The sequence below is a fragment of the Hevea brasiliensis genome, chromosome 10 (genome assembly GCF_030052815.1).
Source record: "Hevea brasiliensis isolate MT/VB/25A 57/8 chromosome 10, ASM3005281v1, whole genome shotgun sequence".
NCBI classification, from domain to species: Eukaryota; Viridiplantae; Streptophyta; class Magnoliopsida; order Malpighiales; family Euphorbiaceae; genus Hevea; species Hevea brasiliensis.
In genome coordinates, this window is record NC_079502.1 from 4,306,103 (window position 1) to 4,375,965 (window position 69,863).

General features: G+C 33.7%; 1 protein-coding gene, 1 non-coding gene and 1 pseudogene across 2 annotated transcripts; 1 reads left to right on the forward strand and 2 right to left on the reverse strand.

Moving 5' to 3' along the window:
• Positions 1 to 24,699: 24,699 nt before the first annotated feature.
• LOC131169601 (receptor-like protein EIX2) lies at positions 24,700 to 40,239 on the reverse strand (annotated as a pseudogene).
• A 14,859-nt stretch (positions 40,240 to 55,098) lies between these two features.
• LOC131169602 (serine/threonine-protein kinase BRI1-like 1) lies at positions 55,099 to 57,714 on the forward strand. Its single transcript, XM_058128786.1, has 2 exons — positions 55,099 to 55,792; positions 55,859 to 57,714. Exons 1-2 carry the CDS (start codon positions 55,099 to 55,101, stop codon positions 57,712 to 57,714), a joined length of 2,550 nt encoding a protein of 849 aa, XP_057984769.1.
• A 3,773-nt stretch (positions 57,715 to 61,487) lies between these two features.
• LOC131169909 (small nucleolar RNA R71) lies at positions 61,488 to 61,594 on the reverse strand. The gene has a single exon (XR_009140855.1). It is a non-coding gene; the product is annotated as a small nucleolar RNA R71 (small nucleolar RNA).
• Between the last annotated feature and the right edge of the window lie 8,269 nt (positions 61,595 to 69,863).

Consider the following 69,863-nt stretch of genomic DNA (forward strand, 5'->3'; position numbering starts at 1 on the left):
AAATCATGTGTGATGCAAGCGAGTTTCTTTGTTGGAGTCCTTGGCCAGTGAAAGATAGAAAACCTTATGCCATTTACTATGCAAGCCGAACCCTTGATGAAGCTCAAGTTAATTATGCCACAACTGAAAAGGAGTTCCTTGCGGTAGTATTTGCACTCAATAAATTTCGTTCTTATTTGGTCAACTCAAAGGTAATTGTTTTCACTGATCATGCAGCAATAAAGTATTTAATGAGCAAGAAAGAAGCTAAATCTAGGTTGATTAGATGGATTTTATTACTTCAAGAATTTGATTTGGAAATAAAAGATAAAAAGGGTATTGAGAATGTGGTGGCTGATCACCTTTCTAGGATAAAAACTGAAAATAAAGATGATGAAATTGTGCCAATTGATGAGTTTTTCATGAATGAGCAATTGTATGTGTTGAATTCTGCACTTCCATGGTTTGCTGATATTGTGAATTTCTTATCTTGTGGTGTCTTGCCACCTGATTTATCTTGGCAGCAAAAGAAAAGATTCTTGCATGATTTTAAATTTTATTCTTGGGAAGAACCTCTTTTGTTTAGAAGATGTAATGATGGAATAATTAGGAGATGTATACCAAAGGAAGAAATTCATGATGTTATTTACCATTGTCATTCCTCTGAATATGGTGGTCATTTTAGTATCTCAAAAACTGTTGAAAAAGTCTTGACATCAAGTTTCTATTGGCCTAAAATGTTTAAACATGTGAGAGACTTTGTAAGCAAGTGTGATAGGTGCCAAAGGGTAGGCAACATTTCCAAAAGAGATGAGATGCCTCAACAATCCATATTAGAAGTTGAATTGTTTGATGTGTGGGGAATTGATTTCATGGGGCCATTTCCATCTTCTTATGGGAATAAATATATCTTGGTAGGGGTGGACTATGTATCTAAATGGGTAGAAGCTATTGCTACACCTACCAACGATGCAAAAGTTGTGGTGAAATTTCTGAAAAAAATTTGTTTTAACTAGATTTGGTGCCCCACGTGCTATAATCAGTGATGGTGGTAGCCATTTTTGCAACCACCAATTTGAAAAATTGATGAGAAAATATGGGGTAAAGCATAGGATTGCCACACCATATCACCCTCAAACAAATGGCCAAGTAGAAATCACAAATAGAGAAATCAAGCAAATCTTGGAGAAAACTGTCAATAAGTCCAGAAAAGATTGGTCCCTTAAATTAGATGACACTCTTTGGGCATATAGAACAGCATTTAAAACCCCCATAGGAACTACACCTTATAGGTTAGTTTTTGGGAAATCATGCCATTTGCCCGTAGAGTTAGAACACAAAGCTTATTGGGCCATTAGAGCAATCAATTTTGATTTACAAGCTGCTGGACACAGAAGACTTTTGCAACTTGATGAATTAGAAGAATTTAGACTTGATGCTTATGAAAATGCTAGGATCTATAAAGAAAGAACTAAAAAATGGCATGATAAGCATATCAAGAAAAAGGACTTTAAAGAAGGAGATTTGGTTCTCTTATTCAATTCAAGGTTAAAATTTTTTCCAGGAAAATTAAAATCAAGGTGGTCAGGTCCATTCAAAATTGTGAAAGTTTTACCTCATGGTGCTGTGGAAATTTTTGGTGAAAAATCTGGTAATTTCAAGGTAAATGGACAAAGATTGAGGCACCATTCAGTTGGTGAGCCAATTGAGAAGATAGCAACTTGCTATCTCTCTCATTCTCCATAAAATCTTGAGTGAGGATGGTCAAGCTAAAGACCTAAACTTAGCATTTTTGTGCATAACTCCCAATTTTTCATTGATTCTTTATTTCTTTCATATATATGTTTGTTTTAAGTTTTTTCTATACTCCTTATTCAGAGTTTAACATTGTTCTAATTTCCTTGTGCAGATGGGATACAATGCATTGCAAGCAAATGAGCATAAAAAAAAAAAAAAGCCCACTACCCATAAAAAAAAAAAAAAATTTTAGTTGCTTAATTCATTAGTGTTTTTAACTTGTTTAGTTAATATTTTGCTTGTGTTGTTTTTTTTTAGTTCCTCATAAAATACATTTTTCTTTTATATCTCTAGTACATTGCTCACTTGCTTTTATGTGCTACTTCGGATTTACACTTGATGGTTACATTTTTGAGCTTAACTTCCTATTTCAACTTTTTGAGTTTAATTGATTTAATGGATTCCATTGCACTGTTTCTTTTGCAATGAGTGCAGCAGCTGTCCAAATTTTATCTAATTAAATTGGCTGCACTTCAATGAGGTAACAATTCTCATCTCGACTTGTGTCACTTTCAACACAAGTTGTGCTATCGCTATGTAACAGGTAATAATTCTTTATGCACATATGAGCTACCCATTTCTTTATCCCATTTCTTTATGCACATAATTATCCCATTCCTTGCACTCTTTTAACATTGAGGACAATGTTCATTCTGAGTATGGGGGAGAGGGTAAATTTTTTGCAAAAATTATTTTTCCTTTTCATTTGCATATAGTGACATACTCATTCATCACTTCATACTTGTACATATTCACATACATACACTTGCATATAGCCTCATATACTTAGTTACGCATACTTAGTTGCATATAGATTGACTTGACATTTACACTCATGCATTTCGTTCATTTAAAATTTTTGGATTTTTTAAACCAGTCTTTGGATTCCATAAGCCACTTATTCAAGCAATCCAACTTGCCTTTAGATGGTTAGTGGAATGAAAGTTCCAGCTGGGTACAAAGTCTTAAGCATTATTCTTTCTCTTATTTAATAGCTGAAAATTAATATATCAATCTAGGTATGCAGTGCTAGTTAGTTATTTTGAGTTTTGAGTGTCTGGATAAGCCTTTAAGGAAGAAAATGGTCATTGTCGTCTCACCATTCCTAGAACAAGCATCTTAGATCTTTCAAAGCGAAATTTTTAACTTGCATTTGATAAGAATATGATTTAGGCATTCCTTCATATTTTAAAACTCACATTTAGCCTTAACCTACCTTAATTTCATTTTAACCCTTGCAAACCCCCTTGAACCTTAAATCCCTAATTTCTTTGGAACCCAAATCATTTACTGAGCCATTAAACCTAAACACTACCACCTATTTATGAGAATAATATTTTAGCAATTAAGTGCATAAAAAATATATAATGATATAAAAAAAAAAAAGAGGATTGAAACATCTTGAAAAGTGCTAGAGTAATTGTGAAAAGTTGATAAAAAAAAAAAGAAAAGAAGAAAAAGTCACCAAAATATCCCAAAGGTAATTTTGGGTGTGACATGAAATAGGGACAAAATCAAAATAAAATAAAATAAAATAAGCATAAAAAGTAGTCCCTTTGTATAATCATTATGATAGCACTTAAGATTCATTGTGAATTTCTTTCCTCTTGATAAAAAAATTACCATTATAAAAAAAAAAAATGGATGCACTTTGAGTTTCATGATTAATATTATTCTCATATTTTGTTTACCTTATTCTCTTTCTTTGTTAACCACAATTTTACCCTATTTGACCCCATTACAACCCTTAAAAAGACCTAATGATTCTTTGAAAAATGCTTGTTACATTAGTAGAGTTAGATCTTTTATGCTTGCATATGGGTTTGGCAACATAATCTTCCATACATTACTCACCATCTATTTGAGACACATTGGCTATCTATTTCATTTAAGTTTGTTTAGGCACAATTGACTCTTGTAGTTGGTTGGTATTTGTTGCTTGGGTTGATTGGTTAATTCTTAGCTATTCTGTAATTGTTGAGAGTGCTTGCTTCATTCTTTGTGCTTTTGCTGGTGGGAACTTGGAATGTTGGTGGCTAGAGGTAAGTTGGTGGTTTGGATTTGTGATTTTTGTGTTTTCAAAGACTGATTCTATTCCCTTCCAAATGAGTTTTAATGAAATTTTGCTTGAGGACAAGCAAGAGTTTGAGTATGGGGGAATTTGATGCATGCATTTTAGATCATCATTTAGGAGTAATTTTTGCACATAATTTACCCTTATTCATAGCTATTATTTTAGATATTAGTATATATTTAGTCAATTTTACAATTTTCACATTTCCTAGTTTAATTTTTGGAATTTATTTGTTTTGTAGGTTAAATCTGGAGAAATTTGATGTATTTTGATCAGAGTAGCCATTTGGAGGAGATTAAAGTCGAATTGCAAAAATTTTGAAGTTGAGTAAAAAAATGGCCGAGAGCGACACAACCTGCAGCACAACCGAATTAGCTTATGTCGCAGGTTGTGTCGATCGTCAGATATTCACGCCGAGAGCGACACAACCCGCGACACAACTGACTCGGCTTATGTCATTTTTACTGGAAATAATTGACGTGGCATTTCCGTTACTCCAGCTTTTTTACCTCACTTTCTCTGGAACCTTCCCCCTTTTACCCATTCTAGGGCAGACCCTTAGCCTATATAAAGACTCATTTTATCATTTTCTTTCCATAGAGAGCAAGGGAGGCATTTTTGGCAAGATTAGAAAGAGAGAAGGGAGCACTTTCTGCATTTCTTTTCCAAAGTGCGGATCACGTCGCACTTTTGTGCAGCAGAATCTTCTGCAATTTGCTGGGTTTTTCTACCCTTTTAGCTTACATTTCCATTATTTCTTCATTTCTTCATTTGGGTTTGTCTTTAAACAATGATTTGTGAGTAGTTTATTGAGATTCTAGAGATGGGTTTGTAAATATTGATTTGTATTGTGGTTTTGAACTGATTTAGCCATTTAAATGGGATTTGTTATATTTTGATTTATTGCTTGTGTGCTTATTGCCTTGCTTGATGAATGGGCCCTCATTAAGTTAAGTTTTAATCCTTAATAGATGGACTGAAAAGTGAATATTGGGGATGGATAATCTTGCAATAAACTTTATTTTCTTGGTGTTAGAAATAAGCTAAGAAGATTAAGGGGAATTTTCCAAAAATCAATTTTATGCATTAGTTGGGTTTTTGTTAGATTTGAAATACCGTGAAAACAGGGTTTGATTTAATGAAAACCAATTTTGAGATGCTTGAAAAAGGTTTCAAAAATTTAAGAATTGATTTCCCTCAAAATTGCAATTCTCATGTGTTTGGCTAAATTAATGATAAACCACATGCAAACAATATTGAAAATCCAATCTCTAGAATCAATTTAATTTTCATTGAATTTAGATTTAAATCCTCCAAATCTCATAAATAGCAATTTCAATTTAAATCCAATATCTAGAATTACTTTATTTTTTTAGATTTAATTCTTCTTAATTTCATAAATAGAAATTTCAAATTAATTTTTGGTAATCTAGTTTAATTAATTTTAGTTAATTGTTTGATTTAGCATTAATTCCTTAAATACCAATTTTAATTCCAAATTTCATTTTACATCTTTAATTTTTGTCTTAATTTTAATTTTTAGATTTTATTTTTAATATCTTTTAATTTTGTCATTCTAATTAGCTTATACTTTTATTTCCAATTTAAGCACAATTCCCTGTGGGATCGATATCATTTTTTAAAACTATACTACTGTGACCCGTGCACTTGCGGACACAACACAGTTACCATAAATCAATTATTAAAATAATACTATAGCATTCAGTTATAACATTATCGAGAAAGTTTTTGCAGCATTTTATTTTTAATTTTATATATATGAGTGTGTGACAAATTATAATGGTTAAAGATTATGATTTTGTAAAGATTAAAAGTTTTAATTTTTCCCATAATTGTATTTAAAAAAAATGTTACCTTGATAATTATATTCATATATTTATTTATATGTAAATTATATAGAGCCACTAGCATTGCACATAAAAAAAATTAAAATATTTAAATTAAAAATTTATATTTTAAATTAAAAACATAATTTTTAAAAATTTTGACTAAAAATAATAAAAACAAACGTATTAAAAATTATAGGACGCATGTATTATTAAAAATTTTGATTCTAACAATATCTGTATTTCACTCTATGATAAGATGAATGGAATTGAAAGTTATATGCATGTTGCAATGGTAATCATGGCATGCACATAAAGTAGTATGTTCTCTCTTTCTTCTTCTCATCTTCTTGAGGGTGTGTTGCCAAATTATGATCAAGCCATTTTAAAGTCAAACATGATTTAAATGAGATTTTTTTTTCTTTTTTATAAGTAAGCAGTGTTACACTCATTTCATATAGGCATTTTAGGATAGTTTTGCATCCATTTTACCCTTATATTTTAGTATATTTTATGTTTTTAGCTTTATTTTAGCTTACTTGTTAAATTTAAATACTTTATATTTGATTTTTGTAATTTTATTGTTTTTGACAAGATTTTGTGGCAAATCAAAGATCAATGAGTGCATTAGGAAGTGATTTGAAGAAATTTGGAATTCTTTAAGCATGGAGGAAAGTTGAAGAAATCAAGTTTTGAAAGAGCAAGTTAGTCGAAATTTGCTTAAGACTTTGCTTATAATGTTGCTTAGGATATGTCATATAAGCTTAACCTTAAGCCTATTCAAGCTGAAAGTCAAGCACGGCTTAAATCCTACACATTCAAGCTTTTACTTCACAACTTGCCGAGAATTACTTAAGATCCTACTTAGGGTAAAGCGGCAGTGCTTAAGGTGCAGCACAAGTCAAGCTGGAAGTCAAGCATGAGCAGAAAAGTCCATTTTACTCCAAGTCTCCCGAGATTTGCTGAGGGTCTGCATAACCTTAAGCAGACAGTGCAACCAGAGGTTGAAATTTGCTAAGAAGCTGCTTAGGGTTAAGCCGTACCCTAAGCAGACTGCCAAAACATGAATAATGCTGCTGACTTGGATAATTTTATACCTCATTTCCTATCCACTCCTTGGCTCTTATTTGCTTTTAGGGCAACTTTTTGGGACCATATAAATTCATCATTTCCTAGTTTTTGCCACAAGAGAAAAAAGAGGGAGAAACAAAAAAAGGAAAGAAAATATAATAGAGAGAGGAGGAGACGCCATTTTCTGGGGAGGAGCTGCTGCAACCATCTTTTAGAGCTTCAGAAACCAGAGTTTTGGGTTCTTCTACCTGGGTTTTTCTATTTTAGTCCTCTTATCATGTTTTTCTTTACTTTTCCATCAATCTTTCTTGTAAATACCATTATGAGTGAGTAAACTCTTTGGATTTTAGAGTTGGAAAATATGTTTTAGATTAATTTATGGATTTCGACTGGGTATTTCCTTATTTTACATAAATATGAGTTTTGATTCTTTCCTTGTGTGCTTGATTTACTTGTCTAATGTTGGTACCCATTAGGTATTGTGTTAATCTTTGATTGAAGGACCGAAAGGTGAAAGTCATTGATAGATAATCAAGGATTGGAATTTAAAATACCTAGATTTAGAAATAAACTAGGATTTTAAGAGGAATTAATTATTGATTACAAAACTTAATGGGTTTTAAAGTAATCAAATAACATACGAAAGTAGATTTGGTTATTTTAGAACACACTTTGGTTTGCTTGAAAAAGATATCAAAAGAATTTAGAATCAATTTCCTTCAAACTCTATTTTTCCCTTAAAATTGGAATGCCCAAGACAAATCCCAATTAATTTATTCATAAATCCCCAACTCTGGAACCACTTTTAACATAATTAGACTTTCATTTAAATTACCCATTATTAATTTAGTTTAATTGCAAACTAGATTTAGAATTTATTTGTTTGCTCTTTACCCATTCTTATTAGATTAATCAATTTACCTTGCTTATTTACATTTACCATTTATTCATCAATCATTAGCCCAAATAATCGCTTCATTCATAGTGTGGTAATCAAACGGCAAATCCTCGTGAGAATGATACTTGATTCATCACTTTATTACTTGAGACGACCCGTATACTTGCGGATTCACCACATCAAGCAGGCAATTTTATTAAAATTAATGGTTAGGAAAATTTTAACATGAACACATCCTTTTAAGCCCCGTCAGTAGACCTCCACAGAACACCCATCCTAGATGTAGCAAGAAGATACAAACCATCCAAGAAAATCAAGAATTAGCTAAGACAATACATTAAGCCAAAATGAGAGGGTTCAAATGTCACAACTCAACCTATGGGCCAGACCGACACTAGGACCTGGGCCAGCCTAAAGCCCCCGAGGCCCGTAGTAAGCCTAACTATTCCTTAACCCAATCCTAAGGCCCATTTTAAGCCCAATTTCAAGAATTCAATCGAAAAGAGTCTGACCATAATATGGACTATACAACAGGGAGTTTTTGATTCGTCCAACCTGTAAGCACAATATATTATAATTTGGGAAGCTCAACTCACCCTCCACATAATCATAATGACATAAAATCAAATGGGAGCTCAGCTTCCTCATCCAGTCCAATCACACACCCACATACATGCATTTAAAATGCTTACAAATTCAATATAATATTATATTACTGTCCCAAATTGATTAAAATGCTCCTAACACATGTGGAGTTCTAGAATTTAGCTAAATTATACAAAATATATTAAATATTATTAATTGACCTGCGAAGAAGAGGAGCAGGTTAGTCACAACAAGGAATCCTCTTGTAGCCTGGAAAAATAAGGTGAACAAGAGTGAGAGTTCGACTTAGAGAGTAAAATACCGATTTTAACTATAATTTCTATAGCTATCTAAAGCTAATGCATCCTGAAGAGTGGAATACAACGCCATCAAAATTTTCTTATAAATCACATCATAATAGCAAAAAGGTAATTTAGAGTACACACACACCCAATAATATTCAAACTGTACATATACGGGAGCTGATCCCCTATACATCTCTCTTAATCCAACCTCTGCCAACGAGTGTCTCTTAAGTCGGACTTTCGCTTAATGGCCAAAATGCGGGGGCCAGCGAGTGTCTCTCGAGCCGTGCCTACCCTGACTTATCCATAAGAGGACTGGGTCCCAGCGAGTATCTCTCAAGCCATGTCTACTCGTCCTATCCATATCCAATACCACACACCACACGCACGCCAACGCACGCACACTGCTCCAAATTACCATAAACAACATCCATGGCACTTCATTAATTAAGAATGCAATATAAAACGTGCTTAGGGTCTAACTACATAGATACATATTTATAAGTGATGCATGGGCATGCTTGAATATATAATAATATTGAAATTATAATTAAAATTAATATTTTACTCACAGTACACCAGAGACGACTATAGAGGTTGGGTAAAGGAAGATGGTTGACCCTTATCGCCAAGAAAATTTTATTGTGAATTTATTAGTTCTAATTTAAATAAAAATAAATTTAAAGAGGCAATCCTAATTTATGCCAAAAGTTCGGCAGAGTTTTCCCTGTACCTAGGACTTACCCAACCTGCAAACAGATTCAAATAACACTTCTAAATTCTCAATTTCCACAATCACATCTCATCAACATTATATGGCCCCTCCTGAGCCCTCCAAATCAGACAATAGTCATAAACTTGAAAAATTACATTTTTATCCCTATAATTGATATTTTGTAAAAATCCACTCAAACAAGCTCTAAAAAATATTCTAAAATTTTGTTTCGCAGTTCTTAATAATATTATTAAGCTAATGCGAAAGTAATTATAATTTTTTAACCTACCACGAATATTTTATAGATTTTTAATCGTAATCAAGCACTAGATAATTAAGAAAAAGTAAGGTTCAGGTTTACCTATGCCAATTCCGACCTTGGAGACTCGTCCGGAACGTCTAAAAATGGTGGGGTAGCCTATAATTTCGACCTCATTCTGAACTGTTTTTGTAGCCTGCCTGTCCGGCTCGAAATTGCATATCCGAGCAACTGTTGAATTTTTGCGAATTTAAGGTACCTACTCGAAGCTCACAATACTAGGGTTTAGACTAAAATATTTATATTTACATATAAAATAATTATTTAAAAATTAGAGGTATTACATCAAACCCCATAACAACACTTAAGCACCAAGATCAAACAGAAGGACACACAACTAACTTAACATAAACTTCAAGAGCAGATAAGTTAAACTCTCGCAACAGCAAATGCAAAGGAGCTAGAGGAATTTAACAAAATCCTTTTGACGTAGACTGCCTTTGCTAGTTGATTAAAATGGAGTTAGCTTCGTGTAAAACATGAACAAAGGATACATGAGGCAGTGACATCTTTAGATTCAAAGCTAACTTGATTGTGATCCAAAACTCACCCTCTAGTCTAAATTATTATTTTTCTCTTTGAACTTGGTTGATGAACAGGAGTTTCAAAACATATGTAGGTTATGTGGCGATGTTAATTATATGTTTTGGTATACCAACGGAAACAACAAATAAAGGACTAGCATAACAACACAGAAGACATTGACATAACTATAAATCATTAAAAGCAACAACTTCAACAATATTTTCCTTAAACTCCACTAAATTTTATGCCACAAACAATCTAGGAAATGAAAATATGCATATCTCCATCGTCCATTAACAAATAGAGGTCCTAACACACTTTAGAAGCCCATAATGAATCCAAGAGCCATGCTCACATAAAACCAATCCACTTTGACACCATTACCCTTTTATTTTTCTTCTTCTTTTCGATTGTCGAGTATAACACCATTTTTGCTGCAATTCTCAGAAAGTGAAGGTCCACATAGTCCTTTGTTGCCAATAAAGCTAGAAGAGCTAAAAGTCAGCAGCCGAGTACTTGTAGGATTTCTCCCACTCAAATTATTATTGGACAAGTTCAAAAATGTTAGATTTGTGATGCTTTGAGGAATTCCTCCAAATAATTGATTTTGAGAAAAATCCAAAACCTCTAGCATTTTCATAGCACCTTTAACCTCAGGAATCTTTCTAGATAACAAATTATTTGACAAATTAAGATATTGCAGTGATAAAAGACTTGTTATTTCTTTTGGAATTTCTCCAGATAAATTATTGTCAGAAAGATCTATAATCTTCACAAATTTTAGAATAGTGTCATACTCAACCATTTTTCCTTTTATCACAATCAATGCATCATCTTCAATAACTGGATACCCACTAGACACATTAAAAACTTGCGCTACTAAATTAAATGTAGCCATTGAACTAAAGTTTTCGATACAGCTCGGGATGGTCCCGAAGAGATTATTGTTAGAAACGTCTACAATCTACAAAGAAGCCAAATGATAAAGTTCCTTAGGTATATACCTATGAAACTTGTTTGTGTGAAGATTGAGAATAGCGAAATACGAAAGCCATTTCCCCATCCATGTTGGAATGTGCCCAACCAGTTAATTTTCACCAAGGTCAAGTGAGATTAACATTGCACAATTTTGAAGTGATGTAGGTACTTCACTTGAGAGGCTATTATTGCTAAGACGCAAGGATTTAAGGGAGGTTAAATCCCCGATTGAGCTAGGAACATTGCCACCAAAGTTGTTGTTGCTTAATCTCATTTGTAACTAATTTGACCAATAATTTATTTTTCTCCCGTTAAAGATTATTGCTAAGGTCAAGAAATAACATATTCTTCACCTCATTCATCTTGTAACAAAGAAAGTGGGATATAGACCTGAAAATGAATTATCGGAAAGAACCAGTCCCTCAACATTGGAGTAGATGCGAGGTGATAGACCTTTAAAGTGATTTGAACTCAAGTCAATCCATTAAGCTGAAGATGAATCAAAAGTGGGGATATCATGAATGACTCCATGAATTTGGTTGTGAGCAAGATTTGTAGTTGAGCACAGAATAAAGTTCAGTTAGGATTACAATCAGTGGATATACATCAGTAGATATACATTAAAAGGAAAGGATATACTATAAGGAAAGGATATACATGAGCTGATATATATAAGGATGGATAATCCTTATCATGCCCCTGTAATTTTAGCCAGGTACTGGCTAAATTGTAAGCTTGTCTCGAAGCAAAGCATGACGAGTTTGATGGAGAGCTCTAGTGAGAATGTCAGCGATTTGATCCTTTAAAGATATAAACTTGACCTGAATTTCATTCTTGGCAACGAACAAAGTGGTAATCCACTTCTACGTGTTTCATACTATTATGAAAAATTGGGTTCGCAAAGAAATAAGTTGTGCCAATATTGTCGCACCAAATGGTAGGAATGACCAACGTAGAATAGGAAATGTCTTACAACATAGATTGTAACTATGTTACTTATGCTATTGCAACACCTAAGGCTCGATATTCAACCTCAGTGGATGACCAAGCAAAGGTTTTTGTTTCTTTGAGATCCAAGAGACAAGATTTGAACCAAGTTAAATGGCAAAACCAGTGGTGGACATGCGATCATCCATATTAGAGGCCCAGTCAGCATCAACATAAACATGCAATGCAGAGGAAGCAGATTTCTTAAATAGTAGTCCATGTGATTGTGTGGCCTTTAATTAAGTAACAGAGGATCCTTTTTACTGCTAACCAATGCACCTCAGTTGGTTGATGAATAAATTGTGAAACTTTGTAAACAGCAAAAGATATATCTGGGCGTGTTAATCCCAAATATTGTAAAACCCCCCACAATAATGCTATAGAGAGTTGGGTCTTTGGCTGGGTCACCATCATGTAAACGTAGTTTCTCGGTAGGAGAGGCTGGCGAGGAAATGCCATTGTAATCACTCATATTAGCTTTTTACAATAAGTCCCCTATGTATTTAGATTGAGTTAGAAGAAGTCCTGAAGATGTGTAGCTGGCCTCTATACCAAGAAAATAATCCAGTTGCTCAAGATCCTTAAGCATGAAATCTTGTTGAAGGGATTGGATGAGCGGTTGCAAATGACTTGGAGAACTACCTACTAGGATTTTATCATCAACGTACACTAAGCAGAATGCTTAACATGAACCACTTGTATAGGAAAATAGTGAAGAATCTGCGCTGGAAACTTTGAATCCATGTTTAATTAGAGCTGATGTAAGTCTCTTGTACCATTGACGTGGTGCTTGTTTTAAACCATACAAAGAATGTCTACGCGTGCACACATAGTTAGAGTTTGCTGGGTCCACAAAACCTGGGGGTTGGATCATATAAATAGCATGATCAAGCTCACCATGGAGGAAGGCGTTTGAAACGTCAAACTGCTTAATTGGCCAACCATTCGATACGGCAACAGATAGGATGACCCGAATGGTTGCTCGCATCACTATGGGAGAAAATGTCTCAACATAATCAATTCCAGGGCATTGATGAAAGCCCTTTGCCGCTAGTCTGGCTTTGTAACATTCTACAGAGCCATCCAGATGTTGTTTGACATGAAACACCCATTTGGATCTGCTTGTAATTTGAACTTCTTGAGGTGGCACCAATTCCCATGTTCCCGTAGCCATGAAGGCATTGAACTCTTGTTCCATTGCATCACGCCATTGGGGAATTTTTACTGCTTGTGTGTAACAAGTAGGAACAGGATGAGAGATGTGGATGGTATTATAAATCTTAGGTTTAAGGCAGCCTGTCTGTGAGCGAGTGGTCATTGGATGGGTTTTGGTTGGTTGAGGTGCTTGAGGTGGATGAGAAGAATTGTTATCGATGAGTAAGGAGAGACTGTCGGGTGTGGATGGTATGGGTAGGGGAGCAAGTTGAAGAGGCATACGTGAAATGATGGGAGAGGTAGGTGACATTTTCGAAATGGATTAGGACGTGTTAGTGGTGGATTGTATGGATGGTGTTTGGGTTGGTACAATGTTTTGTGTGGTGGTGACAAGTGGATCTTTAAGTGGAAGATGATGTGTTGGCATAAGAGATGGAAATAGATTTTGATGCATGGCTATGTGTTGTGTAGGACTTGGAGTGACATTAGGTGCATGTGGACGTGATTGGAGTGAGATACTTGGTGGTGGACCAAGGACTCCAGGGGAAGTATCATGTAAAAGTGGGATTGGTGGTAAAGATATCATTGTATTTGTTGGAGCAGTTGAGTTGGAGCTTGCTTCTTATCCTTAGCACAACCAAACGAAAAAACCTGTTCATGGAAATTAACATGACGTGAGATATAAACTTTCCCAGTTGAATAATCACGACAATAAAACCCTTTATGTAACTTATTATAACCCAAGAAGACACAAGGAACCGATTTAGGTGATAATTTACTTGTAAAATAAGGTTTTAATCATGGATAGCACAAACAACCAAAGATGTGAAGTTCATTGTAATTGGGAATGGAATGAAATAACATTTCATATGGTGTGGAGGGCTTAATATGAACAGATGGAAGCCGATTAATTGTATAAATGGCAGCTTCAAAAGCATAAATCCAAAAATATAAAGCAACATGAGAGTGATGTAACAGTACACGACCAGTCTCAACAACATGTAGGTGTTTACACTCAATGCAACCATTTTGTTCTGGTGAGTAGGGTGAAGGAGTGGAAGCCTGAATAAAGGGCATTAGAACCTTGAATTTCAAAAATTATTTCTAAGGTTACATGCACTATACCAAGTGTCTTATTATCCTAATCAATTTTCAATGCCCAATTGCATACCAAAATACATTTTAGCATGCATTAAAATTTTATTTGCCATTAAAGATTGTGAATTAATATTTAATTCAATTAAACCCTAACTAAAAGAGGGATTTTTTGGTACTAAACTCTTGATGCATAATTGATGCAAATCCAGGATGTTCTTAGGACCCCAAATGTTGTCCCTCTAGTTTGTCCATCACAAGCACACATCAAAGTTGCAATGACAGCCCCTAGATTGGCTTCTCAAGCTTTGTCAACCAATTTTGAGATGGGGTTTAAGCTTTGTGAAGGTTGTATGAATGTATTGGGTGTTAGAAACACTTTCTAATAATTTTAATTCAAGAGGAAATCTAAGTTTTTCCCTTGAATCAATTGAGAAATTGAAGAGAAGAGGAAAAGAATATGTTGCCGTCCAACATAAGAGAAAAGAGAGAGGTGTGTGTGTGTTTTTTTTTTCTTTATAACTTTTCTTTGTATACTTAGGTCAAACCCTAACTCCCTTGCTACATGTCATCACAAGATCCCATCTTGTTATTATTTGATTTAATCCTATGAAGTCAAGTGTCAAGCTCCATTTAAATCATGACATGTGGTCTGCCATCATAGGAAGACAAGTGGCAAGATCATATGGTGCCACATGTCACCACCTCATGGTGCCACATGTCACCATGTGAAAAGACCAATTTGCCCTTACATTTTAATTTGAGTTCTCAACCCAAAATTATAATTTCTCCTCTTTAAATCAATTTATATCAAATATAAATAAATAAATTAATTAATTAATCTCAATTAATTAATTTTTTATAATTAAATTCATATTTAATCAAATTAAATATAAATTTAATTTATACTATACATCCAATAACCTAGATTTGGTTTCAAATCATGTTAGGGACCTTGCAATCTTATTGCAAATCAAACCTCTTTAATTAATTAATTAAACTCTTTAATTAATCAATTAAATCATATTTTAAATGGTGATTAGCTTGTGTAGATGTGTGACTTACTAGGCTCATTACTTATTGGCAATGAGAAATAATATTAACTCTTAATATCATTAGAACTCTTTCTTATCGTAAATAATTTCTCTAAATCATTTCAGGCATCTCATAGACCATGGTTGACACCTAGCATAGTATGCCATGGCCACCCAATCAGTAATAAGAAATACCTTAAATGAACCTTTAATCATATGTTACCATGCACTAGAATCTTTCCATTATAAAATCCCAATTCGAGCTGGAGTCATGGTTAATGTCAAACCCCATTTGCTATGAACATTATGTTCTCTTTTAATTTCAGTTGTTGATTAATTAGATTTTCTTGTCAGAAACTCTTTTCTGACTAAATCTGTTTGTCCTGGCCAGGAACTTGAAATATCAAGAACAATTAAATGAACATAGGATTTTATCCCTATTTACTTAGGGTAACGGATTCTATCTTGATCAACACCTATCTCTATATATAACTAGTGAGAGCCAACACATGCCCATATACCCATATACCGTACAAGTATGAAAGCAGTATCAAACTCAAACCACCTATATACAAGATAACTGTGTTATCTCAGGTCTAAAGATTATATGCACTGATATGATATATGACAATGCATTGACAAGAGTAAACTCCATGTGCTTGTCATATGCATCACTGGTTCGACCTACTTATCATGTATAAGTGCCTATCATGTTTGTTATGTGGCATGAGACTCACCACTCCACCTTATTTATATCTCATATAAATACCTTGGAAACAAACATGATTACAATCTTTCTGGATAAGTCATGTCTTTTGTAAAGTATTATTGATTGTGAACCAGTTTATGATACTTTGTGCTAGAAATACTGTCACTCATATTCTTAATAACTTAAGAATAGAATTTATAACAAAATATCAATGGACCTTTTCAATTACACATAAATAGTTTATGTAAACCGAAAAGTAAAAATGCCTTTTTTATTAATAAAATATGTACAAGATACATACAAAATGATATACTCTAGGGCATACTACTAACAATCTCCCACTAGCACTAGAGCTATTCATTACAATATCTTAGACCCATCTTCTCAAGATGTCGGTCTAACTGAGTTTGTGACATAGGCTTTGTGAATGGATCAGCTGGATTTTCGGCTGATGCTATTTTCTGCATGGCTACATCGTCTCGCCCAACTATCTCTCTGATAATGTGGTAGTGCCTTTCTATGTGTTTGGATTTCTGGTGAGACCGGGGTTCCTTAGCCTATATGACCGCTCAATTGTTGTTACAGTAGAGAGGAACTGCTGACTCCATGGAAGGAACTACTGCAAGTTCTGTCATGAACTTCTTTATCCAAACAGCCTCTTTTGCAGCATCTGATGCAGCAATGTACTCGGCCTCTGTAGTGGAATCAGCAGTCGTACTCTGTTTGGAACTCTTCTAACTGATTGCACCTCCATTACAAATGAACACAAACCCAGAGATAGACTTTCTATCATCGATATCTGATTGAAAATCAGAATCAGTATAACCATCCAATTGTAAGTCACCACCTCCATAAATCAAGAATAAATCCTTAGTTCTTCTCAAGTACTTAAGGATATTCTTGACAGCTATCCAGTGTTCCAAACCTAGATTGGCTTGAAACTTGTTAGTCAAACTAACAGCATATGCGATATCTGGCCTAGTACACAACATTGCATACATTAAACTTCCAATAGCCAAAGCATATGGAATCCTGGCCATTTTATCTCTTTCTTCTGGTGTCTTTGGAGACATCTCTTTAGAAAGGTGGATATCATGTCTTACTGGTAACAATCCTCTTTTGGAATCAAGCATGTTAAACCTCTTTAATACCTTTTCCAAGTATAGACTTTGGGATAAATCAATTATTCTTTTCGCTCTATCTCTATAAATGCGAATTCCATGAATATAGGTTGCCTCCCCTAAGTCTTTCATGGAGAATGTATATGACAACCATACCTTGACAGTTGTCAACATACCTATGTCATTACCTATCAATAAAATGTCATCTACATATAAAATAAGGAAAGTGACAGCACTCTCACTAACCTTCTTATATACATATGGCTCATCCATATTTTTGATAAACCAAATGATTTAATGACTTCATCAAAACGGATATTCCAACTCCTCGAAACTTGTTTCAACTCATAAATAAATCGCTTTAGCTTGCATACCTTGGAACCATCTTGGGATTCAAAATCCCTAGGTTGTTCCATGAAAATGTTTCCATCAATGTTTCCATTGAGAAAAGCTATTTTGACATCCATTTGCTAAATCTCATAATCATAGTATGCAGCTATTGCTAATAAAATCCTAATTGATTTAAGCATGACAACAGGCGAGAAAGTCTCCTCATAGTCGATTCCTTGCCTTTGGCGAAACCCTTTCGCAACTAGCCTTGCTTTATAGATCTCTACCTTTCCATCAGAACCAATTTTCTTCTTGAAAACCCATTTATTCCCTATAGGTACAATACCTTCAGGTGAGTTAACAAGGTCCCATACTTGGTTCTTATACATGGAATCAATTTTGAATTTCATAGTTTCAATCCATTTTGAAGAGTCTATATCTGATACAGCTTCTTCATAGGTAAGAGGATCATCTCCATGATCTATTTCTTCATGAGTAAACAACTCTTGTTCATCTTCATGAAGAAAACCATCTCTCTCTGGTGGGTGAGATATCCTGGTCGATCTGCAAGGAATTACTGTAGATGTTTCATCAATAGGTGTAGGTTGACTAGATGGATCTATATCCATTTGATCTGTTGGTTGGTCAGAATTCTCCAATTCTAACTCTATTTGCCTTCCTTTGCCACCTTCTTGAATAAACTGTTATTCAAGAAATATGACATCTCTGCTTACCACAACCTTTTGTGATGTAGGCAAATAAAAATAATATTCAAAACTTTCTTTTGGATATCCAACAAATCGACCTTTTTCAGATCTGGTTTCCAATTTATCAGTGTTCAGCTTTTTAATATAAGCTGGACAATCTCAAATCTTAACATGCTTAAGACTCAGTTTTCTTCCATGCCATATCTCATAAGGTGTGAAAGAGACTGATTTTGATGGAATCCTATTCAGGATATGCAAAGCTGATTCTAATGCAAAGCTGATTCTAATGCAAATCCCCAAAAGAAGACTCGCATATCAGTATAGTGATACTTACATTTTGCATAGTCATTTACGTTTAATTTCATAGCCATTTTATTTGATTATTAGTCACTTTTAGCTAATTTCATTAGTTATTTAGATAGTTTTTCATAATTGTCAATTTTGGATTAATTTATAATTTTACTTTGTTTTGTAGGAAAAATGGTGTTTTTGAGGGACTAAAAAGAAATTTTGCCATTGAGAAGTGATTTCTTCAGCCAAAGATGTCAAAAACAAGTTTCAAAGTTGAAGTATGCATTGGCCAAATTTGCGCATAACTTGCCGCATAAGTTGTGCAGTTCTGCACAAGGGGAAGGAACAATGTCCCAAACCTGCCGAAATCTGCATAAGTTGCCGCATAACTTATGCAGATTCGTGCCTTGCTTATGCGACCTCACGGAAAACTGCATAACTTATGCAGTCTTGCACCCTGCTCATGCAGTTTTGCACAGAGAGCCAGAAACCAGCCGAAAACTGCATAAGGGACTGCATAACTTATGCAGTCCACTTATGCAGTCCCATAAAGACTTCATAATGAGCTGGCAGAAGATTCCCTCAGAAAATCACACCTCAAACACACCATTTTAGGGCTCCTTGTCAGAGAAAAAGATATAAATAGGCCCTTATCCCATTTTAGAAAGGGGAGGAAAAACAGAAAAGGAAGGAGCAGCAGCTGAAGGGTCAAAAAGGAGCTCAAACGTCACCCCCTCCATTTCCAAACAGATTTGGAGTTTTCTTTCCTTTCTTGCATATTTCTTACCTTTCTTGTATTGGGTTTCTTAGTTCTTAGCTTAGATTAAGGTTTTATTTCCATATTAACTCAGAATATCTTGTAAATATTATGGATAGTGAGTAGTTTTCATTAGATTCTGGAGTTGGGATGTAATATTTGAGATATTTTGTGGATTTTGATTGGGTAATCCATATTTTGTGGTCTTAATGAGTTTTATTCATTTCTTGTGTGCTCAATGACATGCTTAGTGTAGGATCCCATTAAGTGATGTTCTTAATCCATGGTTGAGGCACCGAAAGGAGAAAGCCTTATGATAGATAATCAAGAAATTGGACTTAATTAACTTAGATCTAGAAATAGACTAAGGATTAAGAGGATTACAGATTAATTAAGGAACTTAATAGGTCTTGATTAACTTTAACTCCACGAAAGTAGGATTAGATTGATTAAGGCACTCTTTGTCCCACTCGAAAGGGTATTCAAAGGATTTAAGAATTAATCTCCTTAAAACCCGTAAGTTCCACAAGATTGGATAACCAATTTAAAAATCCCAAAATAGCTTGAATATGAACTCCCGAACTCTGGAATCGCCTTTTTATCATTGTTAATTTTTAATTGAATTCAATTGCTTGCCATTTTAAATCTTGTCATATTTCAATTTGCTTGTTTTAATTTGATGCAAATTTAGTTTAATTATTACATTGTTGAATAGATTATTAATTTTGCACATATAAATTTCATACTTCAATATTCATCAATTTATTGCTTTAATTTCAAAAATAGTTCAAATTAGTCAAATTTTTATATCAAAAATTCAATCATTAACACAACTCCTCGTGGGAACGATATCTTTTCTATATTACTTGTACGACCCGTGCACTTGCGGTTGGGCCACATTATATAACTCATCATACTGCGTACCATATCTAATAGGAAGTGTAAGAAGTGGTAGCTCATCAGACTGTCCATTCAAGTTTTTGGAGTGAAGTCATATTTTGAAAATCTTTAGGGATTGGTCCTTGAAATTGATTATATGCTAAATTAAGATATGTAAGAGTTTTAAGATGAAAAATCCAATTAGGAACAAAAGATTCATGAAAAAAAATTCCTTGACAAATCAAAAATGGAAAGAGAGGAAAAATTAACATTTACTAGAGGAGTGAAGTTGACTAAGATAGCAATTTGACAAGTATAATTCTACTAGAGAAGGAAGAGTGTTTATATCTTTCAATCAATTGAAGGTTTTTCTAAGATACACATTACTTAAATCAAGGAATTCTAGGAAAGAAAGACCAGAAAGCCAATGCAAATTCTCAACATATAGATAATTGTAGGCAACATTGAGATTAAGGTAATAAAGATTGGAAAGAAATTGTAAGTCAAGCACTCATTGATTTTTCCATGACAATTCAGTTTGGTGCAACAACCTTGCCAATGGTTGCTTTTTATAGTGCTCTACCTTGTACAGTTTGGCATAATTTGGATAACTTATATTATTAATTTGGTAGCAATATCAATGTGGAGGTAAGAAAAAATATTAATATTGTTTTATTTTTAAATATTTTATTTCTGATAAAAATATAGAACTAATTGAGACAAAAACAAATCTGTTGTTAAATTACTTAACCGATTTAATCATTCACTTTCCAATTTGGTTGCAATCTAGTGGAAACACATTGCAAGTGCATGCACCAGTACCACTCATTTATTTTTCCATGGCCACTAGAATAATAGAACACAATGTGTTACACGCCTTAGTCATTATGAATTTTATGACCAAAGTGTAACTTTAGAATTTGGCAGGCGTGCCGCAGTTTAATAGCTAAAAGTATATCACTTATCTAACAGAGTCCAATTTGAATAATAAAAGTGTAATTTTATTGATTTTGGAAGTAGTTTTCAAATTTTTTTTTATTCAATTTGATTAGTTTTGATTGGGTTACTGACTGATTTAAAGTGCTCATATAACGATAATATGAAGAGACTCACATAATGAGGAGGTCATTATGAATTACACGAGGAGACTTCTTCAAGAAAGGCCAAGAGATAAGTGAGCAATGATTAATTGAATCGATGAGCCAATCAAAATTTTAAATAATTTTATTTATATTAATTGAATTGAATTAAAATTAAAAAAAATTAAATTTAACTGAAACAAAAAAATATTTAATCGATTATAATTTAAATAATTGAAAAAATATAATATATTATATATATAATTAATTAATAATATATTAATAAAAACAAATTTTTAATATTTTTTAATTAGTTATAAAAATAGTAAGAGTGATCTATTACTAATAAAAGAATAATTATAAATAATATATTATTAATAGAAAATATAATGAATATAAATTCAGTTACTAAACCAAAGTTAATCAACTAAAAATCAAAAATCGAAAATTTTTAGAGTTATTAATTAGAAATCAAACCAAGCCAAACCAAACCGAACTCTAATTTTTCCGGAGTGCTGATGCCAAGTGCCTACTGTAATTAATATGTATGAGTCCCGTGTCTGATCATTGCAATTCTCTCTTCATTTCAAATCCGCCTCCAAATTTAGGGTTTTAAATCTTAATGAGGGTCCGTGACTTCTGTTCAGATTTCCTGGTTTTTCACTAATGGAGAAGAGCAATTCATTTAAGTATCAGGCTCGAGAAGCCAATTGGCAGCATCCATAAGATACATAAAATACGGATGAGGGATGAACTTGTAAATTGTCTAAAATACCTTTAATTTTTTTTATAATATTTACAACATTTAAAATTTTAAAGTCACTTAAATTTTAATAATATATAATTAATGATAGAAGTTTTTTCCACTATAACTTTATTAAAACATTCAAATTAATACTTCTTTTTTTTTTTATGAAAATGTAAAATTTTATAAATCATAAAATATAAAAACGAACAATATCAGCAATAAAGACAGGAGGGATAGGACCTCACTCTTGGAGATCAAACGTAAAATCAATTGTCAACCGCCAACAAGTGTTCGCTAACCTCTTAACAAAAGAGGCAGACCATGAATCAAAGTCTAACAATAAAGATTTACAATCTTGAACCACAACCCCAAAGTAAGAAACAAGAAAATTAGAACCCTTTAAAGCTTGAACTAATAATAAAGTCAGATTCAAACATTTCATTACATGAAGTGGATGTCGACCCTTCATCCAGCTAAATGCATCCCGAAAGGCCATTGGTTCAGCAAGTTTTGAATCAAAAATACCTTTATATTGTTCACAATACTAAAAAATTTAATTCTAATAATGCAATTAATCTAACAATTTCTTTTTTAAAAAAAAATACAAATCTCCAACATTTGTGAAAGTATACAATAATATCAAAACGTACAATTAAATTATATACAATAATGTAATATTTATAAAAATATATAATTAAATTTATATATTTAAAAAAAAAAGACATACAATTACAAAATTAAATTTAATTATAAAATTTTTATAATAAATCACGTGCACATATAGATGGTGAATATAAAATACATTAAAATTCAAACGGAAAAAATTAGATATTTTCATAAAGAAGAAAAATTGTATTGCAATATATATATATATATATATATATATATATTAAAAGTGAAATATTCGACTATTAAAATATTTGTTTTTTTTCGTATGATATTATATTTTGAAGATCAATGTAAGAAATTTTCAATGATGTTTTAATAAATTTACTCGAAAGAAAATATAATATAAATCAATTATTAAAAGAATATTATAGCATTCAAAACGAAAGTGTTTATAACATTATCAAGAATGTGTTTATAGCATTTTTTTTTAATTTTTTTTATATATATGTGAAGAATTATAATAGTTAAAAATTATGATTTTGTAATAATTAAAATTTTTAATTCTTTTAATAATTAAATTTTTTAAAAAAATTTAACTTGATAGTTATATTCATATATTTTACATGTAAATTATATAGAATTAGTATGATTGCACATAAAAAATAAAATATATAAATTAAGATTTTAAATTTTAAATTAAAATCATGATTTTAAAAAATTTTAATTAAAAATGATAAAAATGGACGTATTAAAAATTATAAGATGCGCGTGCAATGTCACAAAAAAAAATAGTAATAATTAAAAGAAGAAAATTGCTTAAAGTCAAGATATTCGATTTGTAAAAGAAAGAGTTTGAAAATGGAGTTCGAGGAGATGGCCAATTTTTTGATAAGCAGAGCCGGTTTGAAGCACGTTTGGGCTCATGCTTGAACTTCAAGAGAGCCTCTCATTGATTTTTAAGCAATGTCTATTGTTCAGTTTGGTGATTAGTTGAGTTTGGCATTAGGTGGTGTTATTAGATCTTTTGTTTGTTTTAAAGTTGTAGCAAATGAGTTTCACTACCCCAAAGAAATAGTGATTTATCTAGCTAGGAAGCCATAATTTCTTGTTAGTTCTGCGTTTTATCATTTATCTGAGGCCCATTTTGAAAGAAAAAAAAAAAAGGAATAAACTTTGCTAACAATACTTGTATTTCACTTTATGATAGGATGAATAGATTTTTTGATTTCTAATGGATTTGTGAGTTATATGCATGCTGCAATAGTGATCATGGCATGCATGCAATGTATTAGTATATATGCTCTCTCTTTTCTTCTTCTTATCTTCTTGAGATTGTGATGGAAAATTATGATCAGGTTATTTAAATTCAAGTGTGGATTTGAATTAGACTTTTTTTTAAAAGTAAGCATGCAATTTTTTTAAAATTAATAGCCACGAAAAACTTAACATGAGCGCATCCTTCTAAGCCCAGTCAATAGACCTCCCCAATATAACCATTTTAGATGTGGCATGTTAAGTGGAAAAAAATGACAAGAAGATACAAACCATCCAAGAAAACCCAGAAATAGCTAAGACAACACATCAAGCTAAAATGGGAGGATTAAAACCCATAACAACACTTAAGCACCAAGATCAAACAAAAGGACACATAACTAACGTAACATAAACTTCAAGAGCAGGGTAGTTAAACTCTCGTAACAACAGATGTAAAGGAGCTACAGGAACACAACAAAATCCTTTTGATGCAGATCACCTTGCTTCACTAGTTGATCAACGATGGAGTTATCTTTGTGTAAAACATGAACAAAGGATACATGAGGTAGTGACATCTTGAACTTCGTATTGAGTTGATCGTGAATCAAAACTTACCCTAGTATGAATTATTATTTATTTATTTTTTCTCTTTGAACTTGGTTGTGTTTTGGTACAAACGGAATGATATTTTCACAATCCTAGCACTCGAGAAAACATCACCTCTTTCCACGAGGGAATCTTTCAAATTTTAAAGATGATAAAAACCGTAAAAAGCAACTAACTATAGCAATAGTATCTTCTCTTACAAATTCTCTCTAAAAACGCTGAAACAACAAAATAAAGCACTATCATAACAAACACAAATAAGACATTGACATAACTATAAATCTTTAAAAACAACTTCAACAATCTTTACCTTAAACTCCACCAAATTTTGTGCCCCAAATAATCCAGGAAATGAAAATACACATACCTCCATCGTCTATTAATAGCTAGCGGTCCCAACACACTCCAAAAGCCCACAATGAATCCAAGTACCATGCTCACATAGAACCAATCCACTTCAGCACCATCACCCTTTCCTTTCTCTTCATCTTTTCCATTGTTAAGTATAACGCCATTTTCGCTACAATTCTCAGAGACTGGAGGTCCACATAGTCCTTTGTTGCCAACAAAGCTAGAAGAGCTAAAAGTCAGCAACTGAGTGCTTGTAGGAATTCTCCCACTCAAATTATTATTGGACAAGTTCAACAAGTTCAGAAAAGTTAGATTTGCGATGCTTTGAGGAATTCCTCCGAATAATTGATTTTGAGAAAAGTCCAAAACTTCTATCATTTTCATATCACCAATATCATCAGGAATCTTTCCAAAAAACAAATTATCTAACAAATTAAGAGACTGTAATGATAGAAGACTTGTTATTTCTTTTGGAATCTCTCCTGATAAATTATTGTCAGAAAGATCTATACTTTTCACGAATTTTAGAATTTTCTCATACTCAACCATTCTTCCTTTCATCACAATCAATGCATCATCTCCAAAATATAAATATCCAGAAGACACATTAAAAACTTGTGCTACTGAATCAATTTTAGTCATTGAACTAAAGTTTTTAATGCAACTTGGGAAGATGCCAGAGAGATTATTATGAGAAAGGTCTAGAATCTGCAAAGAAGCCAAATGACAAAGTTCCTTAGGTATATGCCCATGAAACTTGTTTGCACGAAAGTTGAGAATAACCAAATTGGAAAGCCTTTCCCCAATCCATGCTGGAATGTGCCCGATCAGTTCATTTTCACCAATGTCAAGTGTGGTCAACTTCGAACAATTTTGAAGTGACAAAGGTATTTCACCTGAGAGGTTATTATTACGAAGATGCAAGGATTAAAGGGACGTTAAAGCCCCAATCGACTTGGGAATATTGCCACTCAAGTTGTTGTTGTTTAAAGTTAAAAACCACAGTTCTGGCCAATTCATCCAACAATCTGGTATTTCTCCGGATAAAAGATTATTGTCAAGGTTAAGATTAATCATTCCCTTCACTTGATTCTTCTTATAACAAAGGAAGTGGGATATGGAACCTGAAAATGAATTATTGTGAAGAATCAACGTTTCCACACTGGCATAGATCCAAGGTAATGGACCACTGAAGTGATTTGAACTCAAGTCAATCGATGAATAAGATGGATCAATATTGGGGATATGAGGAATGGTTCCATGCATTTGGTTGTGAGAGAGATTTAGATAGGAAAATTGTGCAGACATATTCCAGAACCAGTAAGGAATATTACTCGAAATTTCTGAGTTTGACAACTCTAACCCATACAAATATTTTAGAGAATGAAGCCATCTTGGAAATTGTGGGCCAATAACCCAAGATCCCATTTGTAAGATTTCAAGAAGATCAAAAGGTGGAATCCAGTTAGAACTAACACTCAATATCAAATGATTCCCAGAAGCAACGAAGCTCCTCAATTTTGTAAGCTTTGCAAAATGGATTTCAGAAACATTACCCTCCAATGAATTGTAAGCAATATTAATTTCCTCCACATTTGCAAGGCCTCCAAACCACACAGGGAGAGTTCCTGTTATGGATTTATCCGATAGAGGAAGGTTGGCCAAATTCCTAAAATGGTTGAGATGATTGGTCAAACGACCATATAATTGACAGTCATATAACTCCAATGACTCTAGCCCATTTGAAACACATCCTGATAGAATCTCAAGGATATCATTTATGTCTTGGCCTAGGTTGACTCCTGACAAAGAGAGGAACCTCAAATTGCAAAGATTTTTGAATGATCTTGGAATTCCTCCATCAAGTTCAAGTTCTTTGTTTGTTGACAAATCAAGGTTGGTGAGAGAGGTAAGGCCTGCAATGGCGCTAGAAATTTTACCTTGAAGGGAATTGTGAGCAAGATCAAGGAGCTCAAGGTGGCTACAATTGTATAACCAATTGGGTATGGAGGAATTCAAATAGTTTCGAGATAAATCAAGTTCCTTCAAAGAAGTGATGTTTTGAGGTTCAATAGAAATCGGACCTTCAAAGCTATTACTGGCTAAATTAACAGAAACAAGATTTCCAAGATGAAAAAACCATTTGGGAAGTGAAGAATTAAAATAATTTGATGAGAGATCAAGTTTCTGGAGTGAAGTCATATTTTGAAAATCTTTAGGGATTGGTCCTTGAAATTGATTTTGAGCTAAATTAAGAGATGTAAGAGTTTTAAGATTAAAAATCCATTTAGGAAAAATAGATTCAAGAAAAGAATTCGATGACAAATCAAGAGTGGAAAGACGGGAAAAATTAACATTTACGAGTGGGTTTGACAAGTGTAATTCTACTAGAGAAGGAAGCGTGTTCATCACTTTCAACCAATTGAAGGTTTGGCTAAGATTCACATTACTCAAATCAAGAAATTCTAACAAAGAAAGACCAGAAAGCCAATGCAAATTATCAATATATAATTTATAACCACCATTGAGATTAAGGTAGTGAAGATTGGAAAGATTACCGAGTTCATGAGGAATCATTCCCAAAAATCCAGCATCAGAGAGGTTAAGGTATTTTAAACTCTCCATAGAGCCAATGAATTTGGGAATTTGAGTTCTTCCAAAATCATTATTGCTTAGATCCAAGTACCTCAAATGCTTCAAGTTGAGTAGAGATGGACTAATCTTACCACTAAATGTTGGCTTCATATAGTATTCCTTGTCTGCTTCCTCGTAATATCCTTCGTGAGAAAGACTTCCAAGATGAAGTTCAATGACATGGCCTGTTAAGTTGTGGCTGATCACTCCAAACCATCTGCAACAATCCTCTTTACCACCCCAAGATGAAAGCCGGTTTAGAGGATCTATGAGCTCATGCTGGAACTTCAAGAGAGCCTCTCTCTCACTTGGACTGCAACAAGAATTGAAGTTTCCATAGCAGATGCCAAGACTAATAGTGTAACACCCTAGGCAAATCCCACATCGACAAAACACGGGAGAAATGCTGGGTTCATAAGTTGACAGTTTGTAACTCATAGTGACGCGTTTTAAAACCGTGAGGGCTTCGGCCCAGAGCGGACAATATCACTAGTGGGCCGAGCCATTATATTTGTGGTATCAGAGCCGCTCCGCGTGCAACCTTGAACGATGGTGGGGCAAACCTCAGCGAGGACGCTGAGTCCCATAAAGGGGGGTGGATTGTAACACCCTAGGCAAATCCCACATCGACAAAACACGGGAGAAATGCTGGGTTCATAAGTTGACAGTTCGTAACTCATAGTGACGCGTTGTAAAACCGTGAGGGCTTCGGCCCAGAGCGGACAATATCACTAGTGGGCCGAGCCATTATATTTGAACTTTGCCACGACCCAAAATTCTGAATCGTGGCCGGCGCATAATTTAAGTATTCTTAAATCATGCAAGCCTTAGCAGAATATCTTGAATAAATATATTGTTACTTACTAATCTCAAAAATAGACAAAATCCAAATAAACAAAATGCTGAATAACATCATAAATATCCCATAAGTAAACTGCGGAGTCTCTACAGATTTCAATAAAAACTTAAGCTGTTCAATAAACTAAACTAATTATTAGCCCGAGAGAACATGAATTCGGGCATACCATGAGAACAAATCAAAGTTGTCTCTCTCCAGAAAATGAACTGAATATTTGGATCAGCTGCAGAATTCTATTGATCTGAAACAGATAACAGATAGAGAAAACGTGGTTTGAGCTAGATGCTTAGTGAATGATAATTATAGCACACAACGGAATAGGACAATGTGCACGCTGATTAATTTCACAATAATTTTTCTATTCAATAAAATTATGCTCATGCTGTCAAAATCATTAACAAAATAATTTCATAAAACATGTATATAAAATAAATTCATTCAATAAAATTTTTATGGTACAGTGCACCAGGGTGATGATACCCCACATCACCAAAGGTCGATGGCGCTACGGCCTCGGATACCTTCCTCCTCCTTCACAGATATCAATGCATATGATACTAATGCAAGCCATAAACTGCAATGATGCATGACTCGATAATGCAACCTAATACCGTGATAGTCCACACTGGGCAGATGTAGAAGCAGAAATCGACGCAAACAAAGATTCAAAACAAAAATCAATTTGTACAAATCAATCAAAATCAATAAAAATTTGGATAGCAAATAATAAATAGTACAATTCCAATAATATTTCAATAGTTTCAGAGTCAATAAAATCAAATCAATCTCAAATCATTTCTATAAAATCATATCAATCTTAAATCAATTAAGTAACACATCGGAATTTTATAGTCAAATATCAATCAATATAAATACATTAAAGGCTGTTCCCGTAATCCTAATGGGTCTAATGCAGAGATAGTTGGCAAAACCAATTATTTAATCAAAATCGAGATAAAATTCAATAATAAAATAAAATTCTAGAAAATCACATATAAAATCATTGTTAAAATATTGATTTAAAATTTCATTTAATAACAAACTTAATGCTAAGAAATTTTTAAAGGGACAAAAACGGTGCCATGTACTATAATTACCACTCTCACCAAACCTCCAAAATAATAGCTAGAATCAATAAAAGTGAGACAATTTCTGCAGACAGAATGAATATATCAATCTCCTACAAATCCACAATATAGAAAAAAAAATCTAAAAAATAAATAAAATAAAATAACTTTTATATATATATATATAGGTGAAGCAAGTGAAGCAGGGCGCTTCGAAATACGATAAATAAACAGGGGCCAACGTCGATATATATATATATATATATATATATATATATATATATATATAAAGAACAGGGACGGGACGCTGCACAGGGACGGGACGCTGCTTCCAAAATATATATATATATATATATATAATCTAAATTTAAAGATATCGTCTTATAGTAATTATAATCAACCAAATTCAGTACTGATAGTCAAAGAGAAGAAAAAAAATAAATTTATAGAGTAGTTGTAACGGTTTAAGGAGAGAAAATAAAATCAAATTCACCTATTATTGAACGAAGAAGAGCGAATTTTATTTTAAAAACATAATCAAAGGTGATGAATTGAGAAATAAAAATTTAAGAATTATCTGCACATCAGTTATATTTATATATACGTATAACAATAAATAAAAGATTAAAGATTATGAAAATACCTGAGAGTATTTGATACTTAAAAGGAGGTGACAAAGCAGTTTTGAGAGCAAAGTTTAGCGAAGAGATGATTAGGTATATATATATTTGAAGAGTTCTATTAGGTGTAGAATGGGATAAGAGTTATTATTGAACGGGTTGAGATTCGAAGATATATATTTAATTTCAAAATAATATATTTATATATCTAAAAATAAATAAATGATCTAATAAAAAAAATATATTTTTTATAAATATATTAAATTATTGTTAGCTAATTAAAATAAAATAATAATAAATAATAATTATATATGGGTTTTCACATACTTCCCCCCTTAAAAAAAATTCGGTCCCCGAATTTGAATAGACAAAGTTATAACCTGAAGAATCAAATAAGTGAGGATATTTGGCTCGCATTTCAGATTCTGCCTCCCATGTGGCCTCACTACTTGAGTGATTATGCCACAAGACTTTGATCAAAGCCACTTCCTTATATCGGAGTTTCCTAATTTGTCGATATAAAATCTTTCTTTCGTTGCTCCTCATATGACATATCATCCCTAAATTGCATGGTTTGAGGTTGTAAAACATGAGATGGATCTGGTACATACTTCCTAAGCATAGAAATATGGAAAACTGGATGTACATGTGCAAAACCAGGTGGAAGGGCTAAACGGTAAGCAACTGCTCCAATTCTCTCCAAAATTTCAAATGGACCAACAAAACGAGGGCTAAGAGTCCCTTTCTTGCCAAACCTCTTGATTCCTTTCATAGGGTAATCTCTCATAAATACATGATCACCAATCATAAATTCTACATCTTTACGCTTAGGGTTGACAACTTCTCTGTCGACTTTGGCGGTCAAAGAAGTCGATCACTTAATTAGTCGAACCTTCTCTCGAGTTAATTGTATCAACTCTAGTCTCATAAGCCTTCTCTCTCCAACTTCATCCCAACAAATCGGTGATCGATACTTTCTACCTTATAATGCCTCATAGGGAGCCATCTCAATACTCGCTTGATAACTGTTATTATAGGCAAACTCCACCAAAGGCAAATGATGGTCCCAACTACCATCAAAATCCAAAACACATGCACAAAGCTTATCCTCCAATGTCTGTATGGTTCTTTTTTATTGTCCATCTGTTTGAGGGTGAAAAATAATACTAAAATCTACTCGAGTTCCCAAAGCTTCTTGAAACTGCTTTCAAAATCGACAAATGTTGAGTACCACGATCGGAGACAAATGAAGCTAAAACCGATGTGACCAATACAGCTATGTATGGGTAAAAGCTCAAATATAGTACCAATAAGTAAGTATGAAGTCTTCATAAAGGCGAAATGAAAAATCAAATGATCAAGTGACTTTGTGTAACCACCACCACTCACCTCACAATAACAGGTAAACCCACAATTATAATCAGGTACCCACATGCACAACCACCCACATATGAATTAACCCAACCTCCACTCACAAGATGGTCTACCGTGTCTGCCGGTGTCTCGATGCAACATGTTAGCAACTCTGTCTTTCACTCCCTCTCAAAATACTCAACCCTATAATGCTCCTCTCTCCACCACTTTAACTCACTGAACACATGTGCAATGTATGTGCCTTAATTGTACTTTTCCTGTACTCATCATCATTCAACTTCTCAACATTGTTCTCCTGAATAAGAACTTCATCAGATCACAATAACCATCATCCCCTCACATGAATTTGATGACTTCATGATCATATTTCACACTCTGACTCCAGTACAGAGACTAAGCTCTTGTCACTCAATCAAATCTTGTTTCTGCTTCAACAAAATCTAATATAATGTATGCTAAGAAGATATAGACTCACAATCTAACTACTACTCTCATTCTAGCATCCTTTCAATGGTCTCATCATCATCTTTCATCAAATTTACCCATTGGCTTTTACTCAAGAAAGACTCTTTACAGCTTCAAGATGTATTTGAGACTTTCATGTCATCATAATCTTTCGTTAATCTATAATCTTTCTTTGATTTATTTTTAAGATCACATTGGTCAAAAGATTTATTTGTGAGATGTAATTGGTCAGAGAGTCAATTGCAAGAGATTGATGATATAGATTCCATAAAGATTTGCCAAGTCAAACCATAAAGATAAATTTCAAAATGGATAAGCAAAAATTACTGCATAACATCAAATCACGAGGCGCAGATGCATATGTCCATATCTCCCTTTATATGTGCATCTCAACAAATCCACAATAAACTACTCCTAGATCACTCACAATGAACTATGTCCCCGCCATCAGGATGGAAGGGGTCTTGTTTTGTCTCTGAAGTTAACAAAGTCTCAACTCACTGAAACTTTTCAACGAAACTGGATCCTCACCTTTGTTTTCAAAACCTAAGCACCTTGAACTTCTTTGTCAACTTAGTTGATAATACCTGCTTCTGCAAGTCTTGAAATAATAGAAATTTCTGCTATCTAACTAAAACTAACTCATTTTTGGAAGCTAGAAAGCCTTGGCATCGCCCATGCTTAAGATCCAACTTTCTTCTTCTCTCAACAGCCAGTATATCCTTGACTTTCATGGATGGCTACATATATAGCTCTACTTTAAAACTACTAGCATTGAGAATCTCTCTCCTAGTCATGCTCCTCCTATCAAATTGAGTATACTAGAATTGTAACTAAAAACAACATAACAATTTTGATACAGAAAGGCTTGAAAAAAGGAAGGAAGGAATAATGGTAAATTTTCTTTATGATAAAAAGCATTGATGATACATGACATTAAGAAAGACCATAAAATTGATACAAGTCATTGTTCAAAAGTCTCTTCTACCCTAAAGTTGTTGACTTTGAATTGATGATCATTCTTCAGTCTTGAAAAAAAAATATTTTGTGAAAAAAAGTTGGTCAACTCAGCTGCTATTGAAGGATACTTAATATTAAACACGCAACTTTGCGTATAATAACATAATTATATCGCTCTCTAAATCATCCTTCTTAAGAATAATAACATATAAAGCAAAGCATAGAATGGTACAGTAGATAATAAATAACCCAGTAGCTAAGTATAACAAAGTCCTTCACTCCTTTAGAACTACTAAAGAGGTCAACGTGAACATATATGGTCATATAATAATCATAAGTCAACTCAAACTGCGTCAATAAACTCTACCTCATCTTCGAGGTAAACCCCTGCAAATCTAACCTAAACTCATACATTAGGAAACTCCTTTGTAACATACCTCTTAAACATCTAACTATCATAAACTAGACATCTCTACCAAGATTACTATCTAACATAACTAAATTACACAATACACATAAAGACTCTTATCCAGAGATAAGATTACTGTTTAAGTGATAATCTCTCCAAATCATCTCAAACCTCCAAAACAATTTAAGAAAATTAACAACTTTATTGTGATATCAATGAAGCATACAAGATGTAAAGCAAATAACTCCTAAACATCACAAATAAACTAATCAATTAAACATATTCCCTATCTCCAAAAATCTCAATAAAATCTAATATATATTGTATAAAACTTGATAAGTACAAATGAATTTACTGATCTTAGTTGTGATACATGAACATCCTACTCAAATGCCTCGTTGTACTAAATATCATGGAAAGTGATGTACTAGGTTAGATGGTGTACAATCTTATCTGCTGGCATATGTTACATCCTTGGCCAATAGCAATAGTAGAAATTTAATAAACAAGCATTTTGGTTGAAAATGACCAGCATTTAAACCTGAAAATTACCTTTTATAGTTTGCTTTAACCCTACAGCAAACTAAAACCTTGTGAGCCAAATAAAATGTTTAATAATATAGACCTCTGCTCGATATTGAGATTTGCAATACATACGTGAAATTAAATTAAAGGATAATGATAAAAAGTGATTCTGATTATGATCAAGCATGTATTTAAGAAAATCTGAATAAACAAGCCCCACGACCAAACTCAAAAAAATACTATAATTAATTAATAATTCAAAAATCACTCTAAGTATGATAATTCAATGAAGAGAATAATTATATTAAATTAATCTCATATAAAAAATAAATAAAACTAAACTTACTAATAATCAAAATAGATAATAAATAAATAAATAATATGCAAATTATTAAATCTCAAATTTAAATATATAAAATAAACATAAAAAACTAAACTAAACTAACAAAATTAATAATAATTAAATGGCACAAAAAGAACAAAAATAAGAGATAACTTGAGAATGAATGTTAAATATTTTTATAAAATGCGAATATGAAGATGATGCGACTAGAGAGAAATAAATTTTTGAGTTCTATAGATTAAGTAAATGATGTTGCATGCACACAAATAATTATTTGATCATGTGATTGAGATAATAATTTCAATATTAATTTTTATGCTAATCTATTATCAAATGTAAATTAAAAATTCAATTTCAAAATAATTTAAATAATAATCAAAATAAAATAAATTCAAATCATTTAATTTATGAGAACATATATAAAATCATTCAATAACATTTTTTTGCAAGTATATTATGCAATAGATATCAAGATAATAAATATACCAATGTATGATGGCTCGATATCAATGCAAATGAATATAATGCATGACATAAAGCGCAATGATATTATACCAGATATATGATACTAATCGTGATAAAATGATCAATGACTAATGGATGCAAGCAAAAAAAATGCAATTAGCGTACAAATCAAAACATGTAAAAATATATCAAAATCAATAATAATAAATAAATAAAAATTTAAATTATTTCAAAATCATCAAATCACAAAAAAATCAAATTCCAATAAAATCATATCAATAAATAAATAAAAATAATCTCTAATATCATAAAGTAAAAATCAATAATCTAAAATCAATAAAATACATGCAATCAAATATAATCAAATCAAAATCAATTCAATCATAAATTAAAAAATCAAATCAATATCTAATTTCAATAAGAATAAGTTCAATCAAAAAAAAATATAAAATTAAAATTCTAAATAAAACAATAATAAAATAAAATTCTAGAAAATCACATATAAAATCATTGTTTAAAATATTGATTAAAAATTTCATTTAATAACAAACTGCTAAGAAATTTAAAAGGACAAAACGGCATATGTTAAATGTGCTATAAGTGCCATATCCATGTATTAAATTACCACTCAAACCTCCATAATAGCTAGATTCAATAAAAGAGAGACAATTTCTGTGTGAATATTCAATCTCCTACATATCCAAAATATATATCAAAATATAAAGAAAAAAACAAAAAATATTATATATTATAAAATAAAATAACTATATATATAGATGGGTGAGCAGTGAAATATAAAGCACGGGGGCGGCTTCCAATAAGCATAAAGCACCAGCAGGGGCGCTCAATATATATATATATATATATATATATATATATATATATATATAAAGAAATGGTGACGGAGGCAGCTGACTAGGGCGCTTTCCAAATATACTGCCTATATATATATATATATATATATTTAAGATATATATATAGTAATTATAATCAACCAAATTTTGATGGTCAAAAGAGAAAAAATAGAGAAGATATATATGTAGTTAGAGAAAAATAAAATCAAATTCATTATTTGAACGAAGAATAAATTTTTATTTTAAAACATAATCAAAGGTGATGAATTAAAAATTAAAAATTTCTATTTAAATTATAACATGAGAGTTATTTTATATTTATATATAAAGATAAATAAATAATTAAAAAGAAATAAAAGAGGTGAATTTAAAAGGAGGTGACAAAAACAGTTTTGAAGTTTGAGTTAAAGTTTATGTATATATTAGATATTAGGTATATATATTATGAAGAGTTCTGCATTGACAAGGTGTAGAAGGATAAGATTATTGGGTTATTGAACTTGGGTTGTAGAGATATATATATATATATTTATATATATTAAAAATAATATATTTATATATATCTAAAATAAATAAGGTACCATCTAATAAAATATATATATTTTTTATAAATATATTAAATTATTGTTAGCTAATTAAAATAAAATAATAATAAATAATAATTATATATGGGTTTTCACAAATAGTTGCAATCCAGAGGAAAGAAATTGTAAGTAGAGCACTCATTGATTTTTCCATGAAATTATGTTTGGTGAAAGAACCTTGCCGCTCGGATGCTATATATAGTGCTCCACTACTTGCCGTTCTTTGTAATCCACTAATAAGAATGGTATGTTGTCACACGCTCCCATTACGTGAATTTGATATTTAAATCAAATCAATTTTTTAATTAATAAGTCTAGCCTTAGATGTTACTTATATGACAGAGCTAGGTTTATGTATTTATTCTCCTAATTCTTTAGTTAAAAAATTTTTTAATTAATAAAATATTATTTTTAATGAAGTTTAATTAATTGAATTGATTTGATAAAATTGCAATAAATTTTAGAAATTAAACTTCAGTAATAAAAATTAAAAAAATTGAATTGATATTGTGTCCGTAAGTATACAAGTCGTATCAAGTAATAAAGTGATAAGTAAAGTATCGTTCTCACGAAGAATTGTATTTAAGTACTAGACTATGATTATTTTAATTATTTAGACTAATATCAATTTATTGGAAAACTAAATTAACTAAATGCAGTAATTTAAATGAAAATAATGAAAATAAAGAAAATAGACAATAGGTAATGTAAGTAAAGTTTTAATCTAAGCAAAAAAAATTAACTAAATTAATAATAGGTAAGCAAGAACAAAGACTAATTGATAGTAAAAATAATTGTAGAGTTGGAGTTTATGCATAAATTAATTGAGATTTGTATTGGTTTATTTAATTTTAAGAGAAAATAGAATTTGAAAGTGATTGATTCTGAAATCCTTTGATATCTTTTTCAAACAAACTAAACACAAAATTAAACCTACTTTCAAACGATATTTAATTCACTTAAAACCCATTAAGTTCTGTAATCAATTAATGAATCCTATTAAATCCTAGTTTATTTTTAAAATAAGAATAATGTAGATATTTTTTAAAAATTATTAGGATAATATAGTTTTTTACTTGGTCAAAGAATAGTTTTAAAATAAGTAGAAAGTCATAAGTAAAGTATTATTACTTATAATTTCTAACTTATTTCAAGTTGTTTTTTAACTTATAAATTAAATCAAATGCTAATCTACTTGCGACTTTCTATTTACAAGTAGGTTTGACTGACTTATAATTCAAACCAAATACCCTCATAATTAGCTTTCTATACTAGTCCAATTAAACATGGATAATTTTATTAATGTTATACAAATGATATATATATATATATATATATATATATAACATTATTTTTAAACAATATTTGACGATTTTTTTTTCTCACCCTCAATAGGTAGCTCTTCATTTATCATTAACTATAGCAACAACATCCCTCACAACATTTTCCCAAAACAAGCTAACACAAACGATAACACGAAGAGACTCACGCAACAAATACAAAGAATCTTGCTAATGACCGGATGCTATTGACAATGCTCTACTTGCAATTTTTCTTTATGAATGGAATCTTTAATTTTCAGACCACATGGAAATTTTCAAGAATATTAAAAATTGAAGGTCCACCATAATTAATTTGGTATGGAAAATTTTTACAAATTGATGACCCAAATTGTGGTTCACGTTCATCCTTTTGAAATTTTGGCACTAGTGGCATTTTCTAACATATTTGTCAAAAGTAAGTTATTTTTTCTCATAATGGCAGGTGGAGTCTGGAGTCTTGTATCAAATGATTATTGTTTTCAGGTGAAATCCCAAGGAGACTTCTTCAAGAAAGGCCAAGAGATCAGTCTATTTAAAAATCACTACAAAAAAAAAAAAAAGAAGGATTAGCAACTGATTCGGTCAGTTGCTAACCCACTAAAATTGATTGCTAATTAATTTAATAATCGATTTAGCAATCGATGTAGTTTGTTGCAATGAGCCTGGTTACAAATAACAATTGACAATCAAATCGGCTGTAAATAGTAATCGACAACCAATTAGTTTCTAAATTAATTAAACTTAAAAAATTAAAACTGTTGGTAAATTTAGTAACTGAAATCAGTTGCTAAATAGTAACCAAAATATAATCAATTGTAAAAAAATTTAGTGTCTTTAATTTTATAATTTTACAATCATTTTATAAATCAGTTAGTTGTTATTTGCAATTGATATAGCAACCGAAAAGTTAGTGGCTAATTTTAAAAAAATTATAAAAAAATTAAATTTTCAAATAAAAAATTCAAATAAATAAATTTTTAAAAATTACTAAAATAATAAATTATTAATGAAAATTAGCTCTAAAATTAATAAAAAAATATTATAAAAAATTACTAATAATAACTATTATAAAAAAATATTAACAAAAAATTAAATATAAAAACATATTTATAAGGCAAATTACTAAAAAAAATTACCATATATATGTATATATTATAATAAAAAAATTACTAAAAATTAATACTACAAATAATTTACTAACAAAAAATATATTTGTACAAAAATTTTTATTTTATGCAAAAGAAAAATAAATTAAATAAGAAAGAAAAAGAAGATGAAGAAGAAAAAGATAAGAAAGAAAAAGATGGTAGAAGAAAATAGATAAAAAAGATAAAGATGATGAAGAAGAAAAAGATGATAAAGAAGAAGACATATGAGACAGAAAAGATGAAGAAGACAATAGATGGAAAAGAAAAAATGATAAAGAAAATATGTTAGAAAAGAAAAGATGATAAATAAAAAAGATGAGAATGAAAAAAAAAATGAAGAAAATGAGAGAAAAGGAAAGAAAGAGAGAAAAAATGAATAGTGGGAAAAAATATAAGTAGTAGGAAAAAAAAATGAGTAGTAGTTTATATAAGCGAATTAGCAACCGATATAATTGGTTGTTAATTTTTTAAAAAAATTGGGTGAAAATTTTTGGGGAGAAAAGTTTACAACTGATTCGTAATTTGTTATAAAATCGATTGCAGAAATCAACAACCAATTTGCAAATCTGTTGTAAATCAAAATAAAAAAAAAAATGTGTAGGAAATTTTTGGGGGAAAAAATAGATTGCTAATAGCAAACGATTTTAATCGATTTCAAAAATCGGTTACTATTAGCAACTAATTCACTAATACGTTGCAAATAAAAAAAAATTGGGGGAGAATTTGTAGAGAAAAAATTCGGTTGTAAAATCGATTGTTAATCAGTTACAAAAATCAGTTACTATTAACAACCGATTTACAATTCGGTTGTAAATCAAAAAAAGAAAATAAAAAATTGAGCTAAAATTTTTGGGTGGAAAAACCGGTTGCAACAATCAATTATAATTAATAACCGATTCGCAAATCAGTTACAAATAAAAAAAATTAGGTAAAAATTTTTTGAGAAAAAATTTAGCAATCGATTTACAATTAGTTATAAAAATCGATTGTTATTAACAACTAATAAATAATTTGTTACAAATAACAGTTGATTTACATTTAGCAATCGATTGTAAATCAGTTGTTAACTCTGGAACTAATTAAAATAATTCTTTAATTTAGCAGCTGATTCCCTAGATCATTTGCTGTTATTAATCAATTTTAAAATCGATTGGCATTAGCAACAGATTTTAATAACTGATTTGCTAATAATAATCGATTTTAGCAATGAATGCGACTGATTGATTTTAGTTCTTTTCCCCCTTAATTCTTGATAAGTGGTGCAAATTTTGAGTCATGTATGAAGACTCAACGTAATTAATTAATATCACTGGATCACAAAAATGAATGGTAGATTTAGACTCTGTCTGCTAAAATCAACTTAGGAAATTGATTGGCATGTGAGTATGCAGCTGGATTACAAAATGAATGGTGGATTTAGAATTGGTTTGCTAAAAGTCAACTCTAATTTTCCCGAGTGCTGATCCCAACTGCTTGCTGTAATTAACACGTCTTGCATGCATAAGCAGGACCGTAAACTAGCTAGGTTGCGCATACAGCTAGAATTACCATGTCCTTAGGATACGCTAATAGATTGATGATTAATAAGACGATGTATGAAAAAAAAAAAAAAAAAGAAGAAGGAGAATTTAATGCATAATTTTTTAAATATCCTTTCAAGTCATTTTGCCTTAAAAAAAAAATTTCCCACAAGTCATACCCACTTCTTTCACAGTGACTCGCGCTGGTAACGTATCAATTATGTATAAGAACATGTCGTGCGGGTAGGAGCAAGACCACCCGCTAGCTTTCACACGAGCAACCATTGAGATCACTATCACCATAATTAAACCAAATTTCAGTCTCCTAATTATTACTTGATTACAAGATGGATGGAATTAGAGGTTGCAAATTTTGATTCGATGTATCACCTAAACTTAAACTCACTCAATTTAAACAGATTTGTAAATAATTTTAAATAGCACAAAATTTGAAATTGTCTATAAAAATCGAGGATTCGATTAAGTATCAATTCAATAACTCATATAATTCAACTCGAAATTAGCACATTTTAACTAATTCAATCAATCAAAATTTTAATTAATAAAATTATTTTTTAAATAAAATTAATATTTTGATCCAAATCAATCCAAATTGATTACGCATAATTTATATAATAACATGATGCGTAACTTGAATTACCCGTAACCTAAAATAATACGAATCTGTCCAAAAGAGATGAAATTCAAATGATTAGTAACTTAAAATAACTCAAATTGTCCGACCTAAACCTGTTTGTAACATTACTAAAAATATTATTTATTAAAATATTATAGTTATTTGTTTTTTTTTATAAATTATAATTATTTATTACGTAAAAATTAATTTGAGAATGATAATTTCATAATTAATAACTAATTTACGTATAAGGTTGTTCTTGCTATTTGATTTGGATGGTTGGGTTTTATGTTTGTTTTAGGCAATTGTTATGTTATGCATCTTTTATTACTATTTATTGCTTAGGTTGATTAATTCAATCTCTAGGCTTGTCTTTTGTCTTGCTCCAAATTTTTTCACTTAGCATGTGTTACCTTAAGTAGGGCATACTAGAGAGGTCAAACGACTGGGTTTTAGCTAGACTTCACATGCTAAGTTTTTCCTTGATGTATTAATAAAATAAATTGCTTATAAAAAAAACTAATTTACATAAAGTCATTAATATAAATATGCAATCAACAATTTTACGTCGATCTCAAAAAATAATAATCAGACTACCGATAAATTTTTTATACTATTTCATTTTTGTTACATTTTTAATTTTTTTTTTCCTTTCTTTTTTAATGGAGAGATGGGAGAGGTTAAAACTCGAATCTGAATTTATCAGGTAAATGATATGCTTTCTTACCATTAAAACACGCTACGCTAAACATTACATTTTCAATCTTATATCAAACTAAAGAAGTAAATGAAGAAAATCCATATGGGACTAATCTCCCATGGGGGAAATGTATCATCATTTATGTAATCCAAGCATGCAATTCAAAACAAAAATTCTTTTCTAATCAACTACAAAATTCATCAAACTTTAATTGCTTTAAATCCAATCAATGGATATAATCAGCTTTCTATGCTAGCTAGTTCAAAATTAAGGATAATTGCCATGACATATTTGTTCATGAGAAAAAAGGAAGGATACTTGGCTGGGTTCCAAATTCTATCCTTCTCAATGATGAATATAAACTCTATTAGATGACACATTTTCTTTTGATAAACCAGAATTTTATTAATGGCCAGGAAAAACTTAGCATGTACTGCCAGCTAAACCCAGCCTTCAGGCTTCCCCCTTACACCCAACCTAGGCAGTATATGCTAAGTGAAAAAACTTGACACAAAAAAAGAAGGGAGAAAGGAAGTAGAACCAGCTGAAAATAAAAATACAGAGCATACAAAACAAATAAATACAGAGCCAAAGCTGAAGATGTAGAGCACGATGCCAAACAGACAATGGAGTTTCTACAAGAACTAATCAAGAGGCACCATTTAAAATATACTACACTACTTGAATGTACCCTTTTTCTGTGAAACTGTACCTTTATCTCAAGCCATAATAAAGCCCTAATAAAGTCATCCTTTCACTTTGATCTATTTTCTTTGCACATTTGCATTTCAATTTATCTTTTTACTTTATCTTTCTTGTATACTCACACTCTAATGCTATTTTCGGTGCGCTATTAATTTGTTAAAATTTTGTTATAATATTAGGATTTGGATATTGATAACCTCGTGTACTTTGCTAAGAGACTTGCAAGGAATGGCCGATAGTCAAAAAAAAAACTAAGGGAGAAAACCCGGAGGGGCGCTTCTAGTCGAATGGGAGGAAGGGAAAATGAAAACCCGCAAGGGCGCTTTCCGCAAAATAAGAAAAAAATCGAGAACAGAAAAGGGGCATCCAGGGAAGTGAGTAAGGAAAGGGAAGTTATAGGTCAAGTCTTGTGACTCGTCCTCCATTAATCGTTGACCCTCGGGATCCTGTTAAGTACACTTCGTCGCGGAAGAACTTCTCGCGTTAGGTTAGGCTTACTTTGTAAGCATTTTAATTTTTCCGCATTTAAATTGCTGCCATCAACCTCTGGTTCCTTGATCTAAGTTGATTTTAATTTTTCAGCATTTAAATTCCTGTTATCAACCTCTGGTTCCTTAATCTAAGTTGATTTTAAATTTCCAGCATTTAAATTCCTGTTATCAACCTTTGGTTCCTTGATCTAAGTTGATTTTAACTTTCCAGCATTTAAATTCCTGTTATCAACCTCTGGTTCCTTGATCTAAGTTGATCTTAATTTTTCCGCATTTAAATTCCTGTTATCAACCTCTGGTTCCCTGATCTAAGTTGATTTTTAATTTCCAGCATTTAAATTCCTATTATCAACCTCTGGTTCCTTGATCTAAGTTGATTTTAACTTTCTAGCATTTAAATTCCTGTTATCAACCTCTGGTTCCTTGATCTAAGTTGATTTTAATTTTTTCGCATCTAAATTTCTGCCATCAACCTCTGGTTCCTTGATCTAAGTTGATTTTAATTTTCCAGCATTTAAATTCCTGTTATCAACCTCTGGTTCCTTGATCTAAGTTAATTTTAACTTTCCAGCATTTAAATTCCTGTTATCAACCTCTGGTTCCTTGATCTAAGTTGATTTTAACTTTCCAGCATTTAAATTCCTGTTATCAACCTCTGGTTCCTTGATCTAAGTTGATCTTAATTTTTCCGCATTTAAATTCCTGTTATCAACCTCTGGTTCCCTGATCTAAGTTGATTTTTAATTTCCAGCATTTAAATTCCTGTTATCAACCTCTAGTTCCTTGATCTAAGTTGATTTTAATTTTTCGGCATCTAAATTTCTGCCATCAACCTCTGGTTCCTTGATCTAAGTTGATTTTAATTTTCCAGCATTTAAATTCCTGTTATCAACCTCTGGTTCCTTGATCTAAGTTGATTTTAACTTTCCAGCATTTAAATTCCTGTTATCAACCTCTGGTTCCTTGATCTAAGTTGATTTTAACTTTCCAGCATTTAAATTCCTGTTATCAACCTCTGGTTCCTTGATCTAAGTTGATCTTAATTTTTCCGCATTTAAATTCCTGTTATCAACCTCTGGTTCCCTGATCTAAGTTGATTTTTAATTTCCAGCATTTAAATTCCTGTTATCAACCTCTGGTTCCTTGATCTAAGTTGATTTTAACTTTCCAGCATTTAAATTCCTGTTATCAACCTCTGGTTCCTTGATCTAAGTTGATTTTAATTTTTCCGCATCTAAATTTCTGCCATCAACCTCTGGTTCCTTGATCTAAGTTGATTTTAATTTTCCAGCATTTAAATTCCTGTTATCAACCTCTAATTCCTTGATCTAAATTGATTTTAACTTTCCAGCATTTAAATTCCTGTTATCAACCTCTGGTTTCTTGATCTAAGTTGATCTTAACTTTTCAGCATTTAAATTCCTGTTATCAACCTCTGGTTTCTTGATCTAAGTTGATCTTAATTTTTCCGCATTTAAATTCCTGTTATCAACCTCTGGTTCCCTGATCTAAGTTGATTTTTATTTCCAGCATTTAAATTCCTGTTATCAACCTCTGGTTCCTTGATCTAAGTTGATTTTAACTTTCCAGCATTTAAATTCCTGTTATCAACCTCTGGTTCCTTGATCTACGTTGATTTTAATTTTTCCGCATCTAAATTTCTGCCATCAACCTCTGGTTCCTTGATCTAAGTTGATCTTAATTTTCCAGCATTTAAAATTCCTGTTATCAACCTCTGGTTCCTTGATCTAAGTTGATCTTAATTTTCCAGCATTTAAAATTCCTGTTATCAACCTCTGGTTCCTTGATCTAAGTTGATTTTAATTTTTTCGCATTTAAATTTCTGCCATCAACCTCTGGTTCCTTAATCTAAGTTGATTTTCATTTTTCAGCATTTAAATTCCCGTTACCAACCTCTGGGTCCCTGGCCTAAGTGGGTTTTAGCTTTTTTTATTGAGTTTCAAAGTTTTAATCGTCCAAAATATGGGTCTGAATCTTTACATAATTCCTACTCGGGAAATTTTTCCCTTCAATAGAAATTATTTAAAGAGGGGCAGCTGTCGACACCATATTTTGGCTGATCCCCGAGATCAATAGACTTTGAAATCAATCCCCAACACCAAGTCCCCATGCCGCTCATTTCAGTACCGATCTCTCCAAAGAGACCAAACCAATGCCAAGTCTCCATGTCGTCCAATTCATTACCGATCTCTCGAACCAATTATCAAGTCTCCTGGCCAGTCAATTACATTTCCGATCTCTCGTCAAACGAAACCAAACCAACATCAGGTCTTCGTGTCACCCAGTCTTATTTCCGATCTCCCTTTTAAAATTTTGGGGATAATCATTTGATAAAGTTGAGGTTTCAATCCAGTTCAATGATGTTTACGATCTTAATTGTTCAAGTCAGGTTTCCAATTTTAATAATCTTAAGTTCCGTTCGGTGTTTGTTCTCAACCGATCTCATGCTTACAACGTTTTTCCGACCTCTTATACTTAGATTAGTAGTCACTTTTAAGTTTGATGTTCTAATTGGTTCAAACAGTCAGGCCCTTGTACAATTTAGATACTTTCTGATCTCATCAAGACATTGAATAAAAGAGGGAACTTCATTTCATTTCAAAGTAAAAAAATACAAGTCATTCGGCTGGAGGTGATCCTCCAGCCTGTTCTACATTTCGCTCACCCTCTCTATCTCCCTCGGCGTCCTCTTCGCTCTCCTCTTCGTCTTGGGGAGCCAGGTCTACCATCCAGGAAAAGTCCTCTTCAGGATAACGCCTCTTAAGCTCGGCCAAGAGATCCCCGTGGGCGTTCACATAAGCACCGGCCTCCCTCGTCACTGCCTCTTCTTCTTTTGCTCTAAGTTCTTCAGTGAGGCGAGCGACATCAGCAGCTCGGAGCGCCCGAGCCTCTTCAAGAGCATGAGCTTGCTCGGCCAGTTTATCCTCATAGAACTTCATCCGCCCCTCAATTTCAGCTATGTAGTCTTGGGCGGATGAAAGTTGGGCTCGGGCGGAAGCTGCCTCCTGGCCCGCCTTCTGGATCTCCTGCCTCAAATGATGAGCCTTTTCCCGGATGATATGCTGGTTCACCAAACTCTCCACACTCAGGCTCATAGTCTGGGCCAGGAGATCATCAATGTTGCCTTGGGTCAGCCTGTGCCGATCCTCCTGGAGGCATATAGAAGCTCCCAGAACCTTTGCCAAGCCCAGGTTCTCCCGTACTGATCGGTTCTTCTCCAAGGAATGAATAAGGACCTAGGCGCTGCGGGAAAGGGTCCTCATAGGAGGTTGGGAGGGACCCCCTTCCGCACTAGGAGTAACTGGTGGAGGTGGCGGTTCTTCTTGTCAAGGAGGAGATCGGACCACCTCTATCTCAGGGACCGGCTGTCCCGAGGGTCGGGACGAGCCTCCCGGCGCTTCTCCTGGATCATGCCTTGGCGTCTGTGAGGCCTTGACACACTTCATCTCCCGCACTTTCTTGGAGACCTCCCTCTTACGTTTTCGGCTCTCTTTGGAAGCCTCGCCGCTTGCCATACCTGCACAAGGAAAAGTTAGTGAGTTCGCTAAGGCTCAGAGATCAGAGATATAGAAAGTATCGAAGCCGAGGTCAGAGAGCTGAAGCCCGCGTTCTTCGTCGGTAACCAGCCGCATCATCCAATGATGCAGTTCGGCCGTCACCGCATCTAAACAGGAGAACTTCTGATTGGCCGCTTGATCCTTTAGCTCCATCACCATTGCACCCTCTTCCCTACTCAGGGCGATGTGCTTCGAAAGTCATGGGCCCAGATGCAGCCAGCTACGTGGGAAACCCTCAAAACCGTTCGGAATCTTGCTCCTCAGAATAAAGAAGCGATTCTTCTAATTCTTCAGTGAGGAGGGCAGATCGGTAAAGAGCCCACAATGCGGTTTCGCCTGAAAGAACCAGTACTCATCGTCCTTTCGACGAGTTAGCCTATGTAGCTCGACGAACACTTTCGCTGTAGGATCGAGTCCCTTAGCTCGGCAGAGGCCTCTGAAGGCTACCAGGATCCGCCATGAGTTCGGGTGTACTTGGGCTATGCATACTTGGTGGAATTTCAGAACGTCCTTGAAGAAGTCATCAAGAGGAAACCGCAGACCGGCTTTTAATTGCTCTTCGTATATCATGATCATATCATTTTCTTCGAACAAATGATCGACTCGAAGATCGCCATGGCATCTGATAAGCTCGTATGAGTCGATCCGAAGGTTGTATTCTTGGCTAATCATCTGCAGATCAGTTTCTTGAAGGATTGACGGCAGCTCGTCCACGGGAAGACTTTCTTTCCTTGAAGAATGCGTTCGTCTTGAGGGTGTCGTTTGACCACGGGCTGAAACGGAGGTTGTAGGAGGTTCAGATCGCCCGCTTAGTCCGACCACTTCAACTTCATCTGACGACCACGAGACATGAACGGAAGGGGGGCTCGTCGCTCTCTGACCCTCGGCGCCGCTCATTTTCAAGGAAAAGAGAAAATTTAACTAAAAGAAATATCAAAACCCTTACCGGAGTGTGATCGGTGTCAGAAGAACTCGAAAAACGAGAGAATTTTGGAATCGCTCGCGAGATACTGAAAATGACATAAGGAAGCAACTGGCTGACCCATCCCCTATTTATACCCGTCTGAGCATTTAATGCTCACAATGTCCCAAGCAGCGCATCGGTTAGCGGGATTCGCCAGCTTTTCTGACACATCACACGAATATTCTAGAAACTCCATAATTAAATAAGGGAAGATCGACTAGTTAAAGATCGACGAATTAAGGTGGATATTTAGAATTACAGATCGGCTAAGGGCTGTTCAGTTAGGAATCGGATCGGATAAACACATTAGAGATCGAAAAATAACCAATGCAATAATAATAAATTGATAATTGTCAAAATAAGATTTCATTTCCAAAAGGTTAGATTACATCATTTGGGCGATCTCAAGAGATCAGATTATATTAAAGGTCAGATTACATCATTTGGGCGATCTCTAGAGATCGGATTGCATTAAAGGTCAGATTACATCATTTGGGCGATCTCTAGAGATCGGCAATACATCCTACCTAGTAAAGGCCTATGTCAAAGCCTAGTCTCATGGCTGAATCAAAAGATGTGTTTGATCAGGAAATCAGCCATCGACATCGGATGGATTTACAACTCAGATGGGGTGACTATGACTCTCATGGTGATAGGAGAGGTCATCGTCAATGTTATCGCTCAGAACCGAACCGCTGTCGGGACACCCGATGTGGTGAGGAGCCAAGTGAACTTCGAAGGGCAGTCACCAATGATAAGAGGGAAATTAGCAGTCTTCTCACCCGAAATCGGCTCACCGATTATACCGGTAGATCGACCCGAGATCGGTATGATCGATATTTTCGACCTTGATCGGTAAATTAGTCCGGTTCTCTCACTGTCATCAAATATGGTTATCATGATTTTTCGATCACCGGGGTCATAAATTTTCAGCCGGGGAGCTAAGGGAATAGTCGGAAAAAGATCAAAAGCAGTCACCATGGCAGGAATGTTACCGAAAAATTTGAACGGAAGAAGAGAGAAATGGAAGGAGGAAGGAATGAAATGTGGGAGAAATTCCCCGATTGAGGCATATATATATAGGGGGGGTCTGAGCGTTTATTGCTGGCAAAAAACGAAGCGGACGCCTCGGTAACCGAAGGAATAAATGCTTTGACTGAACCAGCTCGGATAGAGGAGAAGATTCTGGAATGGGAAAGATCGGGAGAGGGGCCCGGCATGAGAGATCGGAAAAGGATCGTATTAGAAAAATTGGAAGGGATGGGAGATCGGAAAGCAAAGAGAATAAGACAACTTCCAATAACTGTCGTCATAATCAGAGCAGAGGTAGTTAAAGCGTTGCAGACGAGATCAAATCTCCACCGCACGCCTCATTTGCAGAACCGCCCACATTGCTGACAGGTGCCAGGATATGTCATGACAGTCCTATACATCTCGATCTCCACCGTTGATCTTACTTGTAAGGACAAGCCCAGAGCCCTTGGATCAAAGAGAAGACGACAAGACCGGCGCCTTTTATTCCCGGCCCTTAGATCTCCCTTGATAAGAGGATTTTGAACCGTTAGATTAGAAAAGAGAAAGGACAAATATTCTAAATAGGATCTCAGCCATTCATTTTGATTCTCTTCAATTCTTAAGCATCAGATCATGTCCTTTAAAATCCAAACCTTCTATCTCCCTCAAAAAAATCCTGACCCTTCATTGGGAGCACCCGTTCCCTATAAATACCTGCATGAAAACTATAGCAAGGGAGGATGAAAAAAGGGTGGTGACTATAGTGGAAAGGCTCTGAAACTTGATTCAGTCTTGCTACTCTACTATTTTTAAGCTCTCAAATAGAAAAACTTCAGAAACTAGTTTTCTAAAGTATTTCCATCGAAGGAGCGTTGGACACTGAAACTCTTCATTTTCAGTTTGTTCATTACTTTGCGATACCATCTCTCAGCTTCAGTTTCGTCTTCTTTACATCCACTTCTTATTTTCAAAGCTCAATCTCCTTTCAACCCGGTTACTGTCATTTCGGTTTGACTGCATTTTAACTTAGTATTTCAAAGCAAGCATTAGTCCCCAGAATATTATCTCGCAGCTCTACTATAGTGGCGACTTCACAGTTAGTTCAATAGATTCAATCCCTCACAGGTAAGCGTGCAGACTGTTGCTTTATTTAGTGCTCGCTTTTTATCTTCTTTGTTTTCATGCTCGTAATTTTCGTCAGGTTTATGTTATGTTAAAGAGCCCCACGTAGATAGTTATTCTCTTGAGTTTACCTTTTATTCACCAGTTCATGATATTTATTTTTAGCCTTTATTAACTTCAAATGTAAGTATTCTGGTCACGGGCAACGTACAGGTAGTTTAATAAAATGTTGGTAGCGGTATCATAATACGAGAATTCCTTTAAAATAATAAAAGTTTGAATAACAAATCGGAGGAAAATTATGAAGTCAAACCACTAAACTAGCTCAGAAGATAAGTTGGTGTGGTGGGGGGTCGAGGTAAGATCGAATCCCAAACTAGTAAATGAAAGAGATCGAATATTGCCTGTCAAAAGGTACTGGTAAGGCGATCACATAGGAGATCGGCAAAATTTAGTCTGGTATCCCTTCCCTGGTTATAAAGTATCAATGGGTTGAGAGAAGCCTTGTTCGGGTTCTCCGCGCCCTCGGATGCCAGAACTCATAGCCTAAGGTTCTTACGATATACGATCTTTAATAAATATTGAAAGAGATCGGAGGAGAGTTCTTATCCGATTCTCAATCCAAAACTTTAATGAATATTGAAAGAGATCGGAGGAGGGTTCTTATCCGATTCTTAATTAAAAATTTTAATAAATATTTAAAGAGATCGGAGGAGAGTTCTTATCCGATTCTCAATCCAAAACTTTAACAAATATTTAAAGAGATCGGAGGAGAGTTCTTATCCGATTCTCAAATCAAATTTTAATAAATATGCAGAGATCGGAGGAGAGTTCTTATCTGATTCTCAAATCAAATTTTAATAAATATAAAGAGATCGGAGGAGAGTTTTTATCCGATTCTCAAATAAAATTTTAAATAAATATGCAGAGATCGGAGGAGAGTTCTTATCCGATTCTCAAATCAAATTTTAATAAATATAAAGAGATCGGAGGAGAGTTCTTATCCGATTCTCAAATAAAATTTTAAATAAATATGCAGATATCAGAGGAGAGTTCTTATCCGATTCTCAAATCAAATTTTAATAAATATGTGAAGATCGGAGGAGAGTTCTTATCCGAGATTCCTCACTCAAACTTTAAACAGATTATCTCCAGAGATCGGGAGAGGCTTCTACCCGGATTCTCTCAAATCCAAACTGAAATAGCACAATACGCAAAGTAACCCCCTAAACGAAAACCGCTACGCAACACCAATTCACTAAGGGTCGTCTCATTTACTTATGTATCTGGGTAACTCGAAACTAGTGAAAAATTAAATATTCCCTTTTATCAAAGGGATTAACATCTTTATCCTAACCCCCCTAACTTTCGATTTTAATTTATGAAGAGCATAATGTTAAATCCGCTTACCCTCATAGAGGGACGAGGCGGGGTGCCTAACACCTTCCCCGCCCGTATATGGACCCCGAACCTAGAATCTCTGTTTTCGAAGTGGTTTCATTTTAATTTATTTTCACAAATGGTTTTCTTTAATTTCCCTCAAAATTAAAGTGGCGACTCCTCACTCTTTCCCACTTCGGTGAGTGTTCGTCCAGGCGACCGCAAAATACCTTACGACATGCGGTATAACCGATTTTGGTTGTGTCGTCGCTTGTGTTCACTGGGCACAATTTGGGCAGATTATTTCACAACCTGCGGCATAACCTATTTTGGTTGTGTCGTCGCTTGTGTTCACTGGGCGCAATTTGGGCAGATTATTTAACAACCTGCGGCACAACCTCCATCCTTGTGTTCTAACTTGTGTCGTTTAATTGGTTTTGCAGGTTGACAACCCACTTCACCAGAATGGGCCCGCGACCAACCCCATGCTAAAAAGCCCACTAACCCATGAAAAAAAAAAAAAACACTAACTAACTAAACCAAACCCATTCCCAAAAGCACCACCACTTCCACAAGATGGCAAGGGCAAAGGAGTTATCATTCATGACTGACCAGCTTTTAGTTTCAGTTTACATATTTCATGTCTTTATTTTAGTTGCTTAATTAATTAGTGTTTTTAGCGACTTGTTTAGTTAATATTTTGCTTGTGTTGCTTTCTTTTACTTGAAACATTGCTTATGCAGTAATTTTTTTAGTTACTCATAAGCACATTTTTCTTTTGAATCTTTAGTACTTTAATCACTTGCTTTGATATACTACTTCGGAATTTCACTTGATGGTTATATTTTTGAGCTTAACCTCCCTATTTTAACTTTTTGAGTTTAATTGCTTTAATGGATTCCATTCCACTGTTTCTTTTGTAATGAGTGCAGCAGCTGTCCAAATTTTTTTTTTTAAATTGGCTGCACCTTCAATGAGGTAACAATTCTTATCTCAACTTGTGTCATTTTCAGCACAAGTTGTGCTAGCACTTATAAAATAGGGTAATTATTCTTTATGCACATATGAGCCACCCATTTTCTGCACATATAGCCACATTATCCCATTCCTTGCAATCTTTTAACATTGAGGACAATGTCCATTCTGAGTATGGGGGAGAGGGTAAATTTTTTGAAAAAATTATTTTTCCTTTTCACTTGCATATAGTGACATACTCATTCATTACTTCATACTTGTACATATTCACTTATATACACTGCATATAGCTTCATATACTTAGTTATGCATACTGAGTTACATATATGTTGATTATACATTTATACATTCAAGCATTTCATTTATTCATTTAAAATTTTTGAATTTTTAAACCAGTCTTTGAATTCCATAAGCTGCTTATTTAAGCAATCCAACTTGCCTTTAGATGGTTAGTGGAATGAAAGTTCCAGCTGGGTACAAAGTCTTAAGCATTATTCTTTCTCTTACTTAATAGCTGAAAATTAATATATTTATCTAGGTATGCAGATTCTGATTAGTTATTTTGAGTTTTGAGTGTCTGAATAAGCCTTTAAGGAAGAAAATGGTCATTGTCATCTCACCATTCCTAATACAAGCATCTTAGATCTTTTAAAGCGAAATTTTTAACTTGCATTTGATAAGAATATGATTTAGGCATTCCTTCATATTTTAAACCTCACATTTAGCCTTAACCTACCTTAATTTCATTTCAACCCTTGCAAACCCCCTTGAACCTTAATTCCCTAATTTCTTTGGAACCCAAATCATTTACCTAGCCATAAAACCTAAACACTACCACCTATTTATGAGAATATTATTTCAACAATTAAGTGCATAAAAAAAAACTTGGAGGATTGAAACATCTTGAAAAGTGCTAGAGTAATTGTGAAGAGTTGATAAAATAAAATAAAATAAAATAATAAAAAAAGGGGTCACAAAAATATCCCAAAGGTAATTTTGGGTGTGACATGAAATAGGGACACATTTTGATTTAAAAAAAAAAGGTATAAAAAGTAGCCCCTTTATATAATCATTGAGATAGCACTTGAGATTCATCGTGAATTTCTTTCCTCTTAATTTAAAAGAAAAAAAAAATATTGGATGCACTTTGAGTTTCATGATTAATGTTATTCTCATATTTGGTTTTCCTTATTCACTTTCTTTGTTAACCACAATTTTACCCTATTGGACCCCATTACAACCCTTAAAAAGACCTAATGATTCTTTGAAAAATGCTTGTTACATTAGTAGAGTTAGATCTTTTATGCTTGCATATGGGTTTGGCAATATAATCCTCCATACATTACTCACCATCTATTTGAGACACATTGGCTATCTATTTCATTTAGGTTTGTTTTGGCACAATTGACTCTTGTAGCTGGTTGGTATTTGTTGCTTGGGTTGATTGATTAATTCTTAGCTATTCTGTAATTGTTGAGAGTGATTGTTTCATTCTTTGTGCTTTGCTGGTGGAAACTTGGAATATTGGTGGCTAGAGGTAAGTTAGTGGTTTGGATTAGTGATTTTTGTGTTTTCAAATACTGATTCTATTCCATTCCAAATGAGTTTTAATGAAATTTTGCTTGGGGACAAGCAAGAGTTTGAGTATGGGGGAATTTGATGCATGCATTTTATATCATCATTTAGGTATGATTTTTGCACATAATTTACCCTTGTTCATAGCTATTACTATAGATATTAACATATATTTAGTCAATTTTATAATTTTACACTTCTTAGTTTAACTTTTGGAATTTATTTGTTTTGTAGGTTAAATTTGGAGAAATTTGGTGTATTTTGATCAGAGCAGCCATTTGGAGGAAATTAGAGTTGAATTGCAAAAATTTTGAAGTTGAGTTAAAAAAGGCCGAGAGTGACACAACCTGCAGCACAACCGATTTAGCTTATGTCGCAGGTTGTGTCGATCGTCAGATATGCAGTTTTTCTCAGGCAGCAGGTTTCACAACCTGCGACACAACCCGCGACACAACCGATTCAGCTTATGTCGTTTTTACTGAAAATGGCTGACGTGGCATTTTCGTTCCTCTGATTTAATACCTCACTTTCTCTGGAATCTTCCACCTTTTTACTCATTCTAGGGCAGATCTCTGACCCATATAAAACCTCCTTTATCTATTTCTTTCCATAGGGGGAGAAAGAGAGAGATTTTTGGCAAGAAAGAAAGAAAGAAAGAGAAGCACAGGAACCATTTTTGCAGCAGCAGCAGGGGACGTTTCTGCAACTCTCCAGCAGCTGATACATCATCATTCTACTGGGTTTTTCTATTCTTTAGCTTAGATTTTCATTATTTCTTCATTTCTACACTTGGGTTTGTCTTGAAATCATGATTTGTGAGTAGATATTTGAGATTCTAGATATGGGTTTGTAAATATTGCTTTGTATTGTGGTTTTGAACTGATTTAGTCATTTAAATGAGATTTGTTATATTTTGATTTATTACTTGTGAGCTTGTTGCCTTGCTTGATGAATGGGCCCTCATTAAGTTAAGCTTTAATCCTTAATAGATGGACTGAAAAGTGAATATTTGGGATAGATAATCTTGCAATAAACTTAGTTTTCTTGGTGTTAGAGATAAGCTAAGAGGATTAAGGGGACTTTCCAAAATCAATTAGAGCTTTAATTGGGTTTTTGTTAGGTTTGAAATACCGTGAAAACAGGGTTTGATTTAATGAATACCAACTTTGAAATGCTTGAAAAAGGTTTCAAAGATTTAAGAATTGATTTCCCTCAAAATTGCAATTCTCATATGTTTGACTAAATTAGAGATAAACTACATGCAAATAATATTGAAAATCCTATCTCTAGAATCACTTTAATTTTTATTGAATTTAGATTTAATTCCTCCCAATTTCATAATTAGCAATTTTAATTTAAATCTTGGTAATCTAGTTTAATTAATTTAGTTAATTGTTTGATTTAGTTTAAATTCCTCAAATACAAATTTTAATTTCAATTTTTATTTTTAATATCTTTAAATTTTACCATTCTAATTAGCTTATCCTTTTATTTCCAATTTAAGCACAATTCCCTGTGGGAACGATATTAATTTTTTTAAAACTATACTACTGCGACCCGTGCACTTGCGGAAACACACATCAGTGTGCAATTTAGTTTGGGTTGGTTTATAAATTAAAAAATTATAAGTAATTTATATTTATTTTAAAATTATGAAGACTTTTTAGTTGGTTTTAAAATTTTAAGATTCCATGAATTAATTTTGACATTATATAAGGATTTCATAGTAATTTCATTTTTTTTAATATAATTTCAGATTTCAAGTAACAATTCTAGGCTAGTTAGATATAAATGAAACTCAAAAAAGTTGATCGAGAACAGATCTAGAAGACCAAACTGATGTGGAGAAAGGTTTATATTTATGGATTCAATTGCAAAACAAAGAGAGAGCTGTGACTGAAGCAGGATCCTTTTTGTTTTTTTTTTTTTTGGGCGTAAAAAGAGCTGTAGACGGGTCAACTCGTACCTTGTTCAAGCAAACTGGCAAGAAAATGAAGAGAACCATGGGAATGTTTGACTTAGGCCATGGGTTATTGTTGCATCTTCTCTCTCAACTGCTGTTGCTGCTTCTAATCAAACCATCAGACGCCACAGAATTGGCTTCGAACCAAAAGAGAACGGGTGAAGTTGCAGGGTTGCTAGCCTTCAAGAGATCCTCTGTTGAATCTGATCCAAATGACTTCTTAGCCAGCTGGACAGTCAATTCCTCTATTCCATGCTCATGGGTTGGCGTTTCTTGCTCTCTTGACGGCCATGTAACAGCCCTCAACCTCAATAACGCCGGTCTTATTGGCAGCCTACATCTCCCTCACCTCACTGCTGCCTTGCCATTTCTCAGGCATCTTAGTCTCCAAGGCAATTCATTCTCTGCTGGTAATCTCTCTGCCTCCACTGCTACTCCTTGCGCTCTTGAGTTTCTTGATCTCTCCTCCAACAACATCTCTGATCCTCTCCCATCAAATTCCATCATTTTGTTGTGTGATCGTCTGGCTTATGTTAATCTCTCTTACAATTCTATTCCTGGTGGCACTCTCCAATTTGGTCCTTCTTTGCTGCAGCTTGACGTCTCTCGCAATCGTATCTCTGATTCGACCTTATTGAACTATTCTCTCTATAGCTGCCAGAACTTGAATCTTCTTAATTTCTCAGATAACATACTCACAGGTCAACTTAAAGCTACTCTAGTTTCTTGCAGGAGTCTATCAGTTTTAGACCTCTCATATAATCTGCTATCGGGGGAGATACCACCTAGCTTTGTTGCAGATTCTCCATCGTCTCTCAAGCATCTAGATCTCTCTCACAACAACTTTTCTGGCAACTTCTCCCGTCTGGACTTTGGGAATTGCAGCAATCTTTCTTTGCTCAGTTTGTCACAAAACAGACTTTTTGGAACTGGGTTTCCAAATAGCATGAGCAACTGCGAGGTCTTGGAGACACTGGACCTCTCCCATAATGAGCTGCAATTATCAATTCCTGGTGCCTTGCTGGGAAGGTTGAAGAATTTGAGGCAGCTATCTCTCGCTGAAAATCAATTCTTTGGAGATATTCCTCCTGAGTTAGCACAGATCTGTGGGAATCTGCAGGATCTGGATCTATCAGCGAATAAACTTACTGGTGGCTTGCCGCTGAATTTTATATCATGTTCTTCTTTGGAGAGTCTTAACCTTGGCAATAATCACCTCTCAGGAGATTTTCTCGCTACTGTTGTCAGTAATCTTCAAAATCTGAAATATCTTTTTGTACCATTCAACAACATAACTGGTCCTGTGCCGCTATCTCTCACAAATTGTACTCAAATTCAAGTGCTTGACCTTAGTTCTAATGGCTTTACTGGGAGGATCCCTTCTGAGTTCTGCTCCTTCTCAAACCCCTCTAAGCTGCAGAAAATACTTCTGGCCAACAATTACCTATCAGGGGAGGTGCCTTCAGAGATTGGAAACTGCAAAAACCTGAGAATAATTGATTTTAGTTTCAACCATCTGCATGGTCTGATTCCCCGCGAGATTTGGACCCTGCCCAGTCTTTCTGACTTGATTATGTGGGCAAATAACCTTATAGGTGAAATTCCAGAAGGTCTTTGCATGAATGGAAGCAATCTTGAGACATTGATTCTCAACAACAATCTCATCACTGGAAGCATTCCACAGTCCATTGGCAGTTGCACAGATATGATTTGGATTTCACTTTTCAGCAACCAACTTACTGGGGAAATCCCTCCCAGTATTGGAAATCTGGGTAACCTTGCTATACTCCAACTGGGTAGCAATTCACTCACTAGACAAATACCACCAGAGCTTGGCAAGTGTCAAAGCCTCATATGGCTTGACTTGAACAGCAACAACCTTACCGGCCCCCTCCCGCCTGAGCTTGCAGACCAAGTTGGACTAATTGTTCCTGGAATTTTTTCCGGAAAGCAGTTTGCATTTGTAAGAAATGAAGGTGAGACATCTTGTAAAGAAGCTCCATTGCTTATTGAATTTGAGGGGATTCGAGCAGAGAGTCTAGAAAATTTTCCTATGGTACACTCGTGTCCAACCACCAGAATTTACTCTGGCAAGACAATTTATACATTTGATAGCAATGGCAGCATGGTATACCTTAATCTCGCTTACAATTCCCTGTCAGGGAATATCCCTGACAAGTTTGGTTCCATGAACTATTTGCAGGTCCTAAACTTGGGCCACAACAAGATAACTGGAAATATTCCTGATACTTTTGGAGGTTTGAAAGAAATTGGTGTTCTGGATCTTTCTCATAATAATCTTCAAGGATTTATCCCAGCATCTTTAGGGACTGTCTCATTTCTTAGTGATCTGGATGTCTCTTACAACAATCTCTCTGGTCCAATCCCTAGTGGTGGTCAGCTTACCACGTTCCCAGCATCCAGATATGAGAACAATGCTGGCCTTTGTGGGGTCCCATTGTCCCCTTGTGGCTTTGCAGGCAGCTCCCCAAATTCTTACTTGCGACAAGAGAAGCAGTCTTTGATAGAAGAAATGGGTTTTGGCGTCCAATTCTTTCTCACATTCTCGGTCGCATTTTTTATCAGTTTCTTGGTCGCATTTTTCATCAGCATCAAAATGGGCAACGGCAAGGGGAAGACTGGAAGAGCACCTTGAACTTGCACCATGGCTGGGGAAATCCTAACACAAGCGTCACCAACGCCATTTAGCAGGGAGTTTCCACTCGATTTCTCGCTTTCTTCTTTAGTACGCGGAAAGACTAATGGCCCGTGGGTGGGTAGCCCAACACTATCTCTATCTTGGACTAGATTGTATTTGTGTAACTGCCTTTTCTTTCCCTCAGAAAGTAATGATGTGATAAACAGGTATAAAATGCTTTATATATATATATATATATATATATATATATATATATATATATATATATATATATATATATATATATTAAACTTTGATAGCTTATTTAAAAAAAATTCACTATTCTAAAATTTGAGTTATGGTCTGAATTAAAGCTCGAATTCAGTTTGATAAAATTTTAAATCAAAATAATTAATAATTTAATTTGATGTTTAAATCAGATCAGATTAAACCTAACAATTGAATTTTTTAAAAAAGTAAAAGGAAAAATTACCAAAAAAAAATCTTATATTTTTATTTTTTTTCAAATTTTACTCTATATTTTAAAAATTATCAATTAAATTTTATATTTTTAAATACTGCATAATTGTACTCTAGTGTTACTATGTTCGTTAAGTAATTAACGAAAATGTCAAGCTAATGATAGAGTAAAATGGTACAATATTTAAAAGTAGAGAGTTTAATTGATAATTTTTAAAGTAAAAGATAAAATTAAAAAATTTTGAAAGTAAAGAATTTTTTTGGCAATTTCCCTTAATTTATTAATTATAAATATATTTTATATAAATTAAGTAAAATATATAAATTTAAACAAATTTAGGTACTTAAGATACTAATTGAATTCGGATATAATAAAAAAATTATCATTCTCAGTATAATATAAAGACAAAAAAATAATTGTTCTTAAATATTTACTATAAAGTTTATACATAATTAATAAAATTATACACAATAATAATGAAATCTCTCAAAGTTGTTAAAGTTGACAAGGTGAATTCTTTTCATCATTTATTTATCTTCAAAATCAATTCCATATTAATATTCAAATATTAGTGGAGATAGGAGTAGGGAATTTGCCTATGGGATTGGAAAATTATCCATTCATTCATTTAATTCCATCATTCTATATAGAGACACTTTGACTATTGATTGTTCTAGAATTCCTTTTGAGCATTACTCTCTCTTTTGATTGGTTGGTTTGGGGATTTTGAATGATAATTGACTTGATGGCTAAGCGGTGAAAGCTTGGATAAGTATTAGATTCTTTGCATTTTGAAGGATGGGTATATGGATTGTTGGTATGGCTAAAGGTGTGTTAAGTTACTTTAATAGGTGATTTTCATAGCTCTTTGGATAAGGCACCCCTAAAAAATTTGCATCACATTTTAAAGTTGCCTTGAGGACAAGCAAAAGCTTGAGTTTGGGGGTATTTGATGCATACATTTTGCATAATCATTTAGGTTTAATTTCATAGCCATTTTATTTGATTATTAGTCACTTTTAGTTAATTTTCATTAGTTATTTAGTTAGTTTTTCATAATTGTCAATTTTAGATTAATTTGTAATTTTTACTTTGTTTTGTAGGAAAAATGGTATTTTTGAAGGACTAAAAAGAAATTTTTCCATTGAGGAGTGACTTCTATAGCCAAAGATGTCAAAAACAAGTTTTAAAGTTGAAATATGCATTGGCCAAATTGCGCATAACTTGCCGCATAAGCTATGCAGATCTGCATAAGGAGAAGAAACACTGTTCCAACACCTGCCGAATTGTGCATAAGGAGAGTGCATAGCTTATGCAGATTCACGCCTCCCTTATGCAATCTCACGGAATTGTGCATAACCCATGCGCCAAGTCATGCAGTTCCGCATAAGTGAACCAGAAACCAGCCGAAAACTGCATAAGGGACTGCATGACTTATGCAGTCCACTTATGCAGTCCCACAAAGATTTCATTAATGAGCTGGCAGAAGATTCCCTCAAAAAAATCCCTCCTAAAACACACCATTTTAGGGCTCCATGTCAGAAAATGCTATAAATAGCCCCATTTCCCATTTTAGAAGGGAGGAAGAAAAGAAGGAAGAAAAGGGAAAGAAGAGAGCAGCAGCTGAAGGGTCACAAACACCTCCCACACCATTTCTAATCAGATTTGGAGATTTCTCTCTTTTCTTACATTTTTCCTACACTTCTAGTGTTGAGCTTCTTGTTTCTTAGCTTAGATTAAAGCTTTATTTCCATATTAACTCACAATATCTTGTAAATATTATGGATAGTGAGTAGTTTACTTTGATTCTGGAGTAAGGGATGTAATATTTAGTTATTTTTGTGGATTTGAACTGGGTTAGTCCCAATTTAATGAATTTATGAGGTTTAATCCATTTCTTGTGTGCTTATTCACATGCTTAATGAAGGGCCCCATTAAGTTATGTTCTTAATCCTTGGTTGAAGCACCGAAAGGAGAAAACCAAGTGATAGTTAATCAAGAAATTGGACTTAATTAACTTAGATCTAGAAATAGACTAAGGGTTAAGAGGGTTTTAATAAATTGATTAAAGAACCTAATGGGTCTTGGTTAATTTTAACTCCACGAAAGTAGGATTAAGTTAATTAAGGCACTCTTTGTCTCTCTCGAAAGAGTTTTCAAAGAATTTTAGAATTAATCTCCTTTAAACCAATAAATTTCATGGATTGGGCTAGCTAGGAAAAATCCCAAAATGACTTAAATATGAACCCTTAATTCCAGAATCGTCCTTCATCGATTATTGCTTAGAATTTTACTTTTGATTGTTTAGTTTAATCTCATTTTATTAATTTTCATTATTATCAATTTCTTTATTTTGCGAATTATTAAATTAGTCATTGTTTGAATTTAGTTTTGGATTTTCATCCTTTATGCTTCAAATTCCTAAATTTCTTTTATTAATTTGATTAGAATACAATTTTAACATATTTTATTTTACATCAAAAATTCAATTATTAACACAACTCCTCGTGGGAACGATATCTTTTTCTATACTACTTGAACGACCCGTGCACTTGCGGTTGGGACACATCAAGTTTTTGGCGCCGTTGCCGGGGAGTTGTTTGTTTAAGATTGAATTCTTGATTATTTTAGTTGTTTTTAGTTTTATTTTTGTTATCTTTTCATTTTTTTTTTGTGTTTGTTTGTTCTTTTTCAGGTACTCTTAATCTTTTATGAGAAGAGCTAGAAGCACAAGTGACACATCCTTATTGTTCAATCCTGAAATTGAGAAATTTTGTAAAGCCAACAAGAAAGAAACCAGAAAAAGAAAAGAAGCTTTGAGAGAAACTGAATTAGAAGCAGACATGGCTGATGAAAGAATTAGAATTAGTGGCAGTAATGCTGGAAATGGTCGAAACAATGAAAATGCAGCCCAAGGTGAAGAGGTTATAAATGCTAATGTACCTAGGGGAAGTATGATGGATCATGCTTTTTCTCGTTTTGATGACTTGAGAGAGAGCATAGCAAGACCAAGAATTGATGCAAATAGCTACAAGATGGATTTTGGAGTTCTTCAAATGATTCAAAAATCTCAATTTGGGGGACATCCTTCTGAAAATCCACACACACATCTGAAGAAGTTTTCTATGATTTGTGATATGCAAAAACAACCTGGAGTGTCTGATGATGCAGCAAGATTGAAGCTATTCCCATTCTCTTTGAAAGATAGAGCATTGGATTGGCTTGATTCTTTACCTCACAACTCCATCACAAATTGGGAGCAACTCACTGATGCATTTCTTGCACAATATTTCCACCTGGAAAAACTCAAGAATTGAGGAATCAAATGACAGCTTTTAGACCAAGAGAGGATGAAACTCTCTATGAATCATGGATGAGATGGAAGGAATTAGAGAGACAATGCCCACATCATGCCATTCCAAAATGGATGATAAACCAGAATTTTTACGCAAATGTCACTCCTGCAATTAGAGGGATTATTGATGCTCAAACAGGAGGAGAATTTATTATGAAGCATGAAGATGAAGCTTATGAGCTATTGGAGAAAATTGCAAAGAATACTCATCTTTGGAGTAGTCCAAGAGGACCAACTCCAACTCAAAAGAGGCAAGCCGCTGGAATGTATGATCTTGATCCATTCAACATGATTAATGCAAAGTTTGATGCACTTACAAATGTCTTGGCTAAGAAGATGGAAGATTTGAGTATGTTGGTTAGTTCATCATCATCATCTGAGAGTTCTCAACAGGTTACTTATGCAGAAGGAACAATGAGATGTGGAGTAGATTATCCTTCATATGCTTGGAGGAATCATCCCAATTTTTCATGGGGGAATCAGCAAAATCAAGCTTCAACTCAGAACTTTCCACCACAACAACAAGGGCATCAATACCAATAACCTAGGCAACCACCACCTAGTTTTCAGCAAAAGAATGCAATTCCTACACCTCTACCAAGACAGCAAGAACAAAGTTCCACCACAGAGGCTTTATTACAACAAATTCTTGCTAATCAAACTAAGCATGATGAAGAGATGAGAGAGATGAAAGCAAGGCTGGAACAAATGCAAACACACAATAGGATGCTGGAAAATCAGATTGCACAACACGCATGCTCATCAAGTACCAATTCTATGGGAAAACTTCCTAGTCAAACAGAAAATCCAAGGGAGCAATGTCATGCCATCACACTGAGGAGTGGTAAAATAGTGCATACTGAGAAGAGTGAAAAAGTTGAGAAGAGAGAAAATGAGAAAGATGTCAAGGGAGATGAAAAACAAGAGAGTGCAGAAAAAGGTAAAGAGGAGGTTGAAGAGAAAGAAGAGAAATACATACCTCCAGAGCCTTACAAGCCACAGCTTCCCTTTCCACAGAGATTTCAAAAAGCCAAGCTTGATAAGCAATTTGGGAAGTTCTTAGAGGTTTTGAAGAAGCTATATATAAATGTGCCTTTTATCGATGCTCTTTCCCAAATGCCTTCTTATGCTAAGTTTTTGAAAGAAATTCTCTCAAACAAAAGAAGACTTGAAGATTATGAGACTGTAGCCTTAACTGAGGAATGTAGTGCTATCCTCCAAAGGAAACTTCCTCCAAAGCTCAAGGATCCAGGGAGTTTTTCAATTCCATGCCACATTGGGGAATCATGTTCTGTAAAAGCTTTATGTGATTTAGGGGCTAGTGTAAGCCTTATGCCCCTCTCCATCTATGAGAAGCTTAACATGGGAGATCTTAAGCCAACCCACATTTCTCTTCAGTTGGCAGACAGATCAATTAAATATCCAGAAGGGATCTTGGAAAATATACCACTGAAGGTTGGAAAATTTTACATCCCAGTTGACTTTGTCATTTTGGACATGGAAGAGGATTCTCATATGCCAATCATTTTGGGGAGGCCTTTCCTGGCTACAGCTGGTGCTTTGATTGACGTGAAAGGTGAAAAGCTTACTCTTAGAGTCGGAGAGGATCAGTTAGTCTTCAATATTGGCAATGACAAGAAGAAGCAACATGAAGATGTAGACTCTTGTTTGAGAATTGATATAGTTGATGAGTTAGCAAAAGAGCACTTTAGAAAGAGCTATCCAAAGGCTTCTCTTGAAAGTTGTCTTGTCCATGAAGGGACTATCAATGATGAAAATCCAAAAGAGGTTGTATTTGCACAATATTTGAAGAGTAATCCACCTTGTCCTATGGCACCAATCTTTCAAGTTGAGCAAGTGGAGAAAAGTGAAGTAAAGCAACCATCTCTCAAAGAAAAAGATGCACCAAAGGTTGTCAAGAAAGAAATGGTCGGATTTTTAGACAAAGCAACAAGGATCTTCTCATGTGATGGAAAGAAAATGAAGTATAGATTCATTGAAGCACCTATTGGAAACAGAGGCAATAAATTCCAATTCCAGCCACCATGAAATGCATAAAAAGTCCAGCTAAGGACTATAAATTAGCCCTCTTGGGAGGCATCCCAAGTTCCTTTTATTTTGTTTTTGTTGATTTACTTTTATTTTCATTGCTTTTGTTTTTATCTTAAATCTCCCCAAATTCAATTTTTGACATTGTTGAATCTTGTCCTTTGTAGATGTATTTCAATGGAGGAAGGTTTGCTGTCTGGTTTATGCAGAGAAAAAAATGACATTTTGCAGCAAGGAAGGGTCTGCAGCAGATGGTTTATGTTCTTGGTGAGGTTGGGTGTGTAACTTTTAAATATTTGTGCTTATAATGTTAATATGGTGGTAAGTGAGTCATTTTTGCAGTTATGAGCTTATTTGGGTTGTGGGATTTAAGGTGGAAATGCTGCATTTTTCTTGGCAAAACTTCGGGAGTTCATCATTTGTGAATAGATGCAACTTTATGCAGATTTTATTGAGTTTTATGTGCTAAAGGTTGATTTGCAGAATTTGAGTTGAAATGGCATGGTTCACAAAGGCCTTTTATGCAGGATTTACTTCTACAAGCTTGTGTGATGCAATTTTGATGGACTTTGTATATATTGATGTGTTTTTTATGACAATTTCTCATGATTTATGCTTCATAGAATTATATTTCTTCATTCTAGGGTATTTTTCACACTTGCAAATTATTTTCCATTGCAATCTCAATCTTGTTGAATTGTGCATAAGCAACTGCATAGCTTATGCAATCCTGCATAACCACAATTCTTGCCATTTTCATCCCTGTTGCAAACTGCATAAGGAGAGTGCATAGCTTATGCAACTCTGCATAGCCACATTTTTGTCAAATTTCATATCTGCCGAGACTTGCATAAGTGTGTGCATGACTTATGCACTTTTGCATGACTTCAAATCCTGCATTTTCTCTCTCTGCCGAAATCTGCATAAGGAGGGCGCATAACTTATGCACTTCCGCATGACCACATTCCCCAAAAATTAAAACCTGCCGAGAGGTGCATAAGCAGAGTGCATGACTTATGCACTTCCGCATAACCAAAAACCCTGAATTCCAAAACTTGCCGAGAGGTGCATAAGCAGAGTGCATGACTTATGCACTTTCGCATGACCATCAACTCTGAATACCAAAATCTGCCGAGAGGTGCATAAGCAGAGTGCATGACTTATGCACTTCTGCATAACCACAAACTCTAAATTCCAAGACTTGCCGAGACTTGCATAAGGAGGGTGCATGACTTATGCACAACTACATGACCACATTTTCTGAATATCAAAACCTGCCGAGAGGTGCATAAGCAGAGTGCATGACTTATGCACTTCTGCATAACCACAAACTCTGAATTCCAAGACTTGCCGAGACTTGCATAAGGAGGGTGCATGACTTATGCACAACTGCATGACCACATTTTCTGAATATCAAAACCTGCCGAGAGGTGCATAAGCATAGTGCATAGCTTATGCACTTCCGCATGACCACACTCTCCAAAAATCAAAATCTGCCGAGACCTGCATAAGGAGAGTGCATAACTTATGCACTTCCGCATAACCACCAACTCTGAATTCCAAGACCTGCCGAGACTTGCATAAGGAGAGTGCATAACTTATGCACTTCCGCATGACCACAAAAAAAAAAAAAAAAAAAAAAAAAAAAAAAAAAAAACAAAACATGCCGAGACTTGCATAAGGAGAGTGCACGGCTTATGCACTCTTGCATGACCACAATTCCTACACTTCCATTTTTAGCCGAAACTTGCATAAGTCAGCGCATAAGCTATGCACTCTTGCATAATCAGTTTTTCACACTTTTTATCTTCCACCAAAACCTGCATAAGAGAATGCATAAGTTATGCACACTCATTCTCCCTTATGCGCTTTACAGTGTCCTGTTCAAATCAAAATTTATTTTCGGCACCCATTTTCCTTTTGAATATACTGCACAGGCTCTGAATCCTCTTATGCAAATATTTTGCATAGCCTATGCAGTCCTTATTGCCACTCATGCAGAACCGCACGGCTTATGCACCCTACTTATGCACCTGTTTTGGACAGCACTTTACTCTGCATAACCTGTGCAGCTTCTTATGCATCCCCATTATATCTTGAATTCTCATCTGCTCTATACCAGGTAACTCTTTTTTTTTGCTCTTAAATTTCACTAATCCTGGTTATTCCCTTTGCTTTGAGTTTTCATAATACACTGCTTGAGACATTGAGGACAATGTCTAATTTTGAGTTTGGGGGTGCACATTTTGATTTTTGCTTCATTTTTCACATTTTGAGTATAGGAGCATCTCATCCCATTCCATTTACATATATTGTAAATATTTTACATATACATCCTTACATACATATACATAACACATTTACACACACATTATACATCACTTAGAAATTGTACACATTGCACACAAATAGACTTCCTCCATTTAGTTAATGCATTACTCATTTTTAGGAATCATGCATCATGCATTAAAATCTTTTGCCAAATCCCTTGAGTATTGAAAAGTTGCCTATGAGAGTGATTTGACTTACCTTTAGTTGGGTTTGTGGATTGAAAGTTTCCTAAGAGGTGCAAGGTTTTGAAGTGTCTATCCCTTGCCTATATCTTCTTAGCCAAAAAGCCACCCAACTAGTCCTTTAGAGATTGGAGTGTTTAGAGGGAGTTATTGGATATAAGGTAGTCAAATGATGTCTCACCAATCCTAGAACAAATTTTCTAAACCTTTCAAGGCGAAATACCAGCTTGTACTTGAAAAGAGAGATGATTAGGCATTCTTTGATTTAAACCTTCTCATTTTAAACCTTTGGCCCTTTTCCTAATTAAAATTGACCCTTGAAAAACCCCTTTGAGCCTTTTTATCCCTAATTTTTCTTGAAATCCTTATTGCTACCTAGCCAATGAACCAAACACTCCAACCCTTTTCATGAGGATAATTGAATATTAGGTACACTTTATAAAAAATAAAATAAAAAAAGAGAAAAAGAAAAAAAATACAATAAAAGGGAGAAGAAATGCTTGTCATCTTGTAAAAGTGCTAGTATATGTACTTTTCATTATTGTCATTCAAATTGAAAGAAATCCACCCAAAGTATTAAAAGGAATGAGGTTGGGGGTGGCATTTTTAGGGACAATCATCAAAAGAAAATGCAAGATACAAGTTTAAAGTATCACAATGTCCCTCCATTTTTATGTGTTTTGTAAACTATGCTAGCACTTAACAATTCTCATTGTGTATTTCTCTCCTCCATATATATATTAAAAAAAAAAAGAGAAAAAATATAATAAAATAAGAAGTGTACCTTATATTGTCAATATTGAAAATATTCTCATGCTTTGAATCCTTTTTACCCATTTTTCTTCTTAGCCTCATTTTGAACCCCATAGCCTCATTACATCCCTAAAAAGACCTTTGATCTCTTGATAGTACTTGCTACATTAGTGGAGATAGGAGTAGGGAATTTGCCTATGGGATTGGAAAATTATCCATTCATTCATTTAATTCCATCATTCTATATAGAGACACTTTGACTATTGATTGTTCTAGAATTCCTTTTGAGCATTACTCTCTCTTTTGATTGGTTGGTTTGGGGATTTTGAATGATAATTGACTTGATGGCTAAGCGGTGAAAGCTTGGATAAGTATTAGATTCTTTGCATTTTGAAGGATGGGTATATGGATTGTTGGTATGGCTAAAGGTGTGTTAAGTTACTTTAATAGGTGATTTTCATAGCTCTTTGGATAAGGCACCCCTAAAAAATTTGCATCACATTTTAAAGTTTGCTTGAGGACAAGCAAAAGCTTGAGTTTGGGGGTATTTAATGCATACATTTTGCATAATCATTTAGGTTTAATTTCATAGCCATTTTATTTGATTATTAGTCACTTTTAGTTAATTTTCATTAGTTATTTAGTTAGTTTTTCATAATTGTCAATTTTGGATTAATTTGTAATTTTTACTTTGTTTTGTAGGAAAAATGGTGTTTTGAAGGATCAAAAGAAATTTTGCCATTGAGGAGTGACTTACAGCCAAAGATGTTAAAAATAAGTTTTAAAGTTGAAATATGCATTGGCCAAATTATGATAACTTGCCGCATAAGCTATGCAGATTCGCATAAGGAGAAGAAACACTGCTCCAACACCGAATTGTGCATAAGGAGAGTGCATAGCTTATGCGATTCACGCCTCCTTATGCAATCTCACGGAATTGTGCATAACCCATGCGCCAAGTCATGCGATTCGCATAAGTGAACCAGAAACTGCAGAATCGCATAAGGGATCGCATGACTTATGCATCCACTTATGCATCCCACAAAGATTTCATTAATGAGTCAGTAAGATTCCTCAAAAATCCCTCCTAAAACACACCATTTTAGGGCTCCATGTCAGAAAATGCTATAAATAGCCCCATTTCCCATTTTAGAAGGGAGGAAGAAAAGAAGGAAGAAAAGGGAAAGAAGAGAGTAGCAGCTGAAGGGTCACAAACACCTCCCACACCATTTCTAATCAGATTTGGAGATTTCTTTCTTTTCTTACATTTTTCCTACATTTCTAGTGTTGAGCTTCTTGTTTCTTAGCTTAGATTAAAGCTTTATTTCCATATTAACTCACAATATCTTGTAAATATTATGGATAGTGAGTATTTTACTTTGATTCTGGAGTAAGGGATGTAATATTTAGTTATTTTTATGGATTTGAACTGGGTTAGTCCCAATTTAATGAATTTATGAGGTTTAATCCATTTTTTGTGTGCTTATTCACATGCTTAATGAAGGGCCCCATTAAGTTATGTTCTTAATCCTTGGTTGAAGCACCGAAAGGAGAAAACCAAGTGATAGTTAATCAAGAAATTGGACTTAATTAACTTAGATCTAGAAATAGACTAAGGGTTAAGAGGGTTTTAATAAATTGATTAAAGAACCTAATGGGTCTTGGTTAATTTTAACTACACGAAAGTAGGATTAAGTTAATTAAGGCACTCTTTGTCTCTCTCGAAAGAGTTTTCAAAGGATTTTAGAATTAATCTCCTTTAAACCCATAAATTTCATGGATTGGGCTAGCTAGGAAAAATCCCAAAATGATTTAAATATGAACCCTTAACTCCAGAATCGTCCTTCATCGATTATTGCTTAGAATTTTACTTTTGATTGTTTAGTTTAATCTCATTTTATTAATTTTCATTATTATCAATTTCTTTATTTTGCGAATTATTAAATTAGTCATTGTTTGAATTTAGTTTTGCATTTTCATCCCTTATGCTTCAAATTCCTAAATTTCTTTTATTAATTTGATTAAAATACAATTTTAACATATTTTATTTTACATCAAAAATTCAATCATTAACACAACTCCTCGTGGGAACGATATCTTTTTCTATACTACTTGAACGACCCGTGCACTTGCGGTTGGGACACATCAAGGATAGGCTAAGCTATTATTTTATCCCTTTTTATTTTTAGTTACAACGGGAAGTAATTCTTTCATCCGTATGATTTAAGATATATGCTGACTTGACAAAACATTCTGTTAGGAATTAATGAACACGGTATTAGTCAGCTATGATTTCATTGTTATGGTTCAGTTGGTTATCTCAGTTTGGCTGAGAGTTGAGCCTTGTTTTAGCTCGTAAAAATTAGAACTACCAGTTTTATTACCTGGTGTTGGTTCACTGACTCGACTATGATAGTTGAGCTGGAGAAGTTTGGTAAAAAATTTACCAGTATTTCAGTATCTTAAAAGAGCAAACTGTAAGCTATTCCTAGAATTTAGGCTGCTAAATTTGAGGTATAAAATGGCATGACGTATGTCGAATTGAAGAGCAACAATTGTGAATTCGGATGACATTTTCATCTTCCGAAGTGTGCGCCCGAATTGAGTTCCGTACTCTTTCCTGCACTAAACAACCACTCAGGCTCTGTACTAGGAATTCATTATTGCAATTAAATGACTACTGAAGCTAAAATATTCCGGCTATTCTCCAGCCACTGGACGTTATTTTCTACAGCGATTACAAAAGAACCAATACCCGTGTGTAAAACATGGGACATTCCGGGCATGAATCTTATGATCAAGTTCCCAACATGGTTTTCTGCATCTACTTTATTGCTTATTGATTTTTTGGGGCAAACTGGTTCCAGAGTAGTCCAACTTCTCTGTATTAATGCATTCTAATTCTTAAAGAGTTTGGAGTGGACAAAAATAATGGTGGAAGCCACAAGGGCATCACAGTTAGCGAAAGGCCTAAACTTTTTGGTTAAGGAAAAAGATTTTTGAACTCCATCGGTTA

Excerpts from the sequence above, each read along its gene's own strand:
- LOC131169602 (XM_058128786.1), top strand. The coding sequence starts at position 55,099 with ATGGGAATGTTTGACTTAGGCCATGGGTTATTGTTGCATCTTCTCTCT. Across the intron at positions 55,793-55,858 it reads TACTCTAGTTTCTTGCAGGA|ATTCTCCATCGTCTCTCAAG; the intron begins GTCTATCAGTTT and ends GCTTTGTTGCAG.